Here is a 72,089-nt window from a genome sequence, read left to right as displayed (position 1 = left end):
TTCCTGGTTCTCAGAGTTGAAAGGTGAGCTCCCCATGGCAAGGGAAAACCAAGCACACAAGGTGCGCATTGGCAGGAATTTGTAGCTGTGGAGTCACACAGCCAAGTACCCGCCGTTCTGTAAGTGTGAGGCTGTAAGGTGTCTGTAGGAACCCAAGTAGTTCAGTGCTGATGCTTCCTTTGTTTTCCATTGTCAGCTACAAACCCTTGACATGGACGACTATTTCCAGGCCACAGCAGACCACATCCTGGCCCAGCTTTTCTTCAAGAAACAAAGTGAGTTTAAGAAGATCCCCAAATTCACGGAGGACCAGGCAATCAACCTGCCTTAGGCTTGCTGATGAGTTCATGTCTGTGCTTCTTCATTTGTTATCATTGTTTTTAAAGAAGGACTTGCCTAACGAACCTGGAGCTCTTCACACAGTGGAAGGGGGGAAGCGGGTGCTAAGCAGCCCTGTGGGCTCACTTAGCTGACAGTGATTGCAGGCAGTTCATGTATAGTCTGTGCAGATTAGTAGGTCCATAGCAGACACCCCCAATAGATTAAATTATATTTTTGTATGGATTTTAGTATATGTGTATATATTTGTTTATTTTCTCTTTCTTACTTCAAATTTATTACTCCAAATGAAAAGCCATTCTTTTAATTCATATCAGTAAATCTTAGTAACCATGCATGTATTCTTTTTTATTTTTATTCATCACTCATGGACAAGGACAACAGTGTGGTGATGGCCGGGTGCGGGGCAGAGGGGAGGGAGGGGAGGCGGTGGGCAGAGGTGGAAGAGGGCATAGAGGGGATAAATGGTGATGGGGAAAAACACGAAAAACTTTTCTGTAAAAAATACCCTTCTCCCCTCCCCCGAAAAAGGGACTTGATCACCATCCAGGAGGAGGAACATGCTTGGGAAGGTACAGGGAATAGCACAGGGCAATGGGTGTATGGAAGGAGGATGTAAGATAGAGGGAAATAGTCATAAGAGGTAAATGTGGAGACAGATTTTTATTTACAAACTAGAGGCCCGATGCATGAAATTCATGCAAGAGTAGGCCTTCCTTCCCCTGGCTGCCGGCACCGGCTTTTCTCCGGCAACTGGGACCCGGGCTTCCCTCTGGCCACCGGCAGGCACCCGAGACCTGGGCTTTTCTTGCAGCCCCAGCTTCATCCAGAAGGACGTCTGGAAGGATGTCTGGTCTAATTAGCATATTATGCTTTTATTATTATAGATTTTGTTTTGAGAATTCCTTAATATATTATAAACCAGTTCATATTCTATTTTCTTGTATCAGGAAGTATTGTATCAGGTTACTGTGTGATCATTTAATAAAGATTTTATGCATCTTTATATATATATATATATTTTGCCATTGTAATTTTAAATGAAATCTATTCTTACAGTTTTATGTATTGGAAGCATTATTGGATTTCTTCTATGCATCCTTGAAATATGATTAGGAATCCAATTCACTATGTATTTTTAAAAAAATCTTAAAAATAAAAATCTAATGAAAACAATTTAATTGGAATATTGTTGGTATTTTATGGGAAGATATGTTCTTACCTTTCACATGGTTGTTCTAATTTCAGTCCTTTTTCTCTTTTTGGAATGCCAATCTCTGTTTTTTATACTATTTTTTTTTTCCCTTTAGGGTAACCCATTAATACTCAAGTGCTTTTAGGCTTTTTGGTATATCTACTTTATTTATTACCAAATCAATAGATTGAAGAGTGAATTGCCAATAAGACTGATTATTTACTGCTTCTCATTCAGGCAAAAACCAGACATTTGACCAAAAATCTCTTTTAAAACTGAACCAATTTAACCCACCTTCACCATTTTATTTTTTTTTAACTTTTTATTTATTTTTGGTTAATCCTCACCCAAGGATATTTTTCCATTGATCTTTTAGAGAGAGAGGAAGGGAGGGGAAAGACAGAGAGAAACACTGATGTGAGAGAAACACATTGATTGGTTGCCTCCTGAACGCACCCTGACCAGGGCCCAGGCCGGGGAAGGGCCTGCAACCACACTATGTGCCCTTGACCCGAATCGAACCTGACCCTTGGTCCGCAGGCCAACACTCTATCCAAAAACATAAAATGTTTTTTAAATATTTAAAGAACTATCTTACAATAATAGCTTTGAATAATTGAATGGAATGAATCAATTTAAATAGAGGAACCCCAGGGTAGGAAAACAACCCCTGAATACTCCTTATTGCTTCTAAGTAGTGGAAGATGGTTATGAAAAGCTTCTTTCTTCACACTCTCTCATACTTTCCTGAGAAGGGTACTTTTTATCACCCAACTGATTGGGAAAAGAAATATAGTTACTGTATAACTTGCTTCCCAACGACCCTAATTTCTCAGTGCTTGAAAATGATTCAACATTATAATACTACTAGAGGCCTGATGCATGAAATTCTTACAAGGGAATCGGCCCTCGCAGCCCCGGCTTCATCTGGAAGGTGGTCTGGACAGTTGTCCGGATGGTTGTTCTGCTGTTCGGTCTAATTAGCATATTAGTTCTTTATTATATAGGATTGCTTTAAAAAATTAAAAAAGAAAGAGGGGGGAAAAAACTACACCAATTTGTGCTTTTGAATTATACATAAATTGTACACAGAAACATTGATCAGTTGCCCCCCTTACATGCCCCAACCAGGGAGGAACCTGCAACCTGGTTATGTGCCCTGACTGGGAATGGAACCTCTGCCTTTTTGGTGTATGGGACGACACTCCAACCAACTGAGCCACACTGGCCAGGGCACATTTTAACACTTTTTAAGTGAACAATTCAGTGGCATTAACTACATTCATACTGTTGTGTAGTCATTGCCATCATCCATCTCTAGAACTTTTTTCATCATTCCAAACTAAGACTCTGTACCCATTGATCACTAACTGTCCATTCCTCGCTGTCCCCAGCTCCTGGTAACCTCTAGTCTTTCTGCTTCTATAAATTTGTTCTAGGTACCTCATATAAGTGGAATCCTATATAATAAAAGCCTAATATGCTAAGTGTCCGGTCATCCAGTCAGCCAACCAACCAATCAAAGCGTAATATGCTAATGATATGCTAAGGCCACTCAAGTGCTCTCTATGATGTGCACTGACTACCAGGGGGCAGACACTCTGACGGTAGGTTAGCTTGCTGCTAGGGTCCGTGGATTGGGACTGAGCAAGATGGGCTGGACACTCCCTGGAGCCCTCCCGCATCCCTCCCAGGCCCTGATCATACACCAGTGGGGTCCCTCTGCCTGGCCTGCATGCTCTCACAATCCTGGACTCCTCAGGGAATGTCGGAGAGCTGGTTTCGGCCCGACGGTGGAACGACCGGTCGCTGTGATGCGCAATGACCACCAGGGGACAGATGCTCAAAGCAGAAGCTGCCCCCTGGTGGTCAGTGCACTCCCACAGGGGGAGCGCCACTCAGCCAGAAGCTGGGCTCATGGCTGATGAGTGCAGCGGCCGTGGCGGGATCCTCTTCCGCCTCCACAGCAGTGCTAAGGATGTCCAACTAAGCCGTCAGTTGGACATCCCCCAATGGCTCCCGGACTGAGAGAGGTGCAGGCCAGGCTGAGAGACTCTTCCCCCCCCCCCCACCACCCCGAGTGCATGGATTTCATGTACTGGGCCTCTAGTCATAATATTATTTATTGTGTTTATGGGGTTCTTACTCATTTTAAAAAAACTATGCCTTTACTATGTGCTTAGCATTGTGCTAGGATATACAAAAAACCTAAGATGTGTCCTCAGAGAAGTTTTAATGTAAATGTTTCTTATTCAGTTCTGTATTTCTCTTACCTCCCCACCCCTTCCCAAGATGAATTCAGCCCTTATTGTTAGTATTCAAAAGAATGTTTTTTTTTTTTTTTTTATTTAGGTTATGTTAGGGAGTCATAGTAACAAATAACAACAACAACAAAAAATTTAAAGAGGTTAGTCTACAATTCTCTCATATTTCCTGAGAAGGCAACACACAACCCCTTTGGTGATTTTCATTCAGTGTCTTAACAGTCCTTGGACCTCAAATGTTTCATAACTCTCATAAAATTTCTTTTAACTTACTTTTGTCTGGGGTGGTACTTCATTCTAGTCTCTGAAGTTTAAACATCCAGATAAGAGTGTTTGAATTCTGGTGTTTGTTTTTTTTAAATATTAACAAGAAACCCCAAATGGCCTCAACAGGTGTCCTTCACATCTCTTATGTTGGCCCATTGATGGCCAACTTAATTTTCCTGGCAACAGATGTATCATTTTATTATTTTATTCACATTCTTCCTTGTTGAAAGGAAGTATACTTCAGTGTGCAGGTTCAATGGGACCTGACCAATTCGCATTACCTCCACTGCTACTCTCTTGATCAGAGCCACATTTTGCTCCTGTCTTGCTTCAGGAGCTGATAAAACTTTGCCTTCTTTTTTGCCTTTGCAACCCACTTTCAGGCTATTCTTAAAGAAGCCAGAGGGATGGTTTTTATAAATCATATCATTATATGATTGGAATCATTATAAATCATTCTTCAAAATACTCCAGTGGCTCCTCCCCATTTTGCTCAGAGAAGTAATAAGATCTGCTCCATCCTTCGCCCTCACCCCTCCCCCAATAACCCACCCTTCTTGCCACACCTAAGCCACACCTTCCCAAGCCTCCGCCCATGCCCTTGCACAACCTTCCTCTTTCATGGTCACTCTCTCCATGCTTCAGTCCCATAACATCTCTTGGCCTCATCTTTAATACTCTTGCATCTGGACACTCCACTGCCGCCACGCCAGCCTCCGCCTGAGCCTCAGACTCCCTTGGCATGCTTCTGTATCAGGGCATCTGACTGGTGGTTCTTCTGCCTGGACCACTTCAACCATATCTCTCACTCCCTCCCACCTTTGCTCAAAAGTCACTTTCTCAATAATCACCCTAGCTGAAATGGGAAAACACCTGCCACCCACACATGTCCCTCCACCCACATGTCCCTCCACCCCACATGTCCCTCCTCACCCATTCTTGCATGTGGATATGCATAGGAATATTTCTAGATACCCACTAGCTGGGGGAACTGCTTGGAACCCTTGTGAGGCTCACTGCTGGGAGGGTTCTCACTGCTGGAACTGTGCACCGGAACCGCCATTGCGCTGGCGTTTGCCCTGGCTGGAGGTGGGGAGGCCGCGGGGAGGCCTCGGGGAGGCCTCAGGGCCCAGAGGAGTTTCTTTAAAGGACCCGGCAGCCCTGGCACCCTTCTCAGAAAGTCCGGGGAAGCTGAAAGCCCCTGAGCGGGAGGAGGCTGTGGAGCTGGCGGGGCCTAAAGAGCTTGTTCCTATGATGAGAACTGGTTCTGCGCATGAGCTGTACCGCAGCGCTGCACCTGTCAGTCCGGGGGTGATGCGTCCGCTGCGCGACCAGGACCCACGGGGACGTCTGAGAAAGCAAGGCATCCCAGTTGCTTCAGAGAGTCCCCAAGAGCATGGCCCACAGGGATTCCGAGCCCTGGCGGATCACAGGACAGGTAGTAGCTGCCAACACAGGCATTAAAACAAATGATGCTGTGCTGATAACCTCATTCGTGTGTTTTTTTAAAGTTAGGTTCAAGGTACACTTTTTTTTTTTTTTTTTTTTTTTTGCCGGCTATTGCCCAACCACCATCCAGAAAGATTCTACTAATTTACATTCTCACTAACAGTGGGCTAATTTGTTACTCCCAACCCTTGATAACACTGCATTGCCATTAAAAAAATCTTTGCCAATCCCACAGGCAAAAAATTATATATTATTACTGTTTCAATGTAGGCAGCTTTGATTGCTACTGAGGATGAACATCTTTTTACCTCTTGATGGATAATTTGTGGGTTTTGCTTTCAGGAATTGCCCTTTGTTTATTTTTTTTAATTGTCAAACTATAAAAGAGCTTTAGCAGTTAACCACAGCTTTACACATTGCATCTGGTTTACTTTTTATCTTTTTTAAAAAAAATATATTTTATTGATTTTTTTACAGAGAGGAAGGGAGAGAGATAGAGAGTTAGAAACATCGATAAGAGAGAAACATTGATCAGCTGCCTCCTGCACACCCCCACTGGGGATGTGCCCGCAACCAAGATACATGCCCTTGACTGGAATCGAACCTGGGACCCTTCAGTCCGCAGGCTGACGCTCTATCCACTGAGCCAAACCAGTTTCGGCACTTTTTATCTTTTTTATGGTGTTTTTCTGGTCATGAGAAAGTTTTATTTTTTTATTGTTTAAAGTATTACATATAGTAGTACATATATCTCCTTTTTCCCCCCATTGACCTTCCCCCAGCCTCCCCTACCCCCCGTCGCATGCCCTCATCCCACCCCCCCAGTGTCTTGTGTCCATTGGTTGTGCTTATATGCATGCATACAAGTCCTTCAGTTGATCTCTTTCCCCCCCTCCCCAACACTCCCCAGCTTTCCCACTGTAATTTGACTGTCTGTTCGATGCTTTACTGCCTCTGTATCTATCTTTTAGTTCATCAGGTTATAGTGTTCTTTATTTTCCATAAATGAGTGAGATCATGTGGTATTTTTCTTTCATTGTCTGGCTTATTTCACTTAACATAATGCTCTCCAGTTCCATCCATGCTGCTGCAAATGGTAAGAATTCCTTCCTTTTTATAGCAGCGTAGTATTCCATTGTGTAGATGTACCATGGTTTTCTAATCCACTCATCTGCTGATGGGAATTTAGGCTGTTTCCAAATCTTAGCTATGGTGAATTGTGCTGCTATGAACATAGGGGTGCATATATCCTTTCTGATTGGTGTTTCTAGTTTCTTGGGATATATTCCTAGAAGTGGGATTACTGGGCCAAATGGGAGTTCCATTTTTAGTTTTTTGAGGAAACTCCATACTGTTCTCCACAGTGCCTGCACCAGTCTGCATTCCCACCAGCAGTGCACGAGGGTTCCTTTTTCTCCGCATCCTCACCAGCACTTGTCCTTTGTTGATTTGTTGATGATTGCCATTCTGGCAGGTGTGAGATGGTACCGCATTGTCGTTTTGATTTGCATCTCTCGGATAATTAGTGACTTTGAGCATGTTTTCATATGTCTCTTGGCCTTTCTTCTGTCATCTTTCAAAAAGTATCTATTTAGGTACGTTGCCCATTTTTTTTATTGGATCATTTATCTTCCTTTTATTAAGTTGTATGAGTTCCCTGTAAATGTTGGAGATTAAACACTTATCAGTGATAACATTGGCAAATATGTTCTCCCATGTAGTGTTCTTTCTTGTTTTTTTGTTGATGGTTTCTTTTGCTGTGCAAAAGCTTTTTATTTTGATGTAGTCCCATTTGTTTATTTTCTCTTTAGCTTCCATTGCCCTAGGAGTGGTATTGATGAAGAAATTGCTTCGGCATATGTCTGAGATTTTGCTGCCTGTGGATTCCTCTAGTATTTTTATGGTTTCCTGTCTTATGTTTAAGTCCTTTATCCATTTTGAGTTTATTTTTGTGTATGGTGTAAGTTGGTGGTCTAGTTTTTTTGCATGTATCTGTCCAATTTCCCCAACATCATTTATTGAAAAGACTGACTTGACTCTATTGTGTGTTCATGCCTCCTTTGTCAAATATTAATTGAGCATAGTGGTTTGGGTCGATATCTGGGTTCTCTATTCTATTCTATTGGTCTATATGTCTGTTCTTGTGCCAGTACCAGGCTGTTTTGAGGACAGTGGCTTTGTAATACAGCTTGAAATCTGGTATTGAGATCCCACCTACTTTGTTCTTCTTTCTCAGGATTGCTGTGGCTATTCAGGGCCTTTTTGTATTCCAGATGAATTTTTGGAGAGTTCTTTCTAGGTCTGTGAAATATGCTGTTGGTATTTTAATGGGGAGTGCATTGAATCTATAGATTGCTTTGGGTAGTATGGACATTTTAATGATGTTGATTCTACCAATCCATGAACATGGTATGTTTTTCCATCTGTTTATGTCTTCCTCTATCTCTTTTTTCAGTGTCCTGTAGTTTTCTGCATATAGGTCTTTTGCCTCCTTAGTTAAGTTTATTCCTAGGTATCTTAATTTTTTTGGTGCAATGGTAAATGGGATTGCTTTTTTAGTCTCTCTTTCTGTAAGTTCACTATTGGTGTATAGAAATGCCATAGATTTCTTGGCATTAATTTTGTATCCTGCTACATTGCCGAATTCATTTATTAAGTCTAATAGTTTTTTGGTGGAGTCTTTAGGGTTTTTTTATGTACAATATCATGTCATCTGCATATAAGAACAGTTTTACTTCTTCTTTTCCAATTTGGATGTCTTTTATTACTTCTTCTTGTCTAATCGCAATGGCTAATACTTCCAGTACTATGTCAAATAGGAGTGGTAAGAGTGGGCATCCCTGTCTTGTTCCTGTTCTTAGGGGAAATGGTTTTAGTTTTTGCCCATTGATTATGATGTTGGCTGTGGGTTTGTCATATATGGCTTTTATTATGTTGAGGTATGGTCCTTCTATTCCCACATTGCTGAGAGTTTTTATCAAGAAAGGGTGTTGGATTTTGTCAAATGTTTTTTCTGCATCAATTGATATGACTATATGGTTTTTATCTCTCAATTTGTTTATGTGATGTATCACGTTTATTGATTTGTGGATATTGTACTATCCTTGCATCCCTGGGATAAATCCTACTTGGTCATGGTGTATGATCTTTCTGATGTAGTGCTGGATCCGATTTGCTAGGATTTTGTTGAGGATTTTGGCATCTATGTTCATGAGGGATATTGGCCTGTAATTCTCTTTCATTGTGTTGTCTTTATCTGATTTTTGTATTAGGGTGATGCTGGCTTCATAGAATGAGTTTGGAAGTGTTCCTTCTTCTTGAATTTTTTGGAATAGTCTGAGGAGGATAGGTTTTAGTTCTTCCTTGAATGTTTGGTATAACTCTCCTGTGAAGCCGTCTGGGCCTGGGCTTTGGTTTGCTGGAAGCTTTTTGATGACTGCTTCAATTTCTTCCATAGTTATCGGCCTATTGAGATTTTTAGATTCTTTCTGATTGAGTTTTGGAAGGTTGTATTTTTCTCGGAATATGTCCATTTCCTCCAGGTTGTCCAGTTTGTTGGAATAGAGTTGTTCATAATATTTTTTAACAATCCTTTGTATTTCTGTGGGGTCTGTTGTTATTTCTCCTTTTTCATTTCTGATTTTGTTTATTTGGGTCCTCTCTCTTTGCTTCTTGGTGAGCCTGGCTAAAGGTTCATCAATCTTGTTTATCCTTTCAAAGAACCAGCTCTTGGTTTCGTTGATCTTTTGTATTTTTTTTTTTTTGTTGTTGTTGTTTCTATGTCGTTTATCTCCGCTCTGATCTTTATTATTTCCTTCCTTCTGCTTACACTGGGCTTTTCTTGTTGCTTTCTTTCTAACTCTTTGAGTTGTATGCTTAGATAATTTATTACCATAGTTTCTTGTTTGTTTTTTTTTCAGTAGGCTTGTAGAGCTATGAACTTCCCTCTCAAGACTGCTTTCACTGTGTCCCATAGATTTTGGATTGTTGTGTTTTCATTGTCATTTATTGCCATGATGTTTTTTTTAATTTCTTCTTTGATCTCTCTGGTAACCCAGTCATTGTTTAATAGCATGCTATTTAGTCTCCAGGTGTTTGATTTTTTTATTGTTTTTATTGTAGTTGATTTCCAGTTTTATGCCATTGTGATCTGAGAAGATGCTTGATATGATTTCTATCTTCTTGAATTTGAAGAGACTTTGCCTGCGACCCAATATATGGTCTATCTTTGAAAATGACCTGTGTGCACTTGAGAATAATGTATATTCTGTGGCTTTGGGGTGAAATGTTCTGAAGATGTCAATTAACTCCATCTGATCTAGTGAGTCATTTAGGATTGATGTTTCTTTGCTGACTTTTTGTTTAGAGGATTTGTACAATGGTGATAGTGTGGTATTAAAGTCCCCCACTATGATTGTATTGCTGTCTATCTCTCCTTTGATATCCTCCAGAAGTTTTTTTTTTTTTTTATGTATTTGGGTGCTCCTGTATTGGGTGGGTATATGTTTACCAGAGTTATTTCTTCTTGTTGGATTGCTCCCTTTAGTATTATGAAGTGGCCTTCCTTATCTCTTTTTATGTCCTTCACTTTGAGATCTAATTTGTCAGATATAAGTATTGCTACCCCAGCTTATTTTTCATTTCCATTTGCCTGAAAAACCTTTTGCCATCCCTTCACCATCAGTCTGTGTGCATTTTTTTTTCTGAGGTAGGTTTCCTGTAGACAGCAGATATGTGGGTCATGTTTTCTTATCCACTCAGTTACCCTATGTCTTTTTATTGGGGCAGTTAATCCATTTACATTTAAAGTTATTATTGATAGGTACTTGTTTGTCACCATTTTTATTCTTTACCCCTGTGTTCCTTCTTCACTTCCTATTTCTTTTTTTTTTATAGCAGACCCTTTAGCATTTCTTGCATTGCTGGTTTGGTGGTAATAAATTCCTTTAGTCCTTTTTTGTCTGTGAAGCTCCTGATTTCATCCTCAATTTTGATTGATAGTCTTGCTGGGTACAGTATTCTTGGATTCAGACCCTTCCTTTGCATGACTTTGTATATTTCATTCCATTCCCTTCTTGCCTGATGTGTTTCTGTTGAGAAATCAGTCGCTAGTCTGATGGGGGATCCTTTGTAGGCAACTTTCTGTCTCTCTTTGGCCATTTTTAAGATTCTTACTTTGTCGTTGGTGTTTGCCAATTTAATTATGATGTGCCTTGGCATCGGTGTTTTGGGGTTTATTTTGTTTGGGACTCTGTGAGCTTCTTGGATTTGTGTGAGTTTTTTCTTCCCTATATCAGGGAAGTTTTCTGTCATTATTTCTTCAGACAGGTTTTCTATTCCTTTCTCAGTTTCCTCTCCTTCTGGCACCCTTATTATGTGGATGTTGTTTTGTTTCGTGTTGTCCCAAAGTTCCCTTGGCTCTCTTCCTGCTCTTTATTTTTTTTTTCTAGAAGCTGCTCTGCTTGGGTATTTTTTCCTACCTTGTCTTCTAGTTCACTGATGTGGTCCTCTGCTTCTTCTAATCTACTGTTGATGCTTACTATTGAGTTCTTTATAGCAGCGATGTCATTTTTCATTTCTTCTTGGTTCTTCTTCATTTCCTCTTGGTTCTTACACATGTTGTTGAATTTTTCTTCCATTCTTTTCATGCACCTTATGACCATTTCTCTGAATTCTTTTTCTGACAGGTTGCTTGCCTCCATTTTGTTTACTTCCTTTTCTGGTGATGCCTGCTTTTCTTTCATATGTGGGCTGTTTCTTTGTCTCCCCATGATCTCTCTTCTCTGGGTGTTTGGTTATGTAGTTCTCTCTCAGCTGCATTGATTTAAAAGCACAAAATACAACACACCAGGGCACAATGCACTCAGTACTGAACACAAATATATTCACGATACTAATAACCCCAAATAAACGTGACCACCAGAGAAAAGAAAATTAGAGGATAAGTAAGAAAGAAGAAGAGAAAAAAAAAACAGAGAGAAAAAAAGAGTGCATAAATGAGATTGGGAAAAGTAAAAAAAAGTAAGAGAGAAAAGAAAGAGAATAAAAAAGAAGAGGGGAAAAAAACTGTTTATATGGGGAGAAAACTCCAATAGAACAGCCACTAATCCCAACAAATGCCAGCAACAAATACCTAGAGATGAATGCAAACTATGAACAACAACTAATATCAGGCGAGGCGAGGGAAAACAGAAGCAAAAAACAAACAAAAACAAAATAAAAAAACAAAAAGAAAAAGGAAAACCATCTCACAAACAAGCATAAAAAAACCAATATAATCAACAATCAAGCAAACAATAACAAAAGGACAGAGAGAAAAAAATTTGGATAGTGAAGAAAGAGAAGAGAGAGGTGTGTATGGACTTCGAGCAGGGGATTGGAAATTAGATAAATGGGCTGCCCCAGAGCTGGTTCTGATCGTTATTGCCTGCTCTGAACCCCAGGTTCCACAAAAACAACCTTCCCCTACAGTCTCCCAGAATGTCCCCAATTGGGTGATCCTATGTATTGGGCTTAGCAATCAAAAGCAAGGATTTAAAGAAGAAAAATAAAAAGAGCCAGAGCAAGTGCGCACTCTCTAGCGCTGCGGCGCAAGTCAGTGCAGTCTTTTTTTCCCCTTGGGTCCAAGCTGCTGGCACACTGTTAAAATCCTTAGGCTGCCCTTTTACGACCAGTTCAGCTATGGGCCGCTTTCTAGAGTTCCCTTCTGTTAGCAGCCTTGTGGATCCCCTTCCACACTCGGGGATCACACCAGCCACAATGGCTGCGGATTCTTTCTGGGCATAGACTTCCCAGCGTGCGCATTTCTCTCTCCTGCCCGCACCACAGACCTCCCCTTATCCCAGGTGAAATCTGACCTTTCAGTGAGGAGGTGCAAAGCTCCTACGAATCCACATGCTCGCGTCACTTGGGGACTGGTGTTCCAGGGTTTGCCGCTGTTCACTGGGTGCCGGTGTTGTAGATTCTCGGATTTTCAGGCTTCCGACAACATCCACTTTCCCCTTCAAGATGGCACGGTCTCCGCATCAGAGCTGGTCGCTCTGGGAAGGATCCCAGCAGCAGTGGAGGCTGCCTGTTCAGGGGAACCCTGTCCTGTTATAGCCCACAGTCCCCTGGAGTATAGCTGTCCTTCAACTCACAAATAATCACTTCCCGTGCGACTACACACCCTTTCTGCATTCTCTCACTCACGCACTATATTGCAGTCTGCCTTCCCATTGGCAGCCATCTTCCTTCCCCCATGTGAAAGTTTTAAATGATTAGATAGTCAACAATGTTGACCTTTTCTTTTATGAGATCTAGTTTTGTTGTCTGTGGAGAGCGGCTACAGTGTTTGGACAGGTTCAAGCCTTGGACTAATGAGAGAGCATGGTCTTCTCGTGGCAAAACCATGTGCAAGTCCCAGCTTGGAGGGCAAAGCCCTCCCAGCACAATTATAGCCAAAGGCTATAGTTGTAAGCTTGACCTATGGTCTGAACCTGTGGTCCCACTTGGCTGAGTGATATGGGCTGCGGGAGGTGCAGCAAGTAAACAAAGCTTGATCAGGTGCATGTAATTGAGTAGATTCAACACCCAGGAGAACATTGTAAACATCTTGACCACGCCCTTACTTTGCCTCATGGAATCTGGCTATAACATAAAGACTCAGCTTGCAGACTGTGGCGCTGTCTCTCCATCAGAGAGGGCAGCATCCCAGCTAGCCCCAGCTTTATTCTCTTGTCTGTCTTTTCCAACCTTCACTGCCCCCTCTCAGGTTCACCCCTGGCTGTGCCAATACGGCACAGTTGTCTTTCTTAGAAAAGTGTCTCTCACCACTCCTTACATGAATATTTATATTTCTTTTAAGTGTTCCATGATTTGATCACATTGAAATATTTATGTAATCTGGAATTATTCAGGTTGAATATGTGCTGTAATTCTCCATCCTTCTCAGTGTGCACCCCCTCTATACAACATGACCCTGCAGATCTGCCCATGAGGAGGTGGAATCTGTTTCTCCACCTCTTAAGTCTGGGCTGGCCTTGTGACTTCTTTGTCTGATAGAATAGAGTGGAGTGACAATGTGCCATTTCCAGGACTAGACCTTAAGAGACCCTTCATACTTGTTCTCTTGGAACCCTATTGGGCCACCGTGTGAACAAGCCTTCTGGGTGAGGAGAGGCATGTGGCCTGTTGCTCTCCATCACTCTGGCTGACAGCAAGCCAACTTCCAGAGGTGTGAGTAAGGTTATCTTAAACCAGCTCGTCCCTACCCCAAGATATCAGCTGTGTGATAGCTGATAGTAGCAGACACATGAATGAGCCCATCCAAGACCAGAAAAAGAGCTGCTGTGGTGAATTTAGCCTAAATTGCTGACCCACAGTGACGTGAACTAAATAAATGGTGGTTATTTGTAAGTCTCTAAGGTTTGGAGTTTGCCCTGCTGGGAATCCCATTTTATTTTTCCAAGGGCTGCCATGTGGTCTAACATCATAACTGAATATTCAGTTCATCTTTCCTCCACTGATTTGAAATGTCACTAGTTCCAAATATATTGTCTTGGTTCTGCCTCTGGGTTCTCCATTATGTCCTATTGGTTTGACTGTCCTTTTGTGTAATAGCCTTGTTCAGTGATATGTTTCAATATCTGGACGGAGAAGTCTCACTTCATTACTCTTTTCTCCTACAATTCTTAGCTATTCTCATATTTTTATTCTTCCTGAAGAACTTGGTATTCTTTTCCAATATTTCAAAAAAATATATGTTGAGCTTTTGATTGGGTGGCATTAAACATATAATTTGAAAAGTATTGACATTTTAAAAATAAGGTGTCTAGAAACACAATATTTTGAATCATTTAAGTCATATTTCATATATTTCAGCATTTTATAGTTTTCCTCAGGTTTCTTATTTAAATAATTTTTATATTTTAAATTTTATATTAAAAAGGGATTTTTTTTATTATATATTACTATTGGCCTGGTGCACGAAATTCATGCACATTAAAAGGGGGTTAATTAGAGGAAATAATTTAATATTGCTATTTGCCCTTTCTCTATAATAGAAGTGTCAGAGATGAAAGAAAATTAGTAAAATGTATATGAAAACCTTTCTCCTGTCAGAGTCTGGGGCACACCACGGGACCCAGAGTCAAACCCCTGCCCACCCACATGTGCCTGAAAATCGCGTGAGACCCAGACCCGGCTGGCCCCTGCCCCCATTGGGCTAGATCCAGACCTGGCCAGTCCCACCCTTGTTAAGCCCCGCTGGGCAGGGGACGTAGCCTCAGGTCCCCTGGCCCGGCGCCAGGACAGGGTGTGAGGTCCCTGTCAAGCCCCGCCAAGTGGGGGAAATGGCCTGAGGTCCCCCGTCAAGCCCCGTCAGGTGAGTGGGCACAGCCTCAGGTCCCCCATCAAGCCCCACCAGCAGGGGGGTGCAGCCTCAGGTCCCTCACCAAGCCCTGCTGGGCAGGGTCGCAGCCTGAGTTCCCCCGACCCAGAACTGGGGGTGCACCTTGAGGTCCCCCGTCAAGCCCCACTGGGTGGGAGGGTACCGCCTGAGGTCCCCTGTCAAGCCCTGCCAGGCAGGGGGGTGCAGCCTCAGGTCCCCTGGCCCGGTGCTGGGGCGGGGGATGCGGCCTGAGGTCCCCTGTCAAGCCCCACCTGGTGGGGGGCGTGGCTTGAGGTCCCCTTGCCTAGTGCCAAGATGGGAGGTGTGGCCTGAGGTTCCCTGTCAAGCCCTGCTGGGTGGGGGGCGTGGCCTGAGGTCCCCTGGCCTAGTGCCAAGATGGGAGGCGTGGCCTGAGGTCCCCAGTCAAGCCCCGCTGGGCGGGGGTGCGGTCTGAGATCCCCTGGCCTGGAGCTGGGGAAGGGGGAACAGCCTGAGGTCCCCTAGCCCAGCACCAGGATGGGAAGTGCACCTTGAGGTCCCCTGTCAAGCCCTGCCGGGTGGGGGGCACTGCCTGAGGTACCCTGTCAAGCCCTATGGGGATGGGGGAGGGTGTAGTCTCAGGTCCCTGCTGATTGGTCATTAAGGCTCCTTATGGGAACTTGGCTTCAGCTGTGGGTGCAGCCATCTTTGTGATGGAGTGATGGTCAATTAGCATATTCCCTCTTTATTAGATAGGATATCTGATTGTTTTTGATATTTAGGAAAACTACTGACCTTGATATATTAATTTTGTGACTGACCATTTTCCTGAAATTTGTATTTTAAGAAAATTCTTAAAGTTGTTTTTTTCAGCTATGTACATCATCTTATTGCAAATGATATTCTTTCCAATATTTTCTCCCTCTATTTTGCTGTTACATCTTTTTGTTTTGGCTCACACTTAGAGAATAATGTTAAAGAACAGTGGTGACAGGTGCACCCTTTTCTCAATCTTGCTGGTATTGTTTTCTTTAAACAAGTAGTAACTCTTTGAGAGTAGGGTCTATGTTTGTCCTTTTATTCTTTCTCCTGTGATACTTAGCATATCGCCTTGCTTATTTTTAACATTAAACACATATTTAGTAATTCAAGGATCAGACACTTATTGCAGACCTTCCTTGTATCAGACATGGTTCTAGGAACAGGGTGTGCATAAGGTTCCTGATTTTGGCGATCTTTTTGTCCATTCATATTTGCATGGGCTTTGGAGTTGGATAGAACTAGGGTCTATCCCTGGCTTTGTGTCTTACCAGTTGTGGGACTTTGGAAATGTACATCACCTTTCTAAATTTTAGTTTTATCCTCCTGAAAATCTGTAAATTAATAATAACACTCTCATGAGTTTGTAGGGAAGAATGGAAATACATGTATAAAAGCACAGTGAAGGAGTTCTGAAGGAACCCATGGAATTGGAGCGGCTGGCTCTGTATTTTGATGACATTTGGTGCCTGGGATGTTGAGCCCAAATCTAGAGATCTGACACTGAAGCCACCCTGCCTCTGGGCGCCAGGTGGCGCTCGTACACCACCAGAGAAGTTCTGCAAATGCCTCAGTCTGAAGTTTCTGTTCTGCAAAGGGGAAAGCTGCGGCTCTAGGTGAAATCCTGCAACAGATTGATTTCCGGCAGACTTCTGGGCCATAGCTCCAGTCTCCAAAGAAGGATTTCTTTAATACACGTGCATGCCCAGGTCAAGCTGTAGTGACTGTGAAATCCTCTTCCTGTGAATGCAGTGACACTGTCTTTTCTTGCTTGTTTTTTGTGCCTTTTAAACAGCTTCCTTCCAGTGAAAGAAAAGGCCAAAGGAAAGGCAGGGGAAGGAAGATAGAGAGGGTGTTATCTGGACTCGGGGATCACTGCTGACCTGCAGAGAAACACAGGGTAGAAATACTCTGAGCAAGCCACTTGCCCAGAGCCAGCCTGGGCTTCTTCAGACATGGAACGAGGGCACTGCCTCAGTGCTTTCAGTCTCTAGGGGGGTGGATTTTCACTAACTCTCATTGCCTTACCCTGCAAGAACCATGGTGCCTTGATCTCTCTCCTCCTGTTTTGTATCCTCTGTTATTCCTGGGCTCTCCATTATCAGTCTGCAGGGATGAAGTGGTTAATAAAAAAAAAAAAAAGGTTCTGCCACTTACCACCTGAGCTAGTATCCTCTTTGAGCCTCAGTTTACTTACTGTCAAATGAGGTGAACAAAACATACAGTACTTGGAAGGGTGGCTCTTATAAGATTTGAACAAAATAATAAATATTTGGTGAATCATTTTCTTTCTTACATCTCTGAATAAACAACAAATGCAGACTAACACTAACCAAGAATTTGAGTCAGAAATCTTCAGGTTCATTTCCAGTCATCACTTCTGAGCCATCACATTTGTTCCTCTTCTATTGGACTCGTTCTCAATGACATGATTATTTTTCCCTTAATTCGTTTATGGAACAGATATTTATTAAGCACCTGATATGCTCTAGGCACTGTCCTAGGTAATGCTGAGAATATGATAAAAAGAAGAACAAAATCCCGGAATGAATATTTAGTGGCAGAAATAAATAATAAATAAATACCTAATATATAATTATAAATAATTACTATGAAGGAATCAAATACATGCCATAGTTTAAAAAATAATAATGGCCCTAGCCAGTTTGACTCAGTGGATAGAGCGTTGGTCCAGGGACTGAAGGGTCATGGGTTCGATTCTGGTCAAGGGCACGTACCTCAGTTGCAGGCTCGATCTCTGGCACTGGTTGGGGTGCATGTGGGAGGCATGTGGGAGGCATTTCTTCACATTCCACGCCAGTATGGCCAAAGGTGAACCTGAGTGGGGGCGATGAAAGGATTGAGAAAAGATAGACAAGAGAAGGAAAGCTGGGACTCGGTGGGACGCTGCTTCCCTAATGGGGACCCAGCAGCGCCACGAACTACAAGCCATGAGGCAAAGTAAGGGCATGATCAAGATGTTTACAACATTCTCATGGGTTTCAGTCCCACTCAATTACATGCACCTGATCAAGCTTTGTTTACTTGCAGCCTATATCACTTAGTCCAGTGGTCGGCAAACTCATTAGTCAACAGAGCCAAATATCAACGGTACAACAATTGAAATTTCTTTTGAGAGCCAAATTTTTTAAACTTAAACTTCTTCTAACGCCACTTCTTCAAAATAGACTCGCCCAGGCCATGCTATTTTGTGGAAGAGCCACACTCAAGGGGCCAAAGAGCCGCATGTGGCTCGAGAGCAGCAGTTTGCCGACCATGGATTAGGCATGTGGGGCCACATGTTCGGACCATAGGTTCAAGCTTACAACTATAGCTGTTGGCTATAATGGTGCTGGCAGGGCTCTGCCCTCCAAGCTGGGACTTGCACGTGGCCACGAGAGGACTGTGCCCTCTCATCAGTCCAAGGCTTGAACCTGTCCAAACACTGTAGCCGCGCCCCATACTCTCTCCCCTTCCCTTCCACTCTCTCTAAAAATAAATGGAAAAATACCCTCAGGTGAGGATTAACAACAACAACAAAAAATAAAAAAATAATGAGGGGAGTGATATCTAAAGACGGTCAGGGAAGGCCTTCATGGGGAGGTGATATCAAAATACGGAGGAAATGGAGATGACGGTGACTACCTTCCTGTGGAGTAGGCTAGGAAACAATCCATGAGCACCTACTGAAAGAGTTTTATTTTAACTATCCTAAAATAATAAATACAGCTATGCTTATAATAATGTAATGATGCCATCCATTTTACAGTTTATATTAACATATTTGGGGGAGATTGTATCAAATATATCTTTTTACCCTAGTGCTTTACTTCCAGCCTGATCCATGGTAGGTGCCCAGTAAGTGCTTGTTGAATGAATAAATGGTTCCACTGATCCCCCAGTGTAGACAAGTCAGGCATTATTGCCCCATTTTAGGAATGTTAAGTGACCTGTCTCTGGCCTTAGGGCTCACAAGGGAGTGGAATTAGAACTAGAGTCCTGATTTTTTAAAAATTACGTTTACTCCAGTGTTCTTTTCAGTATTCCAATCTTAGGAATTAATGCTTCATCCTTATGTTTATGGAAGTTGTCTTCAGTGTATTTGGATGTTTAGGTGAGATACAGTCCACATATCTGACAGAAAACCAGTACAATCTTGTAGGAAATAAGCTGTTTTTCAGTAATACTGGTATTAATCCAAGTGGAATTATCCATACCATCTACACTCCACCCATAAAATTCCAGGCAGGTTTGCACCTGCCAATTGCTGATTTTGGGCATGTTTCACAAACCAATGATTAGCTAAAAAATGTCAAAGCTTCTGTGAGTTGCAATTAGAGAAAGATTCCAAAGCTTCAGGAAGGATGTGGTGGCAGCATCATTTATATTGGAGAAAATCAATATTTGAGGGGTGGGAAATAGATTTCTTCACATTCCTGTCTATATCCATTCCTCCTTTGTAAGGTAAAGTTCAGAGAGACCTCACATGTATTTTATGTGTTGGTGAAGTAAGTACTTAACAGATGCTGGCATAGAACAATTCAAAGTTAAGATCTCTGGTCAAACAATGTGGTGATCCCCAGAGGGGACTAGGTGGAGGTGGGTAAAGGGGTGAAAATGGGGATGGAAAGAGACTTTGCTTGGGGTGATGGACACATGATGTAGCGTGCAGATGATATTCTATTGAGTTGTACACTTAAAACCTGATATTGGGGTGAACCAATATCACTCCAGTACAATAAAATTAAAAAAAAAATAACAAAAAATAAACATCTCTCATGGTGATTTGGAATGCCATCCAATGGCTCCGATTTCTCATTTTAGGTAGAATATTTGCCTTGCAATCTTTCTTTAAATACAAATATATTAATCAATCACTGTGCTAGGTTCTGGGAGAGGAGCTAAGAAAAATACAGTTTTTCTTCCCAAGAAACTGATAGATAGATTGTTTGATTGCTTCGTTCATTCAACAAGTCTTACACTGAATGTCAGACACTGTGCTAGGCTCTGGATGAAGCAAACAGCTAACGTATTTTGAATGCTCATTGTGGGCAGACACTGATTGTTCAAAATGCATTTTTGTGTGCTATCTCATAGACTCATAGTCCCCTCAGAAGTTGAGGTCCAGAGAGGTTAGGTGATCTACTTGGAGGTCACACTGCTAGTGAGAGGGTTCAAATTTGGACATCCTGGCTCCAGAACCTGAGCCTCAACAGAGTCCCTGCCCTCGGGGAGCTCACAGCCCAGTTGGGGAGACAGAAATGTAAAGAGATGAACCAGAGTCCAGCAGGGCTGTGATTGAGGGTAACCAAGCAGGACTCCGGAACTGGCTGCTTGGAGCAGCTGGGAAACCATCACCAGATGGGAGACGCTGATGCTGGGTCCACAGCTTCGTCACAAATAACCTAAACACGGAAAAGCACCTCTTTTCTTCTTACCCATTTCTTGCTTTGCTGTTAAGGCGTATAATGCTGCTGAGGTTACTTTAATAACGCTATTTTAAAGTTATTTTTAAAGTAATATAAATAAGTTTCTGATTGAAGCAATGGATGACATTGGGGTTTGTAAGATATGGCAGGTATACCACACATTAAGAGTCTCACTTTGTGCTCTTGCTTTTCTCGCTCGCCTTCTTTTGTTTTTGGGTTGGTTGAGCCAGGGTAGGAAGTCTCCAGGCACCGGTAGCTCTAATGGAGCACATGGGCCTGATGACAAGCACTACAGCATCAAGGGGAGATGGGTGGACAGATTCAGCCACAACATGAGACTTTATCTGTTGATTCTCTAATTGCTCACTGTCCCTCAAAATCTTGCGTCTTTCAGCTCCTTTTCCTGAAGTACAATGCCATTGCTTGTATCTGTCTAGTTACAGTCTTAGAGGACACAGCTCCTCTTCAAGGAAGCCTTCCCAGCAGCACTGAGCGCCTCATGCCAAACTCCTATGGGATCCACACCACTGATCTCACTATTAAATAGGCGCTGCTCTGATAGCTGATATTTTCATATTATGACTTCCTATTTCATAGCTCTTCTCACTCTACTCAGTACCCTTTTCCTCAAACAGAAGCTTTCAGTTGATTATACATCTAGGGCAGTGGTCGGCAAACTCATTAGTCAACAGAGCGGCAAACCGCAGCTCGCGAGCCGCATATGGCTCGCAAGCTGCAGTTTGCCGACCACTGATCTAGGGTAAGGCTTCCTTTGAAAGCCAAATGTGCACCTGGAAGTTTCTCTCCTTTTTAGTTTGTAAGCAAACCAGTTTCCCTAGTCCTATTTTGCTTAAAAATCAGTTCCCCTTGTGATTGACTACTAACACTTTTGCAAAAACTTTATTTACATTTAAGTTTTATATGCATTGTTTTGTGTATCCCTAAAAATTTTTTTATCATAAAATACACATAATACATAATTTATCATCTTAACCATTTGTGTATCCTTTAATAATCTCCAAGCATTTGCACTGAATAATATGAATACATTTCTTTATTTTTACAGTTCTAATATTTCATAAGTGTATAGGTCTCCATATGTCATTCATTAAATGTATCCTATTGGAACATTTTTGCCTTCTTTTTCCTGTTTTGTGATAAAAGTGAAAACACATGATGGGATATATTTATGTAATAAAATCATTATGTTTTAGGATCACGAAAGGCATAGCTGATAAGTTCTCAGTTATGGACAACTGCACCACGCTCATCACATTGTGCTTTTACCAGCACCGTTTTCTAGGTTTCAGATGTTGTCGGTACTCAGAGCTGGAGGTGAATTATTTTTGACATTACATTGAGTATTGTGACTTAAGATCTAAGTAATACTAGTAATATGGAGACTACTACTAGTAGATAACACTTAGCAAGTGTGCTTACTATATCGCCAAGGGATATTCTAGGTGATTTATGTAGATTGACTTGTGCACACAAAACATTAGTTCTAGTCTGTTCCTGTGCAGAGTAATAGCTAATACTTCTACGAGAGGTAGACCTACAATGGAGATAGATGGCTCTTGTCTTTCCTTGACTTTGTTCTTGGGATATAAGGCACAGATGTTAAAGCTCACCAAGAACTAGGTAGCGCCTCAAACTAACTATATTGAACATCCCTAGAATTATTTATTTTTGATGCCCATGTGTTATTTGTCACATACATGTTGTTCATTCAAAACTGTATCATCAGGATTAGCTTTGAAATGGCAGCGGAAACAGCTGGCAGGGAGCTGAGTTTGCAGCTAGAACTTACCTGCTGTTAGGGAGGGAACTATTCCTGTCAAGGAAAAATTTAAAGTACATAATATTGGCTTTGCGCATGATTGCAAATGTCAAAATTCCATTAATTTGATTTTTAAAGTTTAAGGTATTCTGCCATTTGGTTACTAAGTATATGAATAGACTGACATTTATTCAGCTTGGCTCTCTGTAAGCTACACATGCATATTTGTTTGAAGGATATCATTTATCCCTTCACTGAGAATTTTGGGAGCACACGGTGTTAGGCTAAATAGGATGTGTGATCTAAAGGAAAAGAACATACTCTGAAATTTAGACTCTAATGGAAGACAGACCTCATATACTGTACATGAAATCTCAAGTTATAATGAAAAACAGTGTGGGATTAGGTAGCAATGAATGATGCAGACAAGGCAATACATCTAGAGTTCAGAGGAGGGAGATAATGATCAGCTACGGCTTTAGCAGGGAGTTAAGATTCTGTTTAGACTTTGACTGGAGGGAGGGGAAGGAAGAAGGTGTTTAGGAATGGAGGTATATTGTATCCTTAAATGAGAATAAATAAAGTCTGTTTTTTGAGGAAAGTTGATGATTTTTTCCCCCTCCTGGCTGGAGTGAGGAGTTTTTTTTAAAGTTTATTTAATGAGCACTTACTATATGCCAGGCATTAAGTTAATGATAAGGTGTATCATTAACTTAGTCCATAATATAGCCCTATGAAGTGAGTATTTCTAACTCCATTTCCAGATGAAGAAACTCAGGCTAAGGGAAGTCAAGTCACTTGCCCAAGGTCATACAGCTAGTCAGTGACAGAACAGACACTTGATCTCAAGTCTCCCCTCAAAAAGTTTGTGCACTAACCCATCTGTTCCCATCCCAGTTTGTCCAAATCTAGATATAACCCATGTTAATCTCTCTTCAAGACTTCCCTTCCATTGGTATATCTAGGGAAAGGTAGGTTTACCTCTGAATTATTTCTCTGTAGCACACGTTCTTGCTCATTTCCCTCAGCTTGGGCTTGGGGCTCCATTTGCTTTATAAGCAGGCAGTGTCTGGATACTACAACTTTGTCCTCATGATAAGATGCTGCTGCTGTAAGGCTGGCTTCTGAATGGTGATATGAAGAGGGACCCAGTGTCTTTTATTTCTCTGTTACTTAATTCTTTACCATGCCACCAACACAAAACATTACTGAAGGAATAAACCAGAGGTTATCTTAGTTGGGTTGTAGGTTTAATTGTGGAAACAAAGAGACCCAACAGTAATAATGGCTTAACTGTGATGGGAGTTTGTATCTCTACCATATAAAAATCTGAGCTGTTATGGTGGCTCTCCTTCATGACAGGAGCAGGGGCTCAGACTTCTACTTTGTTGCTCTGACATTATCTTAGATATCCATCAAAGTTGAACAGACATAAGAGAGCAACGAGGTAAATGTGCCTACCTAGCTGCAAGGGAGGCTGGGCTGCAATGTTGTCTGTGTTCTGGGTGGCCAAGTAGCCAGCTTAAACTCAAAGGTCTACTATTATGAAAAGAGGAGGATGTATATTGAGGGATAGTTAGCAATCTCTGCCTTAGAGGGAATTATAAAAAAAGGAGAAAACTATAAGACTTAGATGATAGATATGGCTGTCCAGAGACCAACAGAAAATGACCAAACTGTTAAAATCTCTTTAGGAGCAATGCTGTACCTTAATAGACATTACAATATCTGCTTTCCTATTTCAGGTGTGCCTTCTTCTATTAAAGGAAACTGTGTACTTCCTTCCACAGAAGTAGTTCTCACCTCGGGTCCCTCCCAGCATGATTAGACACAATAACTTGCAGCTGTATCTTTGCCAAATTCTGAGTTGTTTTATCTAGTGTTACCCACAAGTGACATGAGCAGAAAACTCCAGGGTCAGCTTTTGCTGAGATGAAGTAATGCCTCTTTATTTTTCAGCAGACCATAGTTAATGAGGTATATGTGTGTGTGCATGCGCGCGTGTGTGTGCGCGCGCACACACACAAACACACACACACACACACACACACACACACACACTCATATCCCACTCATAGGGACAACAATTCTTCTTAGATTCGATTCAGTCTAAATCCAGATTGGTGAAGAGAAATGCTTTTTAAGGACCATATCTGCACAGACGCCACAGTCTGCAGCACCAAGGGAGCCTTCTGCTTTACGTGGAATAGCGTCAGTTTCTCCTCCCTCATGGAGACTCATTGCTCTTTTTAGACATCAGGACCTACAGACTCCTGTTTGGCTATTTAACCATTTTTATGCCATAATCGTCTATAGACACAAGCTGCGGACCTTTTTTAATTAAATTCAAAATATCGTGGCAGTTAACTGGTTAAGCAAGCTTTGAAATTATACTTCTTTTCCCTTTTAGGTTAGATAAAAAGTTTTACCCAGGATGTACGTCTGTCTCCCCAAACTAATCTATGAAGGTCATACTCAAACCAAATGTAAATATGTATTTGCCTGTTTTCTGAGTGAAGCCTAATGTCTGGGTGGGTGTGGTAGAGAGAGTTGTATTTCTAATTTTATTTGCCTAAATGTTCTCTTATAATTTGAGAATTTTCTGAGCCTTTGCATCCTCCAGCAAGTCCTTTGCACTCACTTCTATCCGCTTTACCACCTTCGATTCCAACTCCGCTCCAGCAGAGAATGTGTTCCATTCTTCCTGTTGGCAGCTAACTAGTTACTTTAAACTAAGACATTGGCTTGCCTTACCCTCTCCCCCCGCCCCCCCCCCCCCACACACACAGCTCTGCTCTTCAGAAATTCCCCTCTAGAATCAGAGCATGGATTCTAAGATAGAAATAGATCCTATATAATAAAGAGGTAATATGCAAATTAACCCTCACACCCTCACAAGATGGCTGCCTACAACCAGGCTGGCAGGGAGGTTGGTTAGTGAGGGACAACCAAACCACTGAACAGCAGGCTGTGTGGGGCAGCCAGGCTGGCGGGGGGGCCGTGAGGGGTGACCAGGCCAGCAGGGGGGGCAGTTGGGGGTAACCAGGCCAGAAGGGGGGGGCAGCCAGGCCAGCAGGGGGGGGCAGTAAGAGGCGACCAGGCCAGCTGGGGGAGGGGGAGCAGTTAGGAGCAACCAGGCCAGCAGGGGGGGCAGTTATGGGCGATCAGGCCGGCAGCGGGGGCAGTTAGGGGTGACCAGGTAGGCAGGCAGGTGAGTGATTAGGAGCCAGCGGCTCAGGATTGTGAGAGGGATGTCCCCCAAGGGGTACCAGATTGGAAAGGGTACAGGCTGGGCTGAGGGGACCCCCCCCATGCACAAATTTTGTGCACCGGGCCTCTAGTGGAAATATAAAATTTACAAGTTATTAAGGTGAATAGCTTTTGTGTTTGTTTTCCTTTCTCTTCTCTCCTTGCATCTTTCTAAGCAGATGAGACACTTAACTGCAATGAAGTTTTCAGAATTTATTTATAATTTGGGTCTAAAAGATTATGCTATTGTATCAAAGTTGAGCAGACAGAAGAGTGTTACAGATGCAGTTAAAGTGTTTTTTGTTTGTTTGCTTTCACATCATTTCTGTGAATCAAAGTAGGAGTGACTGTTGACCCTGCCCAGCCCCTGGCAGCAGATTCTGAGTCTCCACACAGTAGTTCTCCCACTTGGTGTCAAGTAGAATCACTGGGGGGAACATTTAAAAATGCCAGTGTCTGACTCTCCCTCCCAGGGCTTCTAAGTTAATTGGTCTTGAACATGGCCTGACCCTTGGGATTTAATAGGTTAGATTTTAGTACGAAATCATCTTTGGAAATATGCTCTCAATGTTTTCATAGAGATATTTCCGGTAGGGTGCAATTCTGAGTTAGTGACATTTAAAAATTGTTCTAAAAGCACTTACACCGCGCCGATAGAGAATAATTGGTGAGCAGCATTAAGGAACAGGTAGAATGAGAGATAAAGTTGAGATTCCAACTCCTCTGGATCCAAAATGAAGCAAGACTCAGGGGCACTGTGGGATGGGAGACACGAGACTGAGAGGAGTGAGGCCTCAGCTCCGGGTCGCAGATGCAGGAGGGAATCCTGGCAGGGTGCGCTCTGCTACTCCAGCCTCGGAGGTAAAATTCTGACCATAAAGATGTAGACTTACTATGTGCTGTGGAAAAGCGCACAGGGTGTGGGACTCCTGGGTGCTGGAGTAGAGTCTGAATTCCCTTCTGTCAAGTATCCCCTTTCAGAGACACTTGGCTGGCCCTGTGCATCCCGAGGAGTTGGGCAAACGCAGGTCGCACCCACCCCCACCTCTTCCCAGGCCCTCTTCTTCCTGAGCTTTTCTGCCAGGGGACTATGGTCAGGTCCTACTCAGATTAGGGGGGTTTACTTAGGTATTTTTATTGATTTCAGAGAGGAAGGGAGAGGGAGAGAGAGAAACATCAATGATGAGAGAGATTCATTGATCAGCTGCCTCCTGCACGCCCCCTACTGGGGATGGAACTCGCAACTCAGGCATGTGCTCTTGACTAGAATTGACCCCGGGACCTTTCAGTCCACAGGCTGACGCTCTGAGCCAAAACAGCTAGGGATGACTAGAAGGATTTAGATTTGACCTGGACTTTAAAATTTTCCTGAATCACTGTTTACAGCTTTACACCCTGGCTCAGTTGATCTCTGCTGCAATCCAGGGGTTTTAAAGGGAGCTTTTAAAAACAGGACAGATAGAAGTGGAAGGAAGGAGAAGACATTCAAACTAGTCACTTTTGACCTATTAAAATTGGGAGACCTGAGCCAGCTGGGGATCCCTGGATCCCCAAAGGTACTTTTTCTCTCACTAAACACTTATTTGATGTTTTTCTGCATCTACTTGCTCTTCAGTAATTGGTAAGATCTGATATATGTCCAGATAGAATAATATTAAATGACTGTGTTTTGGCTCATGTTACATTTCTGCCATATAACAGTCTGTTTTAATATATAATTTTTCACTTAAGTGCAGTACAACATTGAGTTTGGCCTTTCTCCAGTTTGTGCTGTTGGCTGTTGGAGGCAGTGGTGTGTAAAATTTATACTTGCTTTGGAGCCTTGTAGTTAAGACCTCAAGTCATTCTCTTTGAAAAATTACGTAAAATCTCCGTGCCTCGGTGTTTCTCTTTTGTAAAATGGGGATAATACAACCTCTATTTTTTTTTTTAATCCTCCCCGGAGGATTTTTTTCCATTGATTTTTTTTAGAGAGAGGGGATGGAAGGGAAAGCAGGAGGATGCCTCCCGCACGTGCCCCAACAGGTGCCAGGGTCGAACCTGCAACCAAGATATATGCCCTTGGCCAGCAATTGAACCCAGGATCCTTCGGTCTGAGGACCAACACTCTAACCGAGGATCCAAACCAGCCAGGGCTACAGTCTCTATTTTATAGGGTTCTTTTTATTGCTCTTTAAAAAATTATTAATGTTATTTGTTTTGTTTTTAAAACTTATTTTACTATGTTGGAATAATTCAAGCAACAACAGAAATAACATTGGATTATAACTCAAAGTATAAAATAAATATCAATACTGACATAAATACATGATTAATTAATAAGTAAATGGAGGGAGACTAAGCACATCTCACGTGCAGAAGAATCTCAAGTATTTCCAAAGTCTGATCCACTTTTCAATCCCACCTCAAGCCAAGTGTTAATGGTGAACAAAAGAAACATTAATTTAAAAAAGAACCCAAGACATCCTAAAGAAATTTTAATGCCTAATGATAATGAGTTAACTTTGGAGAGGTTAGGAATGTTGGGGGGAGACATTCTGTCTTCAAAAAATTATCAAAACAATGTGGATAACTTTCTGTCTTTGAAAAGGGCTCCCCTTGAAGTTCTCTCCCCTTTGTTTTAAGTGATTTTTAATCTTGTAATGCTATAATACAGCATTTGGCCCCTCCCTCAGAGTCCTTTTATTTTTATCTCTCACTTAGAAAAGAGGCTGGGGTAGGTAGACTTTGGGAGAGTAGACTTTGACAACGTCATTTTTCCTCTTTCTCTCCATCTTTACCCGCTACCCTCCCTGAATATTACTTTATGGGTATTTAAAAACTATCTCTTTAGCTAAAGGACACATATTTTTGAAAAAGTGAAAAGCATGTGTTTTTTATTCCCCAAAGGCTGTTCCTGTTCCCCTTTTGGCCCTGAAAATGATGGATACATTTGAAGGTGTGAAAGGAATCAGGAGAGGATCTGTGAGAAAGACCTGGGCGTGTCAGGGATTTCTGCTCTTGTTAAACGAGGCCTCAGCCATCATCACCTCTTACCTGCTTCCCTCCCAGAAGAGCTCCTGTTCATCCGGCTACCGTGTACCCTGCCGGCTGGGCCTGCTGGAAGGGTGGATTCGCGGAATGCTTCTAATGCATGCTTTCAGCTGTGCTCACCTTTTCAGCTTCAAGGGCCGGTCTTGTTACATCTTGTTTCCTGTGAAATAGTTTAGCCTTAATGCCTTACTCATTTCCAAGACGTAGGAGCAAAAGTAGTGTGGCAGGATAAATTATTAGCTGGTTGTTTATCCTGTTATTTCCCCTCCTCTATTTGAGGAATATAGCCTGCTGTAGTTTTTTTTTTTTTTCCCCTCTCTCTTCCTTTCTTACTTTCTTTCCTTGGAAAAGATTTGATTTAACAGTGAATGGGAATGTTCTATCAGGAAAAGAGAAATAGATAAGGCCTTTGAGGGCCTGGAGAAATTGAGGTAGAAGATTCTCCCCTGACTGATAAGAAAGAGGTTTGAGGTCTCATGGGAGTGAGATAAAGGCATCGCCTTGGGGCCACATCTGACGAGGTGGGAAGACCCCAGAAAAATGGGGTCTAGATTAAGAGAAACCTTGGGCTGAGGACTGCCAGTCCAGGAGAAGATCTCTAATGTTCACTCCTGGTGAAGTGACCAGGACTTGGAGAATGAGGACGTTCACCTAAGGCTCTTTCTGCCTTTTCTACACTCCACGTGACCCATCCATTCTGGTTCAAACTGGGATGGAAATTCAGGCTTGGTGCCATATTAAGTTGATTAAGAAGCAATAAAACAGCAATATTTCTTAAACACCTGAGCTTGTGGACTGAGATTCATAGCTGCTACACTAGAATTAATTCATGGCTAATTGATTTGAGGGGAGAATATTGATCTTTCACACCAAAGGCAAATGTTTGAGTAAGCTCCAGCAAAAGCAGAAACTGCATGTAGCTTCATCTAGTAAGGAAGAAGAGAAGGAAAAAGTGTCAGTAAAGACCTAGCTGGCTTGGCTCAGTGGATAGAGCATTGGCCTGTGGACTCAAGGGTCCTGGGTTCGATTCCGGGCAAGGGTACATACCTGGGCTTCGGTCTTGATATCCAGTAGGGGGTGTGAAGGAGGCAGCCAATCAACGATTCTCTCTCATCATTGATGTTTCTCTCTCTCTCTCCTCCCTTCCTCTCTGAAATCAATAAAAAAATATATATATTTTAAAAAGGTGTCAATAAATATATAGGGTTTTGTTCAAAAACCCTAACTGGAGTTTCTTTTAGAAAATATACACATTTTGAAATTCTAGGTATATAAAAATCATTTTGGGGCATGAGTCATTGGTCATTGACTTTACTTTCCAGCTGTCCTGTCCCTCTGTGTATCCAACTAACACACTTTCTCTTCTGTGGAGAGTCCTGGGCAGCGAATCAGGACCTGGATTCCAAACCGTGGCCTTGGACAGGCCATTTTACTCCTGAATGCGTAAACCAAGGGTTTTGGCATACCTGAGAGTCCCGCCCCCTGGCCCCCCAAATGAAGGGGCATCCTTTTATTTGTAAAATTTGAGGATGGGGAGATGTTTGTGGGAGTATAGTTCGATGAACACTGGCTTTGCTGTGAGGATCAAGACTGAAAAATTATGTAATTAAAATAAAACCAAATTTCCACCAAGTCTTCTGAAGTCTACCAAAACAAACTCAGACATAGCTTCTGTTTTTCAACTTTTATTTTTTTCCTGGGACTTCTATATCATAGAAGCAAATAATTCCCATCCTAATCAGAGAATGCAGATAAGCTTGCTTCTCTGGGTGAGAATCTCCATTCTGTTAAATCCCAGACCAGTAAGGATTCTTACCTTTATGATTTCTTGAAAGTGGCTTGTTAACCTGTTTACTCCTCCCCCCAGCATTGTGAGTTAGGTGCCGTTATTATCATCAGTATTTCTGTTTTATAGAGAGGAAGCTGGGGCACAGAGAGATTAAGTAGAAGCAGCTAGGCCTGAACCTGAACTGCGCAGCCTGACTCCAGGGCCTTGCGCTTAACCGGTATTCCGTGTGGCCGCCAAAACACAGAATCATCTCCGATTTCTTAACCTTTGTTAACAATGAAATTTATACCCTGTACAGTGTAGCATATCCAGAGTTCTCAAGGACAATTTTATTGGGAAACATTGTTTCATATCGTTCAAAATAAGATTGTCTGTGACAATCTGTTAGCAGGGTTGGAGCAATGAGTGAAGACAATATCCCAGGAATCCTAGTACTTTCCTTTGTGCTAAGGATTCTCCAGGGTGACAGTACTGGATTCTTGAGTCCTATGCTTACATAGAAGTGACAATTAGAAGAGGGAAAAAAAAATAAAAGAAAAGGAGAAGAAAACAACAGAATGAGGTCTTGAGAAGACAGCGCAGAAAAACAGTACATGTCAAATTTATTTTAATATAGCTCATTTGAATTCAGTGCATATTATGAACAGTTTTTACTGAAATATTTGAATTTCTGGAGAATTTTTTCTATTAGTGAATCCTTTCATTTTTTTTCTTTTTATTTATTTATTTTTATTAAATTTATTGGGGTGATATTAGTTAATACTATTACATAGGTTTCAAATGTACGTTTTCATGATACATGATCTGTATATTGCATTGTGTGCCCACCACCCAAACTCAAATAATCTTCTGTCACTAACTATTCTTTACTGACTTCCTTACCCCCCCTTTCCCTCTGATAACTACCATAGTGCTGTCTGTGAGTTTTTGTTGGTCTTGTTTGTTCATTTATTACTTTCAGTTTTATATCCCACATATGAGTGAAATCATATGGTTCTTAACTTTTTCTGACTGACTTATTTCACTTAGCATGATATTTTCAAGGTCCATCCATGTTGCTGCAAATGTCAGTATTTTATCTTTTCTTATCCTTTCAATTTTAAAATTTTGTCAGGTATTTGCATGTCCAGATACCGTACCCTAGAGCAGAAGGAGAGACCTATGTAAATCATGTGTATAGCAAACAAGTTGAACCAAAAATGTTAGGTCTTTGGACAAAGGATTCTATTCATAATTTATTTTTATATTAAACAAACTCACGTGTGACTATGAATCATTTTGAAAAAATATAGAGAGCTGTAGTAAAGCCATTACATGAGCAACAGTAATAAAATGTTACAGTTGTAATGGTTGGGTGTGTTTTTTCTCTCCATTAAGCCCTACACACCTTCAAACATTTAGGGTATTTTTTGAGGAATGAGGAAATTGGGTAACACTTCATGGTAATTATATGAAATCATCAACACCTAATTGTGACACTGAAAAATACAATACAAGGTGGCAAGTTTAGATGGAGGAACTGGAATTTGCTTAAGGAGAATTAGATGGGTTTTCAGAAAATTTGAGAAGTCTGATAGCAAAAATTCCCGTTGTGTAATAGCTTCCTAAACATACACATAAAAAACAAGTTTTACCTCCTGCCCTACCTCCTATGCTCAGGCTGTCCATATATGTGACATTGTTTTTTCTACTAAATTATGCTGATACAGTACTAAGGCTCAGGGAGACTGAGAGGGTTTAAATAACTTTCCTGAAGACACACTGTAAATGGCTAAACTTGGATTCACCTTGGATATTTCACCCCTGAGAGATTCTAATTTCAGAAATAGGGCCTGGGGGCGGGGTCTGCATTTTTAATGAAGTTCCCAGGAGAGTCTGATGTGTGGACCACTCTTTGAGAAACACTGACAAATGGGAATGAGCTTGTGAACATGAAGAAATGAGCCCATGGACACAGTGCTGCTGTGCATTGATGTTCAGGCTTCTCAAACCAGTTATTTGATATTGCAGATACATTGAAAGGACAATAACGTTCAGTTAATGGGGCTCACAAAAGAATAGTTTAGTACAACACCAGGAGCAGATATGGGTAGCTTACAACAGAGAGAGGGCTTGAAATGGTTATGAAGGCATGCCCTGAGCTGAAGGCCAGGTGAGGAGTGGATTTAACTGGGTTACCTAGACATGTCAGGATTCCATGTTCCTGCAAAGAGAGAATCTAGTGTCAGCTCAGACCCCACCTAGGAGAAGGCTGGGAGAGAACATTTCCTTTGGCCACAGGTGAAAATATAGCACATTCAGCTAGCTCATTGTTGCCAGTTTAAGGAGATAATAGTCTCCCTGGGTCCTAAAAAAACAATAGGAAGTATTTGAGTGTGATTTCTGGAAGAGGCAAACTGTCACAAAAGTAAGTTACAAATAGTGACCCAATGTGAGCTTTGAAGAAAATCATAATAGGAATCTGAGAGTTTTCTGCCTGTTGTAATAAGAGTTCTAATACAAGGTCAAAACACCTGAGTGTAGAACTGAGTCACACAGCAAGAAGACACTCACAGAACCCAGAAAAGGTGCTCCATGGTGCCCAAGAGCAAAGATGTGTCCTGGTTATTTCTCACCAAGAACTAGAACCCGTGAATCACTTTCATAGTGTGTGTGTGTGTGTGTGTGTGTGTGTGTGTGTGTGTGTGTGTCTGTAGAGTATATGGGGCATTATCCAAGGAGTCCCTTGAGATAAACTTAACCGTGTAGGTATTTGGACATTAAGTAGTTGCTAGCGAAGAGACTACTCTAAGCAAGCAGGACTGAGGGTAGGCATTATCATCTGACCTTATATTAATATAGTTAAGACTGCCAGAGGAATTACGCCACACAAAAATATGCAGTTGCAAATCACACAGCACACTTTATTACTCACAAGGTTCCCGGTACCGTGGGCTCAGACTTAACGGGGTCCCCAGGGAAGAGTGGTGTCCTCTGCGGGCAGCGGCAGATCCGTCTTTGGGTGGCTGGCCGTCTGGTTGGGTCGAGTCAGTGGGAGGAGGGTGACTGAACTCTCACGATCGGAGGCTCGGCCGTTCTTCTGCCGACCGGCGTGGAGCAAGGCAGCGTGGAGCGTGGGTCAAAGGATGATTGATGTCTGAAATCGGAGACCCGTTTTTAAGCCTGTTGACCCACGGCAGTCCAGGTGGCTATCAGTAACATACGTCATCACACAAGTGTTAATCAGAGTACAAGCTGGTTATCAATTACAGTGTCACTCAGAAGGGGTCTATCAGGTTTGCATATGTCATTCCTAAGGGTAGCATTCAGCTATGGTCTTATCTATATGGTACAGCTAGGGCTTGGCCAGAGTGGTCATTCCCTGTGCTCTTTAATATTTCACACAAGTATATGACAAAAAATAGTTTTTCTACATTTCCTATAACACTCTTTAATTATTTTCTATTGCTATAATATTGTAACACTCTCTACTTATTTCCTATCATTATCACTATTACTATGACAGTATCCTATATAATAAAGAGCTAATATGCAAATGGTCATCATGCCCTCGTGCCCTCGTGCACTCGCGCTGGGGCTGGGGGACCTGAGGCTGCGACCCCCCACTTAGTGCTGGGCTGGAGGACCTGAGGCCGAGCCCCCTACCTGGCCCTGGGCCGAGGGACCTGAGGCTGTGCTCCCTGCCTGGCAGGGCTTGACAGGGGTGGGGCTGGCTGGGTCTGAGTCTCGCATGATTTTGAGGCGTGTGCGGGTGGGCAGGGACTTGACTCTGGGTCCTGCGGTGCGCCCCAGACTCTGACAGGAGGGAGATTTTCATATACATTTTACTAATTTTCTTTAATCTCTGACACTTCTATTGTAGAGAAAGGGCAAATAGCAATATTAAAATATTTCCTTTAATTAATTCCCTTTTAATGTGCATGAATTTCGTGCACCAGGCCACTAGTGTCTGTATATCTATAATAATAAAAGGGTACTATGCTAATTAGGCTGGATATCATTCTGGACGTCCTTCCTGATGAAGCCGGGGCCGGAGGGAAGCCAGCCCGGGTCCGGGTGCCTGCAGGTGGCTGGAGGAGTGAAGCTGCCCAGGTCCCGGGTGCTGGAGGGAAGCCGGTGCTGGCAGCCAGGGGAAGGAAGGCCTACTCTTGCACGAATTTTCATGCATCAGGCCTCTAGTATAAATATATGTTGAGTATAAGTTAACTGCATGGTAAATGAATATATTTAACATTCTAGGGCAGTGTGTTTTCCAGTTATCTCCACATCATTCATTTACTGTCTTCATAAAACTCCAAGTTAGAGTCCCTCCAAGAATTATGATGGATGACTGGATTGAGTGGGTATAAACATTAAAAATAATAGAAAAAATATAAAAAGTGAAAATGCCTTATTAGTAATTGCTTTATTTTATTTTAAAAAGTGCAAAGAAGAAAAACAATGACAGAGAGTAGACATTGCATCCTAAATAATATTTCCCTTTTAAAAAAGAGGATATATTTGCAAGTTCTAAAGCAAATGTTACCTATTCCAAGTTACAAAATATGCATTCAGCTTATTTAAAACAAAGGCAGAATGACAGATTCTACATGTGAGAATTTTTTTAGCAATACTAACACTATTTTTTGCATATCAGGGATTTTTATTTTTTATTTTTGGCAACAAAGAGCACCATGAAACAGGAGCACATTAAGGAATTCATGCGCAAACTGACTGCAGTCTTGCAAATGCCAAACACTTACTTAAGGTATTTGATATTTCACAGAGCTGGAGAAAGTGTTTGCTTTCTTTCTCTCTCTGGATTATTTCATTCTATTCCTGCACTAGGCCAGCTTCTTAGAAATCGAAACTTGGGAGGTCATATCTTCCATTTGTCTCAAGTTCCATAAATGCTCTTCCTGCATTCGTATTATTGTTTTCTTATAGAAGGCAGATAAGAAATATTCATTTGAACAATGAATCAGAAAACTGAAAACCTATAGTCAAATATATTTTATTTTATTCCATTAGAAGTATTGAAATGATGTTTGTTCTTATTGGAAGGTAATATTTGTGTTCTGCCAAGCCTAGGGCCTAGCAAAGAATGGACACTGAGTAAATAGTAGTAATTTAAAAAAATCCATTTAAAGATTTATTGCCAGAAAAATATTTGACTCCTTTAAGAAACTTGCTTGCTTTTTAATAAAATGAATAATGAGAATTATACAGGGTGGGGAAAAAGTAGGTTTACAGTTGTTCGTATGGAAAATAACACAATAATTAATAAATAAGAATATAAGAATAAACTCTGTGTTTTGCATACTCACAACTGTACACCTACTTTTGTCCACCCTGTATAATCTCACTTGTTTACCTATTTTATTTATTTATTCATTTTTTAAAAATTTAAAATCTTCACTGAGGATATGTTTGTTTGTTTGTTTGTTTTTATTTGAGAGAGAGAGAGGAAGGGAGAGGGGGAGAGATAGACTTTATTGATGTGAAAGAGAAACATCTATCGGTTGCCTCCTGCAACTGCCTCAACTGGGATTCCAACCGGCAACATGGGTATGTATCCTGATTGAAAATTGAACCTGTGACCCTGAGGTGCAGGGATGACGCACAATCCACAGAGCCACGCTGGCGAGGGCTACCTACTTTATATAACTGTTAGGACCTCAAAACTAAATTTAGTGCTTAACTTCGATGATTATCTTTTTTTCTGGATAATTAACACCTATTTTTAGTCATTTTACTATTGTAAAAAATTAGCTGTTTTATTTGGGTTTTAGCATATTGATCAGCTTCAGTTGGTTTTTGGACGATATGGATAATGAAACCAAAACAATAACAAGTCAGAATGCTGTAAGGCCTCCAACTACTAAGACTTTACATAGACATTTGGGTGCATCCAAACAAAATATAGGAGATTCTATTAAAAATAAAATCAGTCTATATGTCAACAACATGTATAATATATATTTTTTACTGTAGTATTGAATGTTAAACTATCACAGGGGAAACTGGATAACTGATTTATGCCCCATTTAAAAAAAACAAAAGAAAACAAAAACCAGTGTTTTACAAAAGTAAGAAGTTTTCTATTTTGTAAAGAGAATTCTGAGAAAAGCAAAAATATTAATTTATGCTGTGTTATAACACTTCCAAGCATCGCGCTGTCTACGTGGACATATGGGCAGAATCTGACACACCTGCACTCTAATCCCGCTGGGGGATCTTTGCCTCTTTCCCTATTTGTAAAATTAAAAAAAAAAATTCCTACCATTCATAGTTGTAAGGATTTATAATAATTTATGCAGCCAGCTGAAGACAAATGCTGGTACCCATTAAATACTCCGTAATTGGCCCTAACCGGTTTGGCTCAGTGGACAGAGCGTCAGCCTACAGACTCAAGGGTCCCGGGTTCGATTCCGGTCAAGGGCATGTACCTTGGTTGCGGGCACATCCCCAGTGGGGAGTGTTGCAGGAGGCAGCTGATCGATGTTTCTCTCTCATTGATGTTTCTGGCTCTCTATCCCTCTCCCTTCCTCTCTGTAAAAAATCAATAAAATATATATATATATATATTTAAAAAAAAAATAAATACTCCGTAATTGGTGGCTATTGAATTAATAACAAAACCAACAGTAAGTGCCTCTGCTAGCCTAGAAGTGTGCAGAACACAAGCCTCACAGGATCTCCGATCCATTGAATCGAGCAAGCAGAGTATTACCAGCAGCAAAGCAAGCTGCTGCTTCCTTCTACGGTGATCCTGGCGTGGCTGGCTTTTTCTCTGCTCAATGAAGCTGGGTGTGAAGGTGGAGGCTTGAACCTATTTTTAATAGCAAAGTTATTAAATATTGTTTTTTCTTATATCAAATATCAAATATCAAAAGTAACACTAAGAAATTACCACTATACTACTGACATAGCTACACTTCACATTTTTTAATAAGGGAGAGAAAAATACTTTAATTGCCTATAATAACCATGATGAACATGTTTTTCAGGCCGTGAGATTGTTTTCTGTAACACCCTGGAATAATTATTTACTTTTGCCCCAAATCTGTCCTTGATTAATTGCATACATTTTTTTTTGATTATCTTAGGGGTGTGCTGACATTCCAAAAGGCTGAATTTTGCCCATAGGCACAATACCCAAATTAAATGTGGAAATTGAGTGTATTGGAGAATAGATATTGACACATTACGTTATATTTATAGACTACATATAAAACAGCCTTTTCACCTGTTAGAAGGTGTCATAACTGTAATTTTTTTTTTTTTTTGCTTTGGAAGAAACTGATAATATGATTCTCAATTTGTACAGGGTGCATAGATCCATTCATATAACAATTTGGCTTCAGTGTTCAGCATTTTTGCAACCTCTTATATTGCTAAAAGTGAACTAAGCAGAGAGTCATGAGTTAAAATGTGTATCAATATTGACCCCTTAACTTTGTTTTCTCTAGGGAATATGAAAATAAATAAACAACTTTATCTGTAGATGAGTGTCCATCTATGAAAATATAAAGGATTGAAATCCATTATATGTACCAGCTAGATTTATGCTACCCAGAAAAGCAGGAGTTTTACTGCAGTGTAGCTATGTATCACACCATGTTTGACTGTCAGGATACCATGTAATGACTGCACCTGACCTGCTGGGAGAAGGTTCCCTGGAGTGTTTGAGGAACTGGTAGAATGATGTCTGCCTGACTACACTGGACCCTGTGGCTGTGTGGACGGGATGCACACTTTCAGATATGAAATCCAGGGTTATCTCGTCCATGCTGGGCCAAAGGCACAGGCTTATTTAATGAATACCAAAGGTACAAATCACCTGAAGCCACACATTGTAGATATGTATGTACTAGAGGCCTGGTGCATGAAAATTCATGCACTGGAGGGGGGGTCCCTCAGTCAGGCCTGCCCCATCTCACAGTCTGGGAGCCCTCAGGCGTGGGAGGCGACCTGGCGATCAGGGGAAGGCAATGCCCCCATCACACCTCTGCTGCTGCCACTGCCGGCAGCGCAAGCCTTGGCTGGCCCTGGTTACCTGAGCCTCGATGGCCCTGGGCGGCTGGGCAACCACCATAAGAGGCTTGCTTGCACCTCAGGCTCGCTCTGGGCAGCTGGGCAGCCACCATCCGAGGATTGCCTGTGCCTCGGGTCGGCCCTGGGTGGCTGGAGGGCTGAGGGGACTGAGGGACTCTGGAAGCAGGTGCCCCGGTGAGGCTGAGGGGACTGGGCACTGCCATCTTGTGGCTGTGGGCACCGCCATCTTTGAAGGTGGGGCAGTCAATTAGCATATTTCCTCCTAATTGGCTATGGGTGCCGCCATGTTTGCGACGGCGTGAGGGTCAATTAGCATATTTCCTCTTTATTAGATAGAATGTGTATGTGTAAGCAGGGATTGATGGAAATGCTGATTAAGGCACTATATTTATTGCCATTTTGCACATTGTAGTGAAATATGCATTGCTAATGTATATCATTGAGCACCCCATGTATTTTAATGCAATATATATGGTCACTCTATGGCTCTATGATCTCTGAGTAGCACAGGTCGAGGGTGATCAACTGTCCTTGTTTGCCTGGGCCTGTGGATTTTTTTAGGATCAGGACTTCTAGTTTTAAAGTCAGTAAAGTTTTGGAAAAAACTGGACCCATCGGTCACCCTAATGGTGACATACCAGGCTTTGAAATCCTGGTCAATATGCCACTTCAATTAGTACTAATATAGGAAGTATAGAATCAACTTAATTGACATAAAAGAGTGGCAGCCACGCTTTACACCATAAGAACTTTGATTGCTTCAAGTCTCAGGAGTAGTTTCACAGTTATTTCCTGTGTGACATACAACTGTGAATGATAACTACCAACGAAGAATTTATGGCCCAACTCAGCAATGTATAAACAAAAGCAGGATTAATCCTGTAAGGATTTGTAAATGGTTTTCTCAGACTTGTAGGAAATATTAAACTGGATGGGCTAAAAGAAAGGGAGGTATAATCCACTGCAAATAATCCTGGTGGCATGTGACTGCCTCCTGTCTCATGCCGTTGTCTTAATGAGCCCAAGAAACGTATGGAAAAGAGCAAGGGCTCTGGAGTTAGGCAGAATTGGGAAGGAATCCTACCTCCACGACTTCTTGTCTGTGTAACCTTGATCAAGTTGCTTCACCTCTCTGAACTTCTGTGGCCTCATCTCTGAAACAAGAGGTCTTTAGTCATCCCTTTGTCATATACTCTCAGAGAATTATATTCCTTTCTGTTAGACACAGAGCTCAGTTGTGATTGTTCGCTCATTGTCAATCTCCCTGTGAGCTCTGGGAGAAGAAAGGTCACCTCTCTTTTTATTTTAACTATGTTGCTGTAATGGGCAATCAGTCATTTTTTGTTGAAGGGAGAAATGAGGAAATTTTGTGAGGATTACATGAGATAATTTACATGTAGGGTTCCTGGAACCTCCTTTTCTTCCTATCTCCCCAAGTCAGACTTACCCAATGCTTAACATTTCAGCTTTGCTTCCATATTTATAGGTCTAGTTAATATTAGATTCTTTGCAAATATGAAGTGAAAATCCAAAAGTCAGATGGTATATCTTCATGTTCATCAAAGTCACATATTTTGAAAAATGCTAATTCCTATCCTATTATCTATTTGAGGCCAAGGAATTGTGACCTTGGAGAACTGGAAGTTTATTTTGTTGTGACTAGTGGTTCCTACTTCTATAGTGAGGATGAACTGATTATGAACAATTTAGATAGATTGCATAAATTTTCAAAATATTTGTTTATGCCAATTTTGAGTCCAGTTATTACATCCTAGACAAGAATAGTGTCTGAGCAGGCTGTGAAAAGTGAGGGCTGGCAGGAAGTTTATTTACTTTATCCAATCAACTCAATATTTCAGCTGTATGTGATTTTCTGTCCAAATTATGTGGTTGATTGCTTCAATTTTTTACTTCCTTCTGCATGTCTAGACACATCAGAACTGGCAAAGAAGATGAGAGAGTTAAGTGGCCTGCCCATCTCTGTAGCAAAGGTTCTTATGAGAATGATAATCTTCGAACTTATTCCTTTCCAAAACATTTCGTATGCCCAACCAGTGTGGCTCAGTGGTTGAGTATTGACTCATGCACCAGGAGGTCAGCAGTTCAATTCCCAGTCAGGGCATATGCCTGGGTTGTGGGCTTGATCCCCAGCAGGGGATGTGCAGGAGGCAGCCGATCCATGTTGATATTTCTCTCTCAATTTAAATTTCTGTCTCTCTCTTCCTCCCTCTAAAATCAATTAAAAAATTTAAAAACCTTGCACAATTCATATAAAATAGGCCAGACCATTTATTTGATAAGGAACACTGTTCTTTGTACAGCTTACCAATAAGTTAATATGGGAAAGAAAGAAGAAAGGAAGTTATATACTGTTTTTATAATGGGTTTAAGGACTGTTCCAATGCCCTTTCAAGGAGTTCTTTAATTTTGTGTGTGTGTTTTCAAGAGTTATCTAGATTGTATTGTTCTATGATATGATCCTTAAAATTGTATTGTTCTATGATATGATCCTTAAAAATCCACAGTGGATGGTAATCTCACTATTGTTCTCTAGAATAGTCTTGTTACTTCCATTATTTTTGCCTCACCAAATACTCTGCTCTTCCTGAATATATGACTCTCAGCTATACTTCCTTAAATGTTGGAAGTAAGGATGAAATTAAAAACACACAAACCGACCATACAAAAAAACCTGGTGAATAATAAATTCATGCATAAGCCTAATAAGAATGCGAAATATAGGTTGTGGTAACACAAAAATACTCGTGGTTTGCCACAAACGCCATTTTAGTTTCTACATGTTGATGCTGAAGGGGAGGGAAAATCTCTTTCTGAATCCATTGACTCCACTGGAGCCTGTAAATTAGACTGGCCAGAGGCAGATTAACAAGAGAAAAACAAACATGTTTATTAACGTGTGCCTGTGTCACATGGGAGTACCAGAGATGAGTAACTCAGAGTTCTGGTTAGCATTTTAGCAAAGGAACAATACAGTTTTAGAGAAGCGACAAGACAAAGGAAAGGACCTTGAGTCTCCTGGGGCAGCAAACTGTGGGGAGGCAAAAATATGGGAAACTGATAGAAGATAAGGGCTGGGTGATAAAGTCTGTACGTAGATCGCTCTGGTGCTGTCTCTAGTCTGATAAGGCTCTAAAGCTGTCTCTGATCATTAACTGTTGTCCTTCCTGGTGGAGAGGGAAGGAGGGACCTTTGTAAATGTGTGTCCTGGTTTAGGCATATGGCAGGAGGGCAGTGAGCTTTTCCTGTATCTGCTTCCCCCCCCCCCGCCCCCCCAATTTCCTTCAGCTCAAAATAATCCTTATGCCAGAGTGACATATTTGGGGATGGTATATTTTACTACCCTACAATTTCATTGGCCCAATTTTACGCCGCTTTTGTGTGTGTTTGTTTTCCTTTTAAACCATTAAATGAAGTTGGCAAAATTAAGGGAATCTATAAAGAACTCCTTGGCATATTCAGGGTTCAAATTAGATACATATTCTTTGTAGAGATCAATTACATGATATTATGTGAAAACTAACTCTAAGTGACTTTTTAAAACAGAAAAACATACCAAGATTCCATCTTTTGCTCACTGTATCAATTCATTCTGATAGTTTAGGAACAAATTAAAAAATATCATTTGGCAAATAAAATTTCTAGAATAAACACAGGTGAGAGAAGTGTAGACATAAATTAATGTCAACGTTAATGGATAGGAAGATTCTATTTTTAAGATGTGCATTTACCCAAAAGAATCCTCAAAATCTTATTGGGACATTTTTAGTTTTGTAGATGCTACTCTGCACCTGTTAGAAGGTATAAAACAAATATAAAATTGAAAACATCTACTATACAACTACTGACAAAGTTGTGGAGTGATTGGAACTTACACACACTACTTATGGGAATGTAAATCTATGACTTTGGAAAACAGTTTGGCAGCTTTTGATAATTAAACACTTTCTTATCATAGCCATTCTACTCATAGATATTACTTCAAGATAAACAAAAGCATATGTATATACAAAGACTTGTGCACAAATATTTATAGCAAGTTCATTTGTAGTAGCCCCAAACTGGAAACAACACCACATTTTTATCAACAGGTGAATGGATAAATTATTATAGCATATCTATACAATTAAATCTACTCAGTAATAAAAAGGAATTAACTTTTGGTACATGCAATGACATGAATCTTATTATACTTAATGGAAAAAGATAGATACAAAAGTAGATACTGTATGATTCCATTTATATAATATTGTAGAAAATGTAAGGTAATCTATAGTAATAGTAATTAGATCAATGGTTGTTGGGAATGCAGCAGTATGGGAAGAAACAGGAGGGAGGGGTTAAAAAGCTTCCCAGTGAAATTTTGGGGGTGGTGGATATATTCACCGTCTTCATATTAATGATGGTTTGACCCACATATACAAACTGTGCACTTTAAATATTTGCAGTTGGTGTATGTCAATTACATGTCTATAACACTACTTATATACTCCTTATACTCTTAGCGATTAAAAAATGATTGTTTTGACACAAAAGTCCCTCACATTTTCCCAAAAGGCTCTTCTAGGCGCTGTGGTGATTGAGGCAGTGAGGTCACTGTTTTTGTTTTGAATTGGGGGATCTTCATGTGAGACCAGTGGGAGTGGAAGCAGGTGTACCCTCTCCACAGAAATAATGTTCTTCATTCTTTTACGTACAGACTTACTGATATAAAGATGACCACCTGGGTTCTGGCCGGTGGCTCAGTGGTTAGGGCACCAGCCCTCCACCAAAGGGTCGCAGGTTTGATTCCCGGTCAAGGGCACGTACCTCAGTTGCAGATTTGACTCCTGGTCCCAGTCAGGGCATGTGCAGGAGGCAACCAATTCATATGTCTCTCTCACATGAATGCTTCTTTCTCTCTCTTCCTCCTCCTCTCTCCTTCTCCCTTATCCCCTTCCACTCTCTCTCTCTAAAAATAAAATAAAATCAATGGAAAAAATATCCTTGGGTGAGAATTAACAACAACAACAAAAAAGATGACCACCTGAGAGGTTTTCATTCTGTGTATATCCTTCTATTCCTGTCCTATGAAGTATTAAGGTGATATTTTATGTTGGCTCATGTTTAAATATTTTTTTCTTCAAGCTTTTAAGTCTGAATGTTTACATTTTGTATCAAGGGAAGCCAGGCAAGCCAGGCTGCTACTCCTGTCAGTGTCATACAGGTGGGTGAGGTTACAGGGCAGGGACTTGGGTAGCATTTTGGGTGTGAGTCATCCACATAGCTAGGAAAGGATGGAGCCAAGAAACAAGGACAAAATTGGATATGAAGAAGACATCCAGAATCAGAACTAGATACGCCAATTGTTCATCAGGGAGGGAAGGTGGGGGCAAATGTGGAGGATTTTCCAGAGCTTCGTAGCTGGAAGAAAAAGCCTAAAGCAGAAATGAGATGAGAGAGGTCACATCATTGGTCATAAACAGAGATGGGTTGCCTGGAACTTTCATTAGGTGTTGACTACATGATGTATGTGTGTGTCACTTGGGTTAGAAGGCACAAGGTTTAAGGGCCTGGACACTAGATTGAAAGCATGTGTTCAATGTTATTCCCTCTGAGTAATGGAAGTTATTCATCCTAGTCTAGAGATGAAGTAATTGCCTTCTCTGTTTCTTGCTTTTGAAAAATTTCCAGACAGGACCCAATTTCTTCTTTTTTAAGAAGATAGAATCCTCTCTTAAATATTTAAACCCATTTATTATAATAGAAGGAACCGATTAGAATTGGGAAAGAGAACCAGAAGAAAAGGGGCAAACACGTTACAAATATTTAAAATATGTGCATTATGAAATGTATTATAGAAATATAAAATATGTATTGGAAGAACGTCACTGAGATAACTAAAGTGGTTTAAGTATCTTACATTTATAGTCTTTCTGGGACCAATAGCAAAGAATTTTGCACCTAATTCTTTAATCAGGGTGAAGAACTTGAAAAAATGCAGGGCCTCCCAATATCTGTAAAATTTTGAAATTTAAAAGTCATAAAGATGTAAAAGGAAAAACAAACAATTTGTTCCCCAATTAGTTTGACTTTAGTTCAACAGACATGAATGGAATGGTTAGCTTCACATGACACACCAACCTGGGCTTTGTTTTGTCCCCTGGTGCAAAAGACAAATTTCAGCTCTTGCACCATACAGTCATGTTGCTCCAGAGACTTGGCAACCTGAAAAAAGTCCATGTTATAACTAGTGAATATTTTTGAGTATTGTGTAAGTATAATCTTTCTCAGAATTGAGTAATACATGGAGACTTTTTTTTCCCTTGGTTAATCCTTGCCCAAGGATATTTTTCCATTGATCTTTAGGGAGAATGGAAGAGAGAGGGAAAGACAGAGAGAAACATCGATGTGAGAGAAACACATGTACTGATTGCTTCCTGCACGAGCCCTGAGCAGGGCCCAGGCCGGGGAAAAGCCTGCAACCAAGGTATGTGCCCTTGACTGGAATTGAACCTTGAACCTGGGACCCTTTGGTCTGCAGGCCAATGCTCTATCCACTGAGCCAAACTGGCTAAGGCATGGAGACTTTTTAATGAAAAAAAATCTCATCACCTTTGAACGTTGAAAAATATTTTTATTGTAATGCTACTTGAAATGTACAAATATCACATTACTTATATATTCATACTCTTAGGTAGTAATCCTATCTAATAAAAGACCATCACTCCAACACACAAGGTGGCTGCCCCCATGTGGTCAAAGATCCTGCCCCATGTGGACACAAGATGGCCGCCACAAGATGGCCAGCAGGGGAGGGCAGTTGGGAGGGACCAGGCCTGCAAGGGAGGGCAGTTGGGGGGGACCCAGGCCTGCAGGGGAGGGCAGTTGAGAGGGACCAGGCCTGCAAGGGAGGGCAGTTGGGGGGGAACCAGGACTGCAGGGGAGAGCAGTTAGGGGTGACCAGGCCTGCAGGGGAGGGCGGTCAGGCATCAATCAGGCTGGCAGGGGAGTGGTTAGGGGGTGATCAGGATGGCAGGCAGAAGCGGTTAGGGGCAATCAGGAAGGCAGGCAGGCGAGCAGTTGGGAGCCAGCAGTCCTGGATTGTAAGAGGGATGTCCAACTGCCTGTTTAGGCCCAATCACACCGGGATCAGGCTTAAACGGGCAGTTGAACATCACTTGAGGGGTCCCAGATTGGAGAGGGTGCAGGCTGGGCTGAGGGACACACACCCCTGTGCATAATTTTGTGCACCGGGCCTCTAGTCTATATACATAAAAGCCTAAGCGACCGAATGACTAGAATGACCAGAACAACCGGTCGCTATGATGCACACTGACCACCAGGGGGCAGACTCTCAACGCAGGAGCTACCCCCTGGTTGTCAGTGCACTCCCACAGCGGGAGTGCCGCTCAGCTGACCCACCTGTCCCCATGGCCCACCAGCCCAGTGGCAGCCACTCACTCCCTCAGTAGTCCTGCAGGTCCAGTCTCCGGATAATGGGCCAGGCATCGAGGAACCAGCGCCACCAGCATGATCCCGACAGCACCGCAGCCTCCTGGAAGTTGGCCTCAGGTATCGCAGCCGCTTCCCCTCCCTAGACTCTCCACAAGGAAGAAACAATATAAAAGTGGCCGCCAGGTGGCTCCTGACAACCGATGTGAATGTTAGCAGGACGGATCGGATCCTGGGCTGGCAAGGGCGTCCCACGGCCTGCATAGAGGGCCGATCACATTCTGGCCTCTCCACCCCACTGGGGACCCATGCATGAATTTGTGAACCGGGCCTCTAGTCAAATATAAGACCAAAACTAATTTATGAATTAAGTATAAAAAATACTTTAAAACCAATACATTCAAATAAACATAATTAGTTTAATATGATGGATGATGTTATACTACTTAAACTAAGTTGCCTCTTGTAATGAGAACTTTTGGACCCCAGGCCCACAGATCTCAGCTGAGGAGTGCCCTACAATAGTGCTATGACACTCCCTACATCATTCTAAGGAGGCCTGTAGTATAGTAGATATCATGTGGGATTTAGAAACAATCAAACCTCAGTTTAAATACTTTTTCGATTCTTTTTTTGTAACTAGTGTGACCTTGGACAAGTTAGTTTAGCTTCTTACACCTCATTTTTCTCATCTGTGAAATGGGGTGTGTGCATGGATAATAACCATCTTTCAGGTATTATTTGAGGATTTAATGAGATCATTTAGGATGCCTGGCTCATAGAAGGCATTCAATAACTATTATTTCCTTCTCTTTGCCTAATTAATCTAGGTTGTCTTTTAAAAGTTCCTCATAAGTATGGATTTCCAAAAGGAATTACAGCCTATCAGACTGTGTTAAAAACCAAAGAGTTAAGAATTAATTTTTGGAATCACAGAATAATCAAAACTCACCCTCTCCTCTCCTTTTCTCTGTGGTTATGCTTTTCTCCTCCATCCATGACGTCCTTCTAGATAGTACCACATGTCTAAATTCAACTTAGACTTTAAGTTCCAGATCACACATATCCAAGGATGACTGGGGAGTTAGAAGTTACAAGTAGATTTTGACTTGGGGTGCAGGGGCCCCTACGGCCTGTATTGTTCAACAGCCAACTGTACATAGCAAGAAAGACCCAAGTGTACCCTGTTTGGAATGGAGCAGGCCAGTCCTCATGCCAAAAACTCGGCCCTTGCCTAATTTAATCTTGATATTTAAAAATTCAGTAGAGACTGAGAATAAATACTTCTCTATATTATAAATATTTCTCTCTGGGATAAATGTGATGATGTTAGCATTTCTGAAACTGACCTAGCATAAAAACCACCTGGAGAGCTCTTTAAAAAATACAAATTTTCAGGCTCCATCTCAGATCTGCTGAATTAGAATCAACAGGGAAAAGGCTGGTCTGGAATTCAGAATTTTTGTCAAGCACCTCTCCCCCTCCATCCCCCCTTCCCCACTCTTCCACCTCCCCACCCTCCGTGATTCATACAATGAGATTAGTTTGGGATGCCCTGTTGTGAGTGGAAGGGCTTAGAACTGGGAATCAGAAGGTTTCAATTTGGGCTTGAATGCTCACTCTTTGAGAGGTCTTATATAAGCAGCATAACTTTTCTGAACCTCAGTTTCCTCAAATGATAAAGGAACATCCCTTTCCTACCTACCTCATTGTTTGTGAGGCTCAAATGCCTTCATGTGTGTGGAGTTACATGGTAAGTTCAACCTGTTTTCCAATCTGTCAATAAAATAAATTACTCATATAATATAAAAGTTTCCATTGATTTGCACCATATTTTGAAAAAAGCATTCACTTAGGTAAAACTAATTTCAGTATGATGGAAGGTGGCTTTGTCTGCTCCTACTTGGCTTGCTCATTTCCCCCCATTCTGCACTCACTGGGCAAGGACTTGTTTCTTGGGGGCTGTTTAGGTTATCACCCCTGTTTTCATTGTCCTCCAGAATCCAGTCTGGGACCCCTCCATTGTCTTCAGTTGTTATGTTACCTTAGACTTTTGTTGTTCCTTGTCTCTCATGACCTTGACAATTTGGAGGAGTGCTGGTCAATCATTTTGTAGAGTGTTTCTTAGTTTGAACTTATCCATTATTTTCTCATGATTAGATTGAGGTTCTGTATGATTAGGAAGGGTAACTCAGAAATGACATGGCCTCCTCAGGGTGTAGATTAAAATTTTTATTAATATTTGGTGATATTAACTTTGATCACTAGGCTAAGGCAGCACCTGCTAGGATTCTCCACCATAATTTTTGCCTATGTAATTACTAATTATTTTGGAAGTGTCAACTAAAAATCAAAGAACATCTTCTTGGAGATTTGGACACATCTAAGAAATGATATCATCATTATTATTATTTTTAAAATATATTGTGCTTTCTGAGCTGGTAGTTTCTGTCTCATTAAAGCTCCAAGCATTCTTGACAAACAATAATTTGGACATTATTACTCAATGAAGACTAAACTAGCTTGATAGATATTATGACAGAGCCCACAACCCAGCCAAGTTGCCTAGATCTTTAATTTCTCCTCCTTCCCTCTCAAATGTCTCTTTCTGCTCAGCAAACACATTTTCTTAAGACTCTTTCCTATTACAAAATAATGAACAATAACTTCATTTGACCCTATGACTGTCTCCCTAATCACCACCCTTTCTACATACTTTCTTCACAAACTTCCAAAATATGTAATTTGCACTCTATGTCTACTTTCTGTAATTAGCCCAACCTATGGCATTCTGGCTTTGCACCATTAAACATTTTACATCACTCTTGTTAGAGTCATCAAAACCTTTCATTTGGCACTTTTGAATAATTATCTTTGTTTGCTTCCTGTGGTGTTTTTGACATTGTTTACCATGCCCTCATCCCGGAAATCCTTTTGTCTTGACTCCATGGACAGTACCCTCTCTGGGTTTTCCTTTTCTCTCTGGTTGCTCTTTCTTTATTTTTTCTCTAGCTTATTTAAAATCTGCCTGCTTCTGAATAATGTAAAAGTCACACTTCCAAGGACTAAAGGGGAAAACAGTAAATTTACAGTAAAGGACCTGACAAACACTACCTTAGCCTCGAGGTTAATATCCCTAGTGATGTCCTGTGATGGCAGGTACCCCTGGTATGGAGATTGTGTCTAAATCTCCAAGATGCTGTGATGAGAAGGGTGCATTCGCTCTGTAATATTTTTTCATATAACCCATAACTCAAATACAGAGGAGCTGACCAGAGGTGGGAGGCTCCTGAGCTCCCCTCCTCCCAGAAACACAGCGATGTACAGCCAAATATGAATAAATTCCCTCTGATAGAGATCCAGAAACTAGCCAAATGACTCCTATACATCAGACAAGCGAGAGACTATCCTCATCAGAACAGATAGGAAAGGCTGAGACAAGCCATAACCCCCCCCCCGCCCCGACACAGCACCCTATAATTGGGAGGGGACCCCCAACTCCTAAGCTTGTCCTTGGAGAGCATATCTGTCACACTAACATTTAAGACTGCCACCAGAGGGACCACTTCCAAAACACCTAGCTCTGAAAGGTTAGGGCTTATGTTCATGGAACCTACAAGATGGTGAGCAATTCTTAAGGAATGCGTGAGCACTCGCCAAGGCTATCCTCTCAGGGCTCAGTGAAGAGGGAGCGGGCAACATTGCCCTTCTCAGTCTTCCCTTGAAAGAAGTTTATCTGCCTACTTTAAAAGTTGCTGCCTAAGGACCAGCCTTTAATTCAATAGGCACTAGTGGTAGGTAGCTTGCCATACTTCCTAGAGACCAGGGAATCTGGAGGACATCTTTCCCAGATGCTCCTTTCAACTTGTTCCAAGTTAGCAGTTTCTCCATGGAAGGAGCTGATACACATATCTGTGCCCAGCTTTTGTGGCTGCTGTGGAAATGACAGGCCAGATTGCCTACCTCTGACAGTCAAAGAGGCTTCCATTCACAGGCTGGAGGTAAAGGAAAGGAGAAATATGTAATTGCTAGGCAAGCTTTTGGGATGCGTATGGTAGATTGACTGGTAGGTGACAGTATGCTGTATGGGTGCGCTGGATAGGCTTAACAGGTCAGAAGTAAATGGTGGCTTTTCGTTTTTAAAGCATATTTTGCAATATATGATCGGTTCTTCAGTGAATCCTTGTAGTTAATTCTTGCAGAATAATAATACCTGTGTATTATTACACAGTATTTCCATTTACGCACAAGCAAGCTGAGATAAAACAGCATGTGTAGGGTCACATCAAAGGCCAGAGTCATTGCTCCAAATGTTGCTATTTCAACAAAAAATTTTGTTTGTTTTACTAAAAACAAGTCCTCTCTGACTTTCTTAGAGGATATTTATCCTTTCAGCCATTGAAGTATTGTGACTTCTCTTCATTTTTAAGGTTTCTTTGTTTAACCTTGTAGGTTTGACTAAATCAGGGTATGTAACAGAAACATGCTTCTGGGTTCCAGGTCTTAATTTGAGTGTCGATGAGGCAGTGCTGGTGGGACTTGACCGACCTAATCACTTTCCTAAGGGTCCCAGGAGAACTGCAGGGAAATGCAGGAGGCGGGTGTCCATTTTGCTGATCCCATGCTATATCTTGGACTTGTTGAAATGTCTCTCAAAAATGTCAAATAGTCCAAATGACCAAGTTTTTTTTTTTTAAAAAAATATACTTTAGACTAGAACTATCAGCTCTCCAGGTAATATGTTTCTTCATAAATAAGATGCTGTTTAGGGGATTAGGACTTTCTGAGCTTATTAAATCCCTTATAAATCTTTCTGATAAAAGTCTTTAGTTCTTTTTTTATATAATTTAACCAGAGGCCCAGTGCATGACATTCGTGCACTGGGGCAGAAACTCCCTCAGCCTGGCCTGCGCCCTCTCACAGTCCAAGATTCTTTGGGGTCCTTGGAGCTGCCTTGGGGGCGAGAGAGGCTCCCGCCACCGCATCTGTGCTCACCAGCCATGAGGTCTGCTTCTGGCTGAGCAGCACTCACCCTGTGGGAGTGCACTGACCACCAGGCGGCACTTCCTGCACTGAGTGCCTACCCCCTAGTGGTCAATGTGCATCATAGCAACCGCTCATTCTGTCATTTGGTTGATTTGCATATTAGCCTTTTATTATATAGGATTGATAGAGTGGAATTTGATAGTCTAAATTCTACAGTGCAAAGTTTTCTACTTTTCTGAATTTAGGAAACGTTATTTTGGTTGACTTGTTATCTCTGCAGGTATTTTTGGTCTCTTGTATATAACAGGTAAATGTGCAGTAATGGCCCTCGTTCTCAAGCCAACTGTAGAGGCAAAACACATAGAAAAATACAATACAAAACAAAATAGGTTACCTGTCTGATGACCAGCACTGTTAGCAAGAACTATTGAAATTTAGAGAAGGGATAGCTCAGTATGCATTAAGAGTAGCCAGGAGAAATGTAGTAAGAAAAAAAAAGAGTTAAGCAGAGACTTAAAGATTGCAGGCGTATTGGAAGCAATCTAAGAAAGGATTAAGTGAGTTGGAGGAAAGAATAATTCAAGTCTACACTGATGGAGAGCATGAGTATCTCATGAGTTTATGATCCATCTCCCAGGAAGAGGCATTCTTTAAAAAGATTGTTTTTATAAGGAGAGGGAGAACAAAGGGAGCCTAGATGTGAAGGTGTAGGGGAAACATACATGTAGACTGCCTGGGGGAAACCCTTTCAGATCTCTATGGTTCCTTCTTCATTCCTTGGCCCTCTAGTGGGAGAATAGCTATAGTAAATAGTTCATTATCCCTTATACCAGTTCTTCAGGAATTTGCTCCCCAAAATCAATTAAGGAGAAAGCCTTTTTAGATGGTGAGAGACCCAGACAGACTACCAGCAAAGTTGTTCTTTCTAATCTTCGGTGAGATCCTTGAACATATAATAATGTTTTACAGAGGTATGGTATCAATTGTCCTTTGAACCAGTAAAATAAGAGAGAATTATTGCAGTATAATTCCCCATTTGTTTTCTGATCATTGCTGAAGGGTTATATAGCTTTACAAAAATGGAGTGGTTTTCAGAGGATATAAAATTATCTAAACTCACAGGGACCAAGAAGTATCTGATTTGTGGCCAATCTCTGAGTGAAAGTTCATCTTTCACATGGTACAATATAAACAAAAACTGATTTCTCAGACAGCTATTGCTCAGAGTATAGTTTCTATTCCAATTATCCAGGAATTTAGAGTCCCTTCTGAGGTACTAGCCTCTTGGGTTGATGCTATATTATTTTGAGGAATCCAAAGGCTTTTATTTTTTACAGTTTTATTTTGATAAATATACATTATTAGAATATTGATATTTTATTTGACAATATAAATTAGGATTTTATAAAATATGCAATAACAATCTTTAAGCTATCTATACAAATAATAGAGGACTATGCAAATTGTCCAGGACACTGTCACAGTAGCAGTAATGACCAAACAGCACGCTGCTTGGGGTGACAAGGCCAGCAGGGGGGTTAGTGAGGAACTACCGAATGACTGAACAGCAGGCTGTGTGGGGTGACCAGGCTGGTGGCGGGGGCAGGGGGCAGTTGGGGGCCATCAGGCCAGCAGGGGAGGGTGGTTGGGGGTGACCAGGCTGGCAGGGGAGGGCAGTTGGGGGCCATCAGGCTGGCAGAGGAGGGAAGTTGGGGGCTACCAGGCCTGCAGGGGAGGGCAGTTGGGGGCGATCGCGCCAGCAGGGGAGAAGTTAGGTGTCAATCAGGACAGCAGGGGAGCAGTTAGGGGGCGATCAGGCTGGTAGGCAAAAGCGGTTAGGGGCAATCGGGCAGGCAGGCAGGCAGGCAAGCGGTTAGGAGCCAGCAGTCCCAGATTGTGAGGGGGATGTCTGACTGCTGGTTTAGGCCTGAGGGATCAAACATCCCCCAAGGGGTCCCAGATTGGAGAGGGTGCCGGCTGGGCTGAGGGACACTCCCCCTTCATGCACAAATTTCATGCACCAGGCCTCTAGTTTAAATAATAGTCTTTAAAGGTAAACTTGATTTTGTCTTATTAAGTGAAGTCAATAGATATACTTCACTTCAAATTAACTGAGTTAGCCTAGATTTTTTATGATGTTAGACCAGTTAGAGATGAGAATTCCAAGGATACAAGCAACAAAAAGATAATAAGAATATACCTATCATTCATAACTAATAAATTTTTGAAGTAATTTTTCAGGTAGCCTGCTTAACTTGTTATGAAGGGAAATTAAGTTGGATGCATCTAGCTACAGGCTCCAGATCTCAGGACACTTCAGACATTATTTTACCAAATGTTTCAGTTAATTATTTTAATTTTTCTTAGCCAAAGAAAATCATATAAATTAAAGTACATTAAATAAAAGAACCATTGAAAAACACATAGCACTCAAGTAAGTGTAAAATTAAAATATGAGTAAATGTAGTTTTCCATCACATAAAAAGGATTTAAGCTAAATTTTGATAAGGGCCCAAGTGAAGAGAAGAAAACACGTGTGGTTTCTGAACTTCCTGGAATTCAGCAGAAATGAAAATGATGCCAGTTTTAATGCAATCAAACCAAAATTTTCTTCACCTGAACAAAATGAGAACTATTAATAAATATGAAATTGGAGAACAATTTTTAAAAAAACCCTGGAGTGAACCATAGTTATTTTATTTAATAGGAAACTTTTTGTCTCCTTCCTTTTATCTCTTGCTGATGGAATGCCAGAGACTAGGAGTTTTCACTGAAGCAAAACAAAAAATAAGCAAAAGGGATAAGGAAATAGGGAGATAAAGAAAAATATCTGATCTTCAATGAGCAAATTTATTGGAAAAACAGTATTTTCCATTTTGTCCAGAATTTGTTGAGGTTCAAATAAATAGCAGAATAAAAAGAATATTTTCTTGGGAAGAAGTGGCACTCACATCTTACAAAATTAAAATGTTGAGGTCTCAATATACTTTCATTCATAATGCATTTTTCTTTATTTAAAAAATTTTAAAATATTTAAATAAAATTTGTACATATTTAAGGCGTACAATATAAAGTTTTGCTCATGATAAATAATGAATTGATTGCTGTAGTCAAGCTGACTAACATATCCATCTCCTCACATAGTTACCATTTCTTCTCTGTGTGTGAGACTACCTGATTATCTCCTCTCAACAAATTTCCAGTACATAATACAATATTACCAGTATTAACTATAGTCACCATGCTCTCATTTAGATCTCTATAACTTATTCATCCTATATAACTGCAACTTTGTACGCTTTGATGAACATCTGTCCATTTTTCCCACTTACCTGCTCCAGGTAACCACCATTATACTTTCTGCTTCTATACATTTGACTTTAAAAAAATATATTTTTATTGATTTCAGAGAGGAAAGGAGAGGGAAAGAGAGTCAGAAACATCAATGATGAGAGAGAATCATTGATCGGCTGCCTCCTTCTCGCCCCCTACTGGGGATCAAGCCTGCAACCCAGGCATGTGCCCTTGACTGGTATCAAACCCAGAACCCTTCAGTCCACAGGCTGATACTCTAGCCACTGAGAAAAACCAGCTAGGGCTATGAATTTGACTTTTATAGATTCACATGTAAGTGAGATGGCGCAATATTTTTTTCTTGTGTGTCTGGCTTATTTCTCTTAGCATAATATTCTCAAGGTTCATACATGGTTGCAAATGGCAGGATTTTCTTCTTTATTATGGCTGAATAATGTTCCATTGTATGTGTATACCACATTTTCTTTTTCTTTTTTTAAAATATATTTCTTTATTGATTTAAGAGAGGAAGGGAGAGAGCGAGAGATAGAAACATCAATGATGAGAGAGAATCATTGATCGGCTGTCTTCTGCACAGCCCCTACTGGGGATGGAGCCCGCAACCCAGGCATGTGCCCTTGGCTAGAATCAAACCTGGGACCTTTCAGTCCGCAGGCTGACGCTCTATCCACTGAGCCAAACCAGTGAGGGCGACCACATTTTCTTTATTCATTCACTGATGGATATTTAGATTGTTTCCATATTTTGGTTAAAGCACATAATGCTGCAGTGAACATGGGAGCACAGATCTCTCTTTGTGCTGATTTTTTGTAGTGTTTAGTACAACTGTTATTACACATTTATTTGTGTGTTCTTTTGCTAAGTTCTAAGCTCCCTGAGAGAAAAGATGGAATCTTGATCCTTTGCTTAGTTCCTAAGACTCAGCATAGTGGCTGCCATTGACAAGGGCATAGCAAATAGTCATTTTATGAATGAGGCAAATAAAATGAAAAACTGAACCCAGAGAGAAAGTTAACAGAGGATGTTTGATTATTTAGTCATTAAGAAAAGACTCTCTTCAAAGATTTTTGTGGAGATAAACAAAGATCACCCATATAAATACAAACAGAGGCTCTTCATTCAGTACTCACTATGGCAAGGCTATCAGCTACCACCACTTGTGTTTGTCCGAGACTCAGAGGAGGCAGGGAAGTGGGAAAGCTTTATAAAATGGGAAAAAAATGGAAGACTCCAGGTAAGCCCTGATTGGAGGTTATTGGCATGGGGAAGCTGGTAGGGGGCAAACTTATGAAGCAGGTAATCTTATGTGGTTAGTTTGGGGACCATATTTGGTTGGTTCTGAGTTGAGAGAAGGGTCAAAAATTAGAAAAGCTGTCAGTCATTGACCAAGTCCTAAGCATTCTAGGGCAATTGTGGTTGGACTGACCTCACTAGCTGCTGTTAGAGGTTAAGGGTCAGAGTTCTATTGTTATATATAGTCTGGCCATGGTCCATCTGTACATTAAATCTCTCAATTTAGTGTTCCTCAAATATGTGACAGTTTGAGAGCCTCATTTGGTTTTTTTTCTTAAATTTTATCTCCGGTACCATATGTATGGTGGATGCTTAATAAAATATTTTTGGGATGGTTAGGAATGGGAAGAGAAGAGGGCTGAAGTCCTTTCTCTGTTGTACCCCAATATTGTACTGTGCTGTCCACTCAATACCCACTAGCCACACATAGCTGGAAAACACCTGAAATGCAGCTAGTCTGAATTGAGATGTGGTCTAAGTGTAAAATACACACCGAATGTCCAGGACTTCATATGAATGAAAGAATGCAAACATCTTATTAACAATTTTTTAAAATAGTGACTAAAAGTCAAGTGATACTTTTTTTTGATATATTAAGTTAAATAAATATATCATTTAAATTAATTTCACTCTTTTTTTACCTTATATTTTTAATGTGGCTACTAGAAAATCTAGGACTACATATGTAGATTGTATTATATTTCTACTGGACAGTGTTCACCCAAGGTAAACTTTTTGTGCATAAGTTTTCTCTTCGATAAAATAAGACAAATAATTTCTATAGCATGTTTCCTTTTTATTGCCTCAATATAAAGGTATTTGAAAAGGCTAGAAAGAAACTTTTGCACTCATTTATCTGTTCATCAAAGTATGTTTTGTGTTTACTATGTTCCAGACAATAAACTAGGGTTGCTGATTCTTGAATAATTCCCAGTCCTTGCCTTTGGTAACCTGGGGAGAGAGAGACTTAAATGTCGATTTGTTTGGTGCACACACAAAACTACTTAAACTCAAGAAAATTTCATGGGAAGATGCTCTTGCTCTTATAGCTCAATTCTCACAGTTATGTATCAACAATGTTGTTATTCACTTGTTTAAAAAAAAATAAAACCAACACCAAAGATATAGGAAAATTCACCTCCGGAAGATCTTTGTTTTCACATTTTCATGAACCAAGATCCGTTTCAATTCTGATTTTCCCCCACTTACAAGTTAGATGACCTTGATAAGCCCCTGAACCCTATGGGAATCACAATGTCCTCCCCCATCAACTGGGCTTACCTCATGAGATCGCTGTGAAGTTCAAACAAGATAATATGTGTGAAAAACCAATATAAATATGAAGGCTAAATAAGGTTATTCTTAGCAACAATTAAGGCCATTAGGTTAAAATGAGGGTACTGGGAAAAGAGCAGTTTGGGGACCCACAACATAATTTTTAGCTTACAGATTCTAATAAAACTAAAAGGAGACCAATAAAGAAGCATAAAGATTAAAAGCATAATATACGATAAGCTTTGTTCAGGCATGATTATAGTGCTGTTGGCCATGAGTTCAATGTTAATGAGCCAGCGATATATATTAAATAAGAAGTCTTTAAACAAACAAAAACACATAAAACAAGGTTATGTATTGATCAGTTGGTGAAAATGTGACCACAGGCTTGCAGAAACCTAACCCTGTATTTCTTCTGGGAGCAGTAGTTCAGTGTCTGCAAATTCAGTGTTTGTACTTACATTATAGAACATAACCACTGCAAATAACAGGAATTGACTATAGCTTTTTTTTATATCGTTAGGGCCTGAAGAATGTAAATATCAATGTTTGCTTATTTAGTGGAATAGTCTGTACATCCTAAGTATAAGCCAAGTCAATGAAACTCAGGGTGTGGGGCAAGGTGCAGAACAGGGAAGAGCTCTTTTAGGCCACAGCTTAGGGATCTGTCTGTTGGACAGGACATTCACCGCATGTGGGAAGGCCCTGTGCAATTAGCCAGTCAGTGTTCCCTAGGGAGGCAAGGAGCCAGCCGTGAACACAGCAAGGTCCCTGGATGGTAAGGTAGACTCTGGAATAAAGGGGCCAGGATCCTAGCTGGGCTTTGCTACTATTTAAGCGTGCAATTTAGGAAAAATAATTTCACCTCTCTAGATCTCAATTTTCTTACAGGCAAAATGAGGCCACTGTTTTAAGTCCCAGTGAACTTAGAATGTGAAAAGAAGGAGTTGGCAATTCTTGGGATGCAACAAAAGCTTAAACCCCACATCATATTCTTTCCACAATGCCCAAATGCAGAAATACAAATAACCACAGATGTTTCAGTGTATGAGTTCTGCCTTCAGCTGAATCCCCCCTTGTTCAGACAATCTGATTGACAGCTCTGCAGAACATGTGTTCTGATCATACCTTTTAACACAAGCAAGGACCGCTTTAGCAGACCTCTTGACAAGAGCTGTGTGGTGCTTTCAGTCACATTCTGCTTGAAGTTCGTAGTTCAGGTAAAATGAAATATTTTCAAAGCTCAGTATGTATTCCCAAAACAGCAGTAAATCATTCAGAAAGTTATGTGCTCATTTGCACATGGCTTCACATTACTGATTTAGCCAGCTGAGGGCACACATTATGGTTTTTCAGCATATGATTTTTTTATTTCTGGTGTTCTGATCATCCAGTAATTAGTGGATACAGATGAAATTACAAGCTGCTGCCATTGCCTCAGATGGTCAGGTTTTCAGGATGCCAACTCCCAGATCCTCTGGAGTTGACATAAATATTATGGAAGCAAAAAATTATAGTCATTTGCAGGGAAATCATGTGTTTAATTGCCAAGTGAAGCAGAGGAAAAATAGCAGAAGCACACATCATGTATCAGTTAATGTGAGCTCATTATTGCATGTTGCAAAGGGGTCTAAAAGGACTTTTCAATAGCAAAATGCAAACAAAACTATTCTAAAAAATGCCATCTGTGAAGCCTCCAGATATGTCTGACTGGTTCATTTCCTTTCAAAAATAGTCCCTGCATTCCAAAAGCTGTTAATAATGAAATGAAAATAACACGGAGTAAAAATGGACCATGGCTGATGGAATGGGACTTAATGTAAGGAATTGCTATTGAAATAAACACAGAGAGGAATATTTCATAGACACATTTTGTGCAGATATTTCAGTGTTTGCTGCAGATGGCACTTTAACACAACATAAGACTCCCAGATCCTACACACAGGCAGATTACTTGGATAACTCATTTCAAACTCAGAATTTACTTTAAAAATTTTATTTCTAAATAAATGTTGTTTATAAAAAATTTATTGATTTCCCCCCTTTTTCACCTTTTTGTCATTTGGTAGACTTGTATTCATGGGACAGATAATTGATAACCATGTGAAGTTTTCTAGAATGCCAAAAATTAATCTAATTTGGAAAGACTGTTATTATATTTCTATATTGGTAGACCACTGATCACCATAGGAAACTTAGCCTAATAATATGTCACATGTTTTAGTCCTATTTTTAAATTTCACATAAAATTAAACACTTCCTCTATTATTCTAAAAGCAAAGTAAAGTTCTTTTAGGTTCTATCACTGTCGTGTGATAAGCATAGTGTGTGGTCAAGGTCATGAACTCTGGAGTCAGGTTCTCTGGTTTTAGTTTTTATTCTGCCACTGATGAATATGTGACATTGGGCAAGTTTTATGTTTACATATGCCCCAGTATCTTCATCTATAAAGTAGAGATAATACTGGTGCCTACTTCACAGGTGTTGAGAATTACATGAGACAATATGCATGAAGCACTTAGTCTGATCTCTGACACGTATGAAGTACTCAAGAAATGTAAGTTCTCACTGTTAAAGTAGCACACGGCCAGAAACTAAATGGTGACATTTTCTGTTATATAACAGTTTTTAGGTAAGGTGATGGAAAGAGCTGTTTAGTTATGAGGGTCTCTTACTGTTCTAAGTCCCTTATTTTATCTTATTTATTCTCCACAATAAATCTAGGATAAGGTATTATCATTGCATTTTGTAGATGAAGAAACAAATTAATTGAAGCTAATAATCCTGCCTTTTGAAACAAAATAATAACTACTGCTTATTGAGTGATGGCTATATGTCAGACATTGTTCAAGCACTTTACATTGAGGTCTTTCTCTGTCCTTACAATATTCTAGGAGGTGAGTATTCTTAATATAAATATTTACATATGAAGGGACATAGTTACAAGGAGATTAAGTAACTTGTATAGACACCTAATAAACAAGTGTCAGAAGTGTTATTTTATTCTATCAATTTGACTCCAGAATTGTTGTTTTCAATTAATATGCTGACGGAAAAAAACAAAGGAGCCTGGCCCGGTGGCTCAGTGTTTGAGTGTTGACCTATGAACCAGAAGGTCACAGTTCAATTCCCAGTCAGGGCACATTGCAGGATCAATCCCCAGTAGGGGGCATGCTGGAGGCAGCCCATCAATGATTCTCTCTCATCATTGATATTTCTATCTCTCTTGCCTTCTCCTGTCTTCTCTGAAATCAATAAAAATATATTTTTTTAAAAAAGAAAAATAAAACAACAAAGGGTTCACAGCAATGTAAAAAGTTACTTATAATATACTAGTGGCCTGGTGCATGAAATTCGTGCACATTAAAAGGGAATTAATAGGGAAAATATTTTAATATTGCTATTTGCCCTTTCTCTGTGATAGAAGTGTCAGAGATGAAAGAAAATTAGTAAAATGTATATGAAAATCTTCCTCCTGTCAGAGTCTGGGACATGCTATGGGACCTAGAGTCAAGTCTCTGCCCACCTGCGTGCACCTCAAAATCGTGTGAGACCCAGACCTGGCTGGCCCCACCCCCATTGGGCGAGATACAGACCTGGCCTGCCCCACCCCCGCAAGCCCCGCTGGGAGGGGGGCGTGGCCTGAGGTACCCCTTCAAGTTTTGCTGGGTGGGGGGCACAGCCTCAGGTCCCTGCTGATCACTTGTTATGGCTTGTTACAGGAACCCTGCCTCTGTTGTGGTCATAGCCATCTTGTGTAACAGGAACCCTGCCTCTGCTGTGGGTACAGCCATCTTGTGATGGTGTGACAGAGTGAGGGTCAATTTGCATATTACCTCTTTATTATCTATACTAATAAAAGGGTAATATGCTAATTAGACTGGGACCTTCCAGGAGACCTTCCAGACGTCCTTCTGGACAAAGCCATGGTGGCGGGGCTGAGGCAGAGGTGGTTAGGGGCGATCAGGCCAGGAGGGGAGGGCAGTTGGGGGCAAGCAGGCTGGAAGGGGGGGCAGTTGAGGGCGAAAAGGCTGGTGGGGGGGGCAGTAGGGGGCAATCAGGCCGGCAAGGGCAGGGGCAGTTGGGGGCGAGAAGGCTGGCGGAAAGGCAATTGGGGGTGAGCAGGCCCACAGGCAGAGTGGTTAGGGGTGATCAGGCAGGCAGGCAGGTGAGCGGTTAGGAGCCAGCAGTCCTGGATTACAAGAGGGATGTCCGACTGCCAGTTTAGGCCTGATCCCACAGGGGTCCCAGATTGGAGAGGGTGCAGGCAGGGCTGTGGAACACCCCACCCCCATGCACGAATTTCATGCACCGGGCCACTAGTATAGGATAATAAAATAAATAACTGGAATATGGGCAAAGTATATAACCAGACAGCTTACAGTGGAAGAAATAACAATGACCAATATCCATCTGATATTGCTACTGCCAATTTATCTTAAAAAGACACAAATTCAAGTTATAAAATATGATTTGTCCCTTATCAGATTTGCAAAATATCAAAAGATTGATAGTATTGTTGATACAAACCACAAAGGAGAGCAGTATTGACGATGGTCGGGTACCTATGAGTGCCAAGTTGAACCCAGGCAGTCTAATTTCCTGAGCAGGAATTATGCTAGGCAATTTTAACAAGTATCATTTTATTTAATACTTCTTGTAATTTTGAGAAGCATGTGAAAATTACTTTTTATTTTCCTCCTCCTCTTCCTCCCTTCTTTGTCACCTAATGATCTTATGCCGGCTTCTACTAGCTCAGAGACCTTGTCAGGGTAACTTTTTTATCAGAACATTTTTTTATAGGACCTCACCCACAGACTTTGCTAACTGATGGAAATTAATTTTTAGAAGTGAATCAATACTTATAGTAATAGTGATTGTGTGTGTGTGAGTGTGTGTGTGTGTGTGTGTGTGTGTTATTCTTCCAGAGTAATCCAGTTCCTTTGGAATAAGGGAGAGATATTTTGGAGTTAATGTCCTGAAAGGCAACTAAGGCTACCTCCTTCCCCAACTTGACTCTGAGTGCTGTCACGAATGAGTTTATCACCCCTGCTCATTGATACATTTTTTTACATGGCTTCCAGAGTAATCCTTTTTTTTTTTTTTTTTAGTTTTCCACCTACCTCACTGATTATCCTTCTCAATCTCCTTTCTGATACCTTTGAGTGCTCAGGGTTGTCTTTGTTTTTCTCCATTTATGGTGTTCTTTTCCATTTTTATTGCTTAAAATTTCACCTACTGGGCAATTACTTCCAAATTCATATCTCTGAGTTAGCCACTCTTGAACTCCAGACCCATTGATGCCACTGCCTCCTCAGTATCTCTGTTTGTATGGCTAGCAGAGATCTTAAAGTCATCACATTCCAAAAATGAAGTCCTGGGACTGTGATGTGGAAATACAAAGGGCTAGTGTTGGGGGGACTTCAGAGGCTGATGAAGACCGTAGTGAGAGCAAAAACCAGTGAGGAGTGGGCTGTGTGAATGGTCAAACCAACTTGTCGTTTTTTAGTAGCCTGGTTGAGCAAGGCAGAAAGGATGGAGTGAATTCCTAGTGGGAATGTCAAATATGCTTAAACTAACTCAAGGGGAAAGCAATTAGTACCACAGCTCTATAGGAATACACGTTTCTTTGGGCCAATTACTCTTTATGACACTGGAGGTGGTTTTCTTCCTGTAGTAAGGAAGCATGGTGGCTCCCTTGGTACTATGTGATCTACAACAGTACAATCTCATGTACTCTTCTGAATGCTTTACCTGTATTCATCATATGGTATTTGTGCCATGAGGTAGGCACTATTATTACTGCATTTTATACACGAGGAACCTGAGGCTCAGATGCTGAATTCACTGGCTTGAAAAAAATCTCTTGTTGAAAGTCAAGGAGTGGGACTCTTAGATTTGGGATGGGTTTATCTGAGGATGTACTACTTAAAGACTTCAAACTCCAGGTTTTCCTGATCTCCTGGGCTGGCTTGCTATAGGAAGCAGATTTTCATTTCCTGAAGACTATGCAAGGCCTTCCTGAGGTAATGGCCTTGCAAGGTGATGCTTTTCCTCCTTAAGATCAGCTCCCACCTCCTCTTTGCTTTTGGGTAAGTAAGGTCAAGTCTCAGCATAGCCTGATTGAGCAACTATTGTTCCTGGATGGGAGGAAAAGAATTATTCACCCAAAGAGCTGTGGGGCCTGGCTAACAGGTACCAGCAGAACTGGGAGAACATGCCTGGGAATGGAACCTGAGGGTGCTATAAGACTGGAGATAATGGTTGTGGGACACTCTCTAGTGACTCAGGGTCTAACATCATGTCAAGGACACTTGGAGCCAGTCCTAATACCCTGCTGGAATGTCTCCTTGAGAACATTGAAGCATGAGCATGACTGTGTAGATTTGTTCACAGACCAGTCATGTACTATTAAATATGTAGCTGTGACATTATTTTATTAGCCAAAAAAAGGACAGAGAAGATTTAGTACAATCTAAATTTTCATCAACATGGAAACAGCTTAATAAAATATACTACAATGAAATACTGTGCATTAATACATTTATAGGGACAGTCTAAGAAATTGTCTGTGTTATAGTATGAGGTAAAACAGGCAAGCTGTTTGCTGGTTCTCCTTACCTTTCTCTCCCCGGGCTCCTGAGCATAAGTAAAAGATATTTGGAAGGGTGTCTGTGAAACTGTTGGAAATAAAAGTAGAAAAGGAGAACTTTAAATTTATATCAACTTCAATAAACAAAGGCAAAGGAAATTTGGTGGAATCATTTTGGTGTTTTTTTTTTTTTTCCATTTCCAAATTTCATATAATGACATGTGTTCTTTTCATAATAAAAGATAAAAAGATCCCTGACTGGTTTGGCTCAGTGGATAGAGCATTGGCCTGCGGACTGAAGGGTCCTGGGTTCGATTCCGGTTAGGGGCATGTACCTTGGTTGCGGGCACATCCCCAGGAAGGGGTAGGCAGAAGGCAGCTGATCGATATTTCTCTCTAGTTGATGTTTCTAACTCTCTCTCCCTCTCCCTTCCTCTCTGTAAAAAAATCAATAAAATATATTTTAAAAAAAAGATAAAAAGAAACAAAACTGGTTTGGCCAGTATGGCTCAGTGGTTGAGCATCAACCTATGAACCAAGAGGTCACGGTTCAATTCCCGGTGAGGGCACATGCCCAGGTTGTGGGCTCGATCTCCAGTGAGAGGTGTGCAGGAGGCAGCCTATCAATGATCCTCTCTCATCATTGATGTTTCTATCTTTCTCTCCCTCTCCTTTCTTCTCTGAAATCAATAAAAAAAAATAAAAAGAAACAAAACTGGTATCACTATGGAGACCAATGCTTTTGTATTTCAAATGCTCTTAGTATGATTTCAATATGTGAGGCCTTCTTGAGAGTAATTTGGCATTACTATTAAGGTAAAAATATTGATATTTTGACTCAGCAAATCCACTTTATAGACAATTAACCTACTAAAATTTTCGGGCATGTTTCCAAAGTTATATGTTTAATTGATTTTCATTCCAGTATTGCTTATAACAGTAACTATCTAGAAAGACTCAACAAAAGGTGATTAGTTCAGTAATACCCAGTAGATTGGAATACTACGAGGCTACTAGAAAGAATGAGGTAGATTTATGTTAGAGGAAATTCTTCTAGCTACATTTAAAAAAGATATAAATAATTCAGCCTCAGCAAACTGAGATCATATTATCGTAATTTTGCAAAAATGTCCAGGGGACTAAGTACTAAGTTGTAAATATGTTACCTCAGAGGTTGGGGTCTGGGCAAGATTTTCACCTTCTGTATTTTACAGTTTTACATTTGAAATCTTTGCAACCAGCATGCTTTTCTACTATAACTGAAGAAAAAAATAACAAAGAAGAAAAACATTAAAGTAGATGAGGGAGAGGAACGAATAAAGGAGTGTACTAATTGCTAAAAATTTGAAGAGAATTATCAAAAAAGTTCTAGGAATAAATGAGGCAGGATGAATGAGATGACAAGGAGCAATATCTGGGATAGCAGAAAGACAACAAGAACGACTAACATTTATTAACTACTTTCCAGCATCACGCATTTACTAAGTAGTTTTCATGAGTTGGCTCATTTAAATCTCAAAACAAATGCTATGAAACAGATATGATTATCCCCATTTTACTGGCAAATCTACAGCTTAAGACATTCAGAAATTCTCAAGCAAGGTAAAGAGAAATCCACACCTACACACATTATAGCAAAGCGATCAAAATTCAAAAATGAAGAAGAATCATAAAAGCAGCCAGAGAAAAAGATGGCAAAATAACGACACTAAAGACAAAATCTGAGAGAATTGGTCACCACAGACCCCAAAGGACATGCTTCAGGCAGTAGGAAAGTTATCCTAGAGGGAAATTTTGAAGTGGGAAGAGGAATGAAAAACAAAGAAAGTGGTGAATATATAGGCAAATGTAAAAAAAAAAAAATACTGATTGTATAAAACAGTGGGATTAAGACACACCCCAATGAGATAGAATCAAAATACCAGAAAACAATGGTATATAGTCAAGAGGGGAGGAAATGCAGTTAACTAGTTTAAATATTCTTACCTTTTCTTGCCCAAGGGTTAAGGATTTGAATAGCTAGACGTTGATAAATTGTAAATTATAGGATAAATATAAAACTTTCAAATTTGTGGAGAGAAAATGTTGAAGTAATAAAAGTTGTTTAGACTTGCCTATGTGTACATAAAACTACAAAGAAAACCAGGGAAATAGTCACTATGAAAATTAGTTGCCTCGGAAGGGTTAGCATTTTGGAGAGATTCCTCTACCTGGTTTTTGCTTGCTTTCACCCTCAACCCTAATTCTGTTGGGGCTGAGTCGTGATTCAGGAAGCGAGCGGTACTTGGGTAGGGAGCTGGTGGCTTCCAGAGGAAATGTGTAAAGACCAGAGCCTCCACATTAACATGGATTTCCTAATCCCACTATCCCTGAGGCCCTTGGGAGTGAGATTGCTCCTTCCTGGTGCTCAGTCTGTATGATTTCCCCCCTTCAAGCCTGATCATCATTTTAAACGACTTTCAATCATGTAAACGTGCCGGAGAACAGGCAGTTTACTGAAGAAGAACCCCAAAGGTTAACAGGTATATGAAGAGATATTCAAAATCATGAGTAATCAGAGAAAAAAGGCAAATTAAAACAGTAAGTTAATCTTTATACTAGAGATTCTGAGCCCTAGTTTTTCATCAGAGTGACCTGGATAATTTTAAAAAACCCAGCCCTCAGGCCTTACCCTAACAGATTCAGATCCCAGTGTTCTGGGTGGGGTTTGGGCACTGGTTTTATTTAAAAGTTCCCAAGCTGTATCTCAAGCCAGAACTGAAGGCCTAATTCATTGGCAGAACACACAGTACAGAGCTGGGTAAGTGCAGGAAGGGGTGGCAGTAGTTCTAGAGAGAATCTGGCACTACTTAGTCAAATCAGGACATAGAAATCTCTGAGTCAGCAACTCTTAGGTATATGCATACCAAGGAATTTTTTCCTTGGCTCCCTCAAGGAACTTGTACAGGTGTTGATTGCAACGTTATTGGCAGTGACCAGAAGCTGGAGACAACCTGGATATCCACTTGGGAGAGCAGCTGGTTCATTGGGGAATGGGGGAGGCAGGATGGTGGCCGCATAAACAGCAGTTAGATTAATGTGTGGAGTGCACTATCGATGGATCTTAAAAGAATAGTGAAAATAGCAAGAATCTAAAACAATCATACTCATTTTGCAAAATCACTCATAGAAAACATGTTAAAATCTATAAGGTGGGAGAGAATGGGAGTAGGTTGTGGAGATAAAGTAAATAAAATAAGAGAAGATCCATGCAAGGACCGATGATAACATTGTGCTATGAACTGTGGAATAGGGTTCACCCAGCCCTCTGTACCTTCGTTAAAAGAAAGGAAGTAAAGTAAGTATGTGAAGACAGCCACGAGTGAAAAGAAAAGCAGCAGAATGAGAAGGGAGCACACAGCAGGTATGACTTCAGGACAGACCAGTTTGAGACTCACAGCACACTTGGAAGGAGACCAGAAGCTGGAGTGAGAAGTTCAAATCTGAGTTCATGGGTGCGTAATCGAAAACTCTGACCCAGGCTCCAAGGCGGAATTCCTGAGGCTATGGGAGAAATCTTCATCGGTGGGCTTTCACCAATGGGTCAGTTTTGAGTAGATGGAAAAGGAAGGATATCCCAAGCAATGCAAAGGTACAGCGCGAGGGAAAGAGCTCACGCGGGACCAAGAAGAGGGTGGGCTCCATGCCCTGAGGAGTGGGCTTGACTTGGCGGAAGGATGCCTGTGATAGGAGAGGCGGTCACGAGAAATGCTGTTGAACAGAGGAGAAGGGACCAGTCGGAAGTGACAGGAGGACTCAGCACTCAGTCCCGTGAGTAATAAAAAACTGGTGATGAAGGGTGGAGAAGTTACCTGGCAAACTGGTAACTGAGGAATCATTAGAGTTATTGCTGATTTTTTTTAAATTTTGGGATATTACTTTAATATGAAAGTATTATGCTGTTTTCAAATATGAGGCAGCATAATATAGTGGTTAAAAGAACGGACTCTGAAGCCAGACTGCGTGGGTGTATATTTTGGCTCTACCACTTCCTAGCTGTACTACCTCGCCAGCTGGTTAACCTCTCTGTGCCTCAAAAATGGTGCCTTATCCGTAAAATTGGGAACATATTTCCTAGGATTGTTCTGAGACTCAAATAAGCTAATATTTATAAAGTGCTTAGAACATTTGCCTAGCACTTAGTCAGTGCTCGTGTTTGTTAAGTAAATACACATAAACAATGCTTGCTGGGTTTGGGATGCAGATGCCTTTTTTTCCTACTTACAGATGGTGCTGGAGGGCTGCTACTGTGGAAATGTGCAGGTGTCTGAGCATCTGGTCGTCTCCATTTTAGGTCTAGGGCCTGGGAGCCACTAAGAGATTGTCTTATTTCTAGACTCTACAGCCCAAACACCCAAACCTGTGATAATTCTATGTTCTGGATATTCTTCTCTCTGCAGCTCCTCCCTTAATCCCTGCGGCAAGCTCTTTCTGTGAGGCTGCCCTGGATTCTATGGCAAGCACACTTCCCTGGAGAAAGTGTGCACCTCCGCCCTCTGAGACACAGGCTGCTCTGGTCAGTGGGGACTGGGAGGGCCCAGATGCCTGGGCTTCGCCCCAAGGGTGGCCTGCGCTTTGGATGAGGCAGCATCTGCTGGGTGCCTAACACTCAGAGGATAAGGGAAGGCATGATCCGAGGTCATTCAGCACTATAGCTGGTGAGGCACTCTTTCCTCTCTAATTTCAGTTGCATTAATTTTCACACATTATTTAAGTCTGCATTATTATTATCATCAAAGATAGGAGAGGAAAAAGAACTTTCTCCATCACATTTCTTGGTCTTGTGGACATCAAATGTTTCAACTTTTTTTTTTAATCTTTAGTTTACAACATTTTTAGCTAAGAGATAATGGTAAAATAATAATAATAATAATTCTCGCCCTGACTGGTTTGGCTCAGTGGATAGAGTGTCGGCCTGCAGACGGAAGGGTCCCAGGTTCGATTCTGGTCAAGGGCATGTACCTTGGTTGCGGGCACATCCCCAGTAGGGCACATCTCCAGTAGGGAGTGTGCAGGAGGCAACTGATCGATGTTTCTCTCTCATCGATGTTTCTAACTCTCTATTCCTCTCCCTGTTCTTCTCCCTTCCTCTCTGTAAAAAATAAAAAAACATATATTAAAAAAATAATAATAATAATTCTCCACCATTCCTTTCCTTGAGGAGCTCAAACTTTGGGAAGAAGGAGAGATGTAAATAGACAATCACAAATAACTGGTATGAGAGCCATTTAAAAGTGGACTGAGGGTGATGGGCGGGGAGACTGTGCCTGAGGCCATGTGTGAGAGGCTGCACCTAAAGGGAGGCAGTTCCGCTGGGTTTTGAAAGAGCAGAAGTTTGCCAGGAAGGGGAAAACTGGGGCCAGTTCTTCACTATTTGTTTGACCTTGAGCAAGTTACTTACACTTCAGAATCTCAGTTTCCTTATGAGTGAAATCCAGTCACTAGTGTTGCCTAATTGTGAATGGAGTTGTGAAGATGAAATGATAAAATGCTTATGAAGTGCTTAACACTGGCTTGGCATAGAGTGAAGGTCAGGCGGTATCTGTCAAATGCATGAATGCATAAATGAGTGAATGAACGAGTATGCATTGGCGCAGTCATGAAAGGTCATGGCAAAACTGGCAGGACAGTGTCACTGCCTAATTATTGTTTAGCTAATTGACTTTTACCCAGTACTCGTAATTTAAAAATATAAATTATGGATAACCCCTGACATTTATCCCTTCACTTAAAGGTAAAACTGAAGAATGCTAGGTTTCTTTCTTGTCCTGCATTGTAATTCTCTTTATTTTATGAATAAGCATCGGGATTTTTGCCTTGATCAGTTTGGTGCAGGTTTGGATGCTGTAGTCAGTTGGGTCTCAGTCAGTTCTGGAAGATGGTGAGTGTGAGCTGTAGAACTCCTAGTTTCCTTAAAGGCATGAGCTGTTGAGGAAGGAGGTATTCATTGAGAGAGAATAACTGTCAATAAGAGTTACCCACAGAGGTTCTGCTAAGAAATGGATCATGAATGACCAAGCCACAGATCTGAGTCTCAGGGTCAAATCTTTGGTATTCAAGTTCCAAAACTGCAACTTAGTTGCTATGTTCCTTAGGTTAATTATTGAACCTCTCTGAACTTCAAAAAAAATTTTTTTTACCTGTAAAATGCATTGCAGGCACGCGGAATCCTTCTTTATGTTTATCCTGTAAATACTTGGTATCCACCATCTGCAAAGGACTGTGTCAGTTGCTGGGGATGCATTGATGATAAAAACTGCACAGTCTACATCCTTATGGAAATTTGACTCCCAAAGGGATAATATATATTAAATAAATAACCACAAAAATGGATATATAATTACCAACTATGATGAGCACCAAGAAAGAACACAGTGCTAGGAAGATTATAAAAGTAGAAGAACCAATTCCAATCAGAGAGTGAGATTTAAAGGGAGACCTGACGGATGGTGTATTTCTATGGCTGCTATAAGAAATACCAAAGACTTAATGGCTAAAACACCCTAAATTATCTTACAGTTCTTAAGTCAGAAGTTCAACCTGGGATAAAATCAAGATATTGGCAGGCTATGTTCCTTCTGGGGAACTGCCCCCCTCCCCTCTGCCGCCCCTTTATCCATCTTCTAGAGTCTTTCCACATCCACATGTCTTGGCTTGGGGGTCCCCTTCCTTCTTCAAAGCCAGTAAAATTGCCCCTCTATAACCATTTTCCCCCCATAGTTACATCTCTTTCTCTGACTGACTTCTGTCTCCATCTTCCACTTTTAAAGGACCCTGTGATTACATTGGGTCCACTTGGATAATCTCTCTATTTTAAGGTCAGCTGATTAACCATCTCAGTTTCATCTGGGACCTTAATTCCCCTTTGGGGAATGTGGATATCTTTGGTAAGTCATCATTTTGCCTGCCAAAGATGCGTTAAAACAGGCTGAGGCCTGGTTGGCATGGCTCAGTGTTTGAGTGTCAACCTACAGACCAGGAGGTCACGGTTAGATTCCCGGTTGGGGCACATGCCTGGGTTGCGGGCTTGATCCCCCATGTGGGGTGTGCAGGAGGCAGCTGATCAAAGTCAAGGGTGGGGGGTGACTTTCCCAGGAGAAAAACACAAGTGGACAAAGACCTTGACATGGGCTTCTGTCAAGTTCATGAAAAAGAAGAGTGTGTTTGAAGGTGAATGAGGGGACTAGTGGTACAAACTAAGGTTTTAGGGGTAGACTAGATTTTTCAGGGCCTTTTTTTTTTTTTTGGCTTTTATTAAAGTTTTGTGATTTATTCCTACATACATTGGGAGTCATTTAAGAGTTCTGAACAGGGCATGGCATCATGTGGTTGACATTTAAGTATTACTCTAAATTCTCGGAGGAGAGTAGACTGGGAAGGCTAACAATGAGGCTGCTGTAGTTACCAGAGGGAATGATTTATGAGAATCCTTAATACAGGGCCTGACAATTAGTAGGAGGTCTCATGTCTGTAGTTCACAACCAGGCTGTTCTCTGGCATCTCCCTCACAACACAGTTATTCTCCCCACTCTACTTCTCTCTCAAAGGCTCTCTTCATTTATGATGCCTATCTTCACTTCCTTTTGCCAACTTCCAATATCCTTTAAGATCTGGCTCAAGATTCATGCTTATAAGAAGCCTTCGGTGACTGGCTTGATTCTACAGCAGTTACTGCCTTTGCTTTGTGCATATTTTTTTAAAAAATATATTTTTATTGATTTCAGAGAGGAAGGGAGAGTGAGGGAGAGATAGAAACATCAATGCTGAAAGAGAATCATTGATCGGCTGGGCTGCCTCCTGCACGCTCCCTACTGGGGATGTAGCCCACAATCCAGGCATGTGCCCTTGACCAGAATTGAACCTGGGACCCTTCAGCCTGCAGGCCGATGCTCTATCCACTGACCCAAAGCAGCTAGGGCTGTGCGTATTTTGAATAGCATCACCCTCTGCATTTTAGCTTCACCACACTCCTCCTAATTAAGTCTACTCAAACACCTCACTTAAGCACTTCTGTCCAGCCTAAATTCCAGAGACACCATGTCTGAAACAGACCAGATAGTTAAAGTTCCAATTTTAAACATTAGAGTGCCCGGGTCTAACATCATCTACTATGTCCTGATATCTAATGTTGCAGCCTTGAGATGAGGTATACTAGTATGTCCCACTTCTGACCACTTAAACCCTGTTTTAGTCTGCATTAGGCTAAGTTGCTGCAGTAACAGATAGCATGGATATTGCAATGGCTTATGACAACAGAGATTTAATTCTTGGTCACACTACTTGCCTATTACTGACCACCTATGGGCTCTGTTCCATTTATTAATTTTCTCATTCTGGAACACAGGTTAATGGAACCTCCTGGTCTCCTTGTGAAACATTGCCATTGACCATGGCTTATGAGCTGTCTCAGCATTAAATGCTCTAGCCTCAAAATCATTCACCTCTCTTCTATCCACAATTCTAGACAGAATAAACCTGACTTCAAGGAAGCTGAGGAGGAGGAGGAGGACAGGAAGTGCAGTTCTATCATGTATTGGAAAGGCTTGAGCTAGAACATTTGACAGACAGCATGAATTACTAGTATTTTCACTGTGGTCTGGGGGTGGGGGGCAGTGCCCAATGGTGCCCTTAATCTGATGACCAATTGTGATACTGGAGTTTACAAGTCCAAGTCCTCTCTGTATGACTTGCTCTGTAGGCCTGAAATCCTCCTAGGTCAGTGGTCGGCAAACTCATTAGTCAACAGAGTGGCAAACTGCGGTTCGTGAGCCGCAGTTTGCCAACCACTGTCCTAGGTCTCTCCTCTGAGGTCCTGTTCTAATAATCAACCCCTCCCCACCCCCCGCAGTCTCTGAATAGGGCTGGAAGCCTTATTGTCTCTTCTGGCCCCCATCCCTAAGGACTGGAGTCTCACCTAT

General features: G+C 41.1%; 1 protein-coding gene across 1 annotated transcript in view; it reads left to right on the top strand.

The window, feature by feature from the left end:
- The window catches only part of LOC308256552 (oxalate decarboxylase OxdC-like), a gene marked incomplete at both ends in the record, with an annotated part of 18,763 nt that extends 18,432 nt beyond the window's left edge, over positions 1 to 331 (top strand). The window contains one exon of the mRNA XM_080684887.1: positions 197 to 331. Within this exon, the coding sequence (XP_080541013.1) occupies positions 197 to 331 (135 nt within the window). The remainder of the gene's footprint in view (positions 1 to 196) is intronic.
- Between the last annotated feature and the right edge of the window lie 71,758 nt (positions 332 to 72,089).

Source organism: Plecotus auritus (assembly GCF_963455305.1).
Source record: "Plecotus auritus genome assembly, chromosome: 8".
NCBI lineage: Eukaryota > Metazoa > Chordata > Mammalia > Chiroptera > Vespertilionidae > Plecotus > Plecotus auritus.
Note: the sequence above shows the minus strand (reverse complement) of the source record. Positions and strands in the feature narration are given on the sequence as shown.